Here is a 65,877-nt window from a genome sequence, read left to right on the forward strand (position 1 = left end):
CAGCAGTTCGGCCAACTCAACCACCTCCACCGGGGCAGGCGTCTCGCTGCACCCAGGCACCTTGTCTTTCCTGGTCCCTGTCATCATGGCAGCCTCTCTCCTGCAGCGCTACTGTTGAAGCCCCGGACCTCCACGTGGCCCCCCTTCTTCTCTGCCTCCTCCTTCTCCTTCTCCTTCTCCTCCTCATCCTCCTTCAATTACCCCACCCAGTCCAGCCTCGCTCCTCTCCACCTTCACTGCACAGAGACCACGAGACTAACATGGATGGCCTCTGCAACCTTCTTTTTTTGTCCTCCTTAAGTAATGATTAAAAAAAAAAAAAGATATGTAATTCAAGACATTTCTTTCAATAAAAGGGGGGTTTAAATCTTCAAGCTGGAGACCCCCATCAGCCCCTCCACGCATGGAATCAAAAGGAACGGGCTGTTCACCCAGCTTCCCTTTTGGCTTGCGTTTCCATAGTCACGCCATCACATTTTGGAGATGCTCAGGGCTGCGGTTGTCATGTCACATGTCTTGATTGAAATGCGGACCACTTGAGTATGTACAGAGGTTCTTTCTGTGGCTTCACATCCACCTGGCAATCAATATCTGAATGTTTTTTGTCTGTTAAGTGAAGTTTGGCACATACAATAGGGGATTTAAAACACAAACAAAGAAGCCAGATGACATTCTTAGTTGTTTTTTTTTTTCTTTTTTTCCTTCAAAATTTGGCTCTCCGGTCTTTTTTTATTAGCAATGTCAAAGAGATGTATGTAGCAAATAAGTTGCCGCAGGACTTGTGTCAGTTTTGCCTTGTGATTTTTAAAGAGTTGTGGTCTTTTACAATGAGGGTTTGATTGACACCTTTCCCCCCCCCCACCCACCTTCTATGGGTTAGACCCAGGAGATGACTGTATGTGTAACCATATGGGAAGGGTTGATGTTAGATTTATATTCCCCCCCCTATAGTTTATATTTTGTATAAATGGAAATGTACTGTTTATTAGTTTGGGTATAAGATAATGGAAGAAATCTACAATAAATAATGAAAAATGACAACTGTAATTGCTTCTTTGATTCCTGTATTGTCCGACACTTGCTGTAAATGCTGATCTTTCCACCGAAACCCTTTCTAGTCTTTCTAGTCATAATATTGTTCTTCCACCTTCTGAATTTGCATGGATCTCAGTCCATAAAAAACATCCCGATAGCTGATGTAAAGGGTGTGGCGGTGATGCTGTGTTCATCATTACTGAGCTGCCAGGCAGTCTAGACAGGCAATCGCTGCGATTCAGGCCAGAGATGGACTCAGCATTCCCTGATGATGCCCCCACTGATCTCCTCTGGACCGGTGCCAGAGCCGCACTGACTGGATAAGAAGCAGCACCTGCCTCTGTGGCATCCTAGTGATGTACAGAGTCCAAAACAAGCCTGCGCCAAACATTTAGCTCCTCGTGATCCCTTCATTTTGACGCTACACGTGGAGAGAAAAAAAAAAACACGCCTTGTTAGAGGCTGCTAGGACGCAGAAACCTGTCAGTCAGGAGCTTGAATTCCATTATTTATATCTTCCAATTACCGGAGGAATAAAGATAAGTTTAGAGAGGGCCCCTAAGGGAACGCAGTGTCATGTCTGATTAGGTTTTCAAACAGGTTTTGGCTGTTACTCGACACTGTCTAGTCCTGTCTGTGCAGTGCCTAATTCTCCAACTGCTGCAGAGCATGGGAAAGTATCTGCAGACACACACCCTAATATCAATTAAACTTGGGTTGGATTACAGATTGAATTATGTCTTCAGGAGAGGAGTTGTCATTAGAATAGAACATACACTACTGAGAAAGCCATTAAGGTACAATAAGTTAAAGTTTTACAAACAGAATAATATACAGGAATTATTTCATGGTGCTCATGTCTCCCTTCTTTTTGTGTTTAGTGTAAATGTACGGTGTGTTTTTAACCACTGATCGAACAAGAAGTCGTGTGTGTGTTCGTGGGGATCACTGTGCTGCGATGGGACCATGAGTAGCGTGCAGCTCGGAAATGCCTCAGCAACAGTAAATCCAGCCTCACGACTCATTAGCCCAGCCTATTGTCTCTCGATCCTCTCTGCACTATTAACCTCTCCCCTGCACATCGCCATACCCCCCCCCCCTTTAAACATCCCTTTTTCCAGATCAATCCATTCACTGTCCGCCACCAGTCTGGTCTAAAGAGTGCTGTATAGATGTGGGTTTTCAGAAATGATGAAGGGTGTTTTTTTTCCTGAAAACATGATTTACAGAGTGAGAACTTCACGCCTAAGAGATAAAAAAAAAAAATCTTGTTTAATTTCCCCATTGTAGTGAACAACCTCAGGTTATGAAACCACTGACTCCAGGTATATAGAGCACACAATTTAAAAGCAGTGTTTCTTGTATCACTGCTAACCTAATGACCCTAATGGCTAGTCCTGAGAGAGGCTCTACATATTTGCAAACTTTCAATATTTACAATATTAATGAAGTAATGATATAAACTCAATAGTTATTTTTTCCTTAACCGAATAAACAAGCTGTTCTCAGAGGAAAATAATGTCCCCAGAACACTGTTTGATGTTAGAAAGGTGGCAGGGTCCGCCACATGCAAACAGAGTAAAACAGTATGAAGCTGTGTCATCATTTTGTTTAGGCATAAATAAATTTGCCCATGAAGATCTTTCCCTTCTTATTAAAAGCTCTATCCCAATACATAGTGCACATTTAATTCAATTAAAAGGGCACTAATTAATAATTGTATTCGCAATGCATTCAAAATTGTTATAATTTTATCAAGAGAATGTGAATAAAATGTCTGAAATTATTACATTTACGTATGTACTGCATTCCAAAGATGTGTTCTCGCTAGCCCCAACCAGTTCCAGTCTGAAGCCCCCAGCACTAGTGGTGTAAACATCAACACTCCCCCGCTTCTGCTAGCTACACAGCTAACTGAGCTACGGTTTGCAGCAGTTAGCAGTCACACTTGCAATATGCTGCACCCCATTCCTTTGGAATATGAATTCAACAGGTGGTCAGTTCTTACATATTGAACATTAATGAAAAAGAAACTTGACTAAAATCCGGTAAAATGAAAAACTACCGAAATATAGTCGGAAGTATGCTGGACCACGCATCATTCCATAAATAGAGAGGGCCAACTCCACTCACTCCTTGGTATGAAATGGTAATGCAGTAATTCACTGTGCCAAACAAACAATGTGACACAGGGGCTTAAGAGTGTAGGTGGCTGCATGTGTACAATCATCACAGCAGAAGGAAAGGTTTCTTTGTTGAACCCTCTGCATACAGAACGGATGAGCATCGCTCCTACACAGGCTGTCCATTTAAACACAATGTTTGCTCTGAGAGTCTCCTATTTCATTCTCCAGGAGGCGGGGAATACACCGTGATCAGCCTGTCGATAATCCACTTCACTTATCCTGTAAAACACTGAATGTAAAGGTAGTGTTTGTGCAGGGTTGTGTCGTATTGTTGTAATGAATTGCATTGTATTGCACAAACTGCATTATCATTACAGTCTGCTCATCCCTTGTATATTTGGAGATAAGGCCCACCACTCCACAGAACAGCAAACATTACCTTTAAATAGATTTGCTCAGAAGTATTAAGTCAGTAGATAACTATTGTCATCAGCATATGTAGAAGATTTTCAACAAAGAAGCCAATAAGCTAGAAACACTTGTGGCCAAATTATAGTGGTTTATGGCTTGACAATTCTTCCAGTCACCTGCCTTGAATATTTTTTCAACATACCTGCCATTTTTCAGTTTCTAAGAGTGACTTCCCATCATCCCAAGTAACATGAATAGATGACCGTAGGAAGTATCATGATAACTTAAGGATATGTTTATTACTTGATCACTATCACAATCAACAATCTCAAATCAAGTAGAAACCACCCTTTTTGTGGCTTTTTGCATGTGAGCATTAGCATTGGTGTTTCACTAGATTTAGACTGATCTAGTAGGGGTTTGGATTATTAAAACTGAAATTTCACCTGACTACATTATTCACTTCAATTCAATGCATGGCCCTTTGACCCTATTCACTCATGGCTTATTATGCTAGGGGTGCTTAAAAATGGGGATCCATCAGTTCTGATGCTAATATGACTTTAAATGAGACGGGCCTTGAATTGTCAATAACATTTTTTGATAATATTACCTGCTGCAATGAAAAGGCCTACAGACAGAGCCAATCTTCAGTTGACCAATATTTAAGTGTGAACTCTATTTGATCTAAAGAAGAGTTGGTTTTGTTTTAATGCCTCTTTCCTCCAAAACCACAAAAGGATAGCCGTTTGTTTTCACAGCACAACACTCAGTATAGCATTTCATTGATTCAAATGTGAGTCAGTTAACTCTGTTTTCATCATCCTGTTTCCTGATTCAGGTCTCAGATGTCTGACATTTTCCTCCATTGCTGCTATTTTCCCCTCTTTAATTGATTCTCAGAGTGAAAAAGAGAAAATGTTTCTTGGCGAGATTCTTAGTTTATCTGTTTTGACCACAAATGGAAACATTCACATAATGCACTTACCATCACTCAAAGAGCTGTGGGTATTCATACAGTTGATGGCGTTTTGTAATAGGTTTGTAATCGTCCACCGTTTCTAGCCCTCTCTGATTATTCTAAAGAAGACGGAACTGCCGCTTCCAGTAACATCAACCGCATCAGTTCCTGTGCGCCAGATTTTTTTTTTTTTATTCTTCCTGGAAAGACTCATTAGACAGGATGTTAGACGTGACAGCAATTCTATAAGCTTTCATGATTGAAGGTAAGTCGGTATTGTGTTACATCAACTAGCAATAAAAGTCAAACAATAGGTCATGGAAGGGAAAAAAGTCCTCCAAACAATAAACAGAGGCTTGTTTATATCTTAGCACCACAAGAAGAAGGGTAAATAACACTAATTCCTGTGACTGACAGTTTACCTCCACATCCATACTATCGCCATAACCCCTGAATCATATAGTCACCTCTCCTCTGGTGTGAGGCGTGACACCCAACAGACCTTTAATCATTGATTGGCTTCATGAATTATTCAAACGGCGGCCAGTGTTGCATGGACAATGTCACACACATATAACGCTCTACTCCCAACCCGCATGGACACCCTTGTCTTGAGGCCCCTTTCATACATTGCCTTGTGTGAAAGCAAGTGGTCAGATCACATGGTCGTTATTCATGCGTTGCGTTATGAAATAGGAGAGAGCTGTTTGTCTGCTCACGTTCACCGTTGCTCTGTGACAACAATAATGTAATTTGGAGTGTGTGTGTGTGTTTTTGTGCTTTTGCGTTGCGTTAGATACAGTGGTCACGTTTCTGTCAATAAGTGCTAATCCCATCTGACCTGTTTCAAGTTTCAGTACTGTAGTGAGACTCAACTCACGACAGGGTTGCTAAGGGACAATAAAGTTGCTTTTTGAATTATTTATCTGTCTATTTCACAGGCATATAATGTTGCCTCAGTGGTCTTATTTTTACTCAAAAAAATTCAAATTGAGCTTTTGTGAGGTATATTTTAGCTTTTGCTCTATGCAGGAGTTTGTTCTGGTCTCATGAATTATCCAGTTCACACCTCAGACAAATGTGAGGCTCGGTGTCACACCTGCCCAACACTGTGCTTGTTGCCTAGTGCCCATTACCTCCTCTGCGCGAGCTGATTCATAGATGGGAGGAGATGAAAAGCAAAAAAAAAAAAAAAAAAAAAAAAAAAAGGTTTGGGTCTCTGACTGAAGCTAACAGCAGCTGCTCACACACTGTCCTCCTGGTACATTCTGTACAGCTCAACTAGCCTTTAATTTGCTCAGTAGAGAGTAAACAAGACAACAGGTAGCAGCGGCAGTGGGCTGCTTCAAAACAACCTATTCTTGGGAACATATTCAGTGAAGATACCACTGTGTACTGTATACACAGGAGCTTCAGTGTCTGGACAGGAGACATACTGTAATTCAGGCTGCATAGGGGGATTATATAATGGTACAGCTTAGTCATTTTTCACCCTTCACCGAGCACTTATAAGTTGTAGTTAATGATTTCCTAAATAGTTCATAAAAAGTGCAGCCTGTAAGAATTGTCCACCTTTCTCTTTAAACAAATAGGGGCAGCCGGTCTCCATAGTAACCGCTATCTGCTGGTAGCTGTAGCAGACGTTAGCTAGTAAGCTCTGTCAACCATGCAGCTAGCGGTTGTAGCATTAGCTGGAAATTAGAAAAAAACATACAGAGGGCAGGGTGTATGCAAATTTACACACCACCACACATTTCTTGTGGGTCAGAAGTAATGACTAACAGGGATGGCTTTTGAATGAGACTATACATTGTTTCTTTCAGGAAACTCATTTGAATGATATGATAATATAATGTAATTTGTCGAAATTCAAATTAAGCATTTGAGGAAGTGTGTCTGAGCGCAAGATTTGTCCACCTTTCTCTTTAAACAAATAGGGGTCTCCATAGTAACCGCTATCTGCTGGTAGCTAGTAAGCTCTGTTAACCATGCAGCTAGCGGTTGTAGTATTAGCTGATTCTGGGAGCTCGGAGCACCGGTTGATTGTTGGTGTTTTTAGTATTGGATCGTAAACCTGTTTTGGCACAATGTGGCTAGGGGCAAGCTAGTTGGCATGCTAACTTCATTGCACCTTCAAGAATGCAATAACATCCATCCATCATCTGTACACCGCTTAATCCTCTGCAGGGTCGCGGGGGGGCTGGAGCCTATCCCAGCTGACTTAGGGCGAAGGCAGGGGACACCCTGGACAAGGTCGCCAGTCTATCGCAGGGCCACACATAGAGACGAACAACCAGGCACACTCTCATTCACACCTACGGACAATTTAGAATAATCAATTAACCTCAGTATGTTTTTGGACTGTGGGAGGAAGCCGGAGTACCCGGTGAAAACCCACGCTTGCACAGGGAGAACATACAAACTCCACACAGAAAGATCCCAGGCTTCCCAACCGGGACGCGAACCGGCGATCTTCTAGCTGTGAGGGAGAACATACAAACTCCACACAGAAAGATCCCAGGCGTCCCAACCGGGACGCGAACCGGCGATCTTCTAGCTGTGAGGCAGCAGTGCTAGCCACTGGGCCACTGTGCAGCCCGCAATAACATTATATAGATAATTTCCAGTAAGAAAGAAGAAGAAACCATTTCTAACTAGGTTGGCATTCAGTAGAGCGCATTTCTCCAGAGAGGCCTGAGAAATTAATGAAAACCTAACTAACTAAGGAAATGAGAAAAAAACATACAGAGGGCAGGGTGTATGCAAATTTACACACCACCACACATTTCTTGTGGCTTTTGAATAAGACTATACATTGTTTCTTTCAGGAAACTCATTTGAATGATATGATAACATAAGGTAATTTGTCGAAATTAAAATTAAGCATTTGAGGAAGTGTGCCTGAGCGCATTAGACCCATCCTCCATCCGAGTTTCGTGGAAATCCGGTGAACAGTAATTGTGTAATCCTGCTCAAAATCCAACAAACAGACACAGGTGACAACACAAACTGCTGTGCGTTACAGTAGGCCTTTGGTAAGAACAGCTTTTTTTTTTTTTTCCAGAAGCTAAGTGGTCTATTAGTGTGCCTGGAAAAGTTTCCTGCTGAAGGATAATCATTTTCCAGATAAATTATTCACCCCAAAGCTATTCTTTTAATGGCTGATAACATATGAGTGATATGTTATTGAATTATTTGTTGTTGATAAAGTCTTTAGTTACAATGTGTAAACCCCCAGACAAAGAAATCTTTTCAAATACCCACCTGGTCAAGACTGAACATTCATCGAGTTCGAACCAAAATGGCGCTGGTCTGACCCAGGAATAAAGTGATGAAGTTCACCCAAAATGGACACACAGCAAGGAAAGCTGAAGGAGGTGAGTTAACATCAAGACATCACCACTTGTGTTTTTAAAGGACCCAAAGTCATTCAAATCACTCCAAGTCCTGCTGCTGAGGAACCAAATGTGCTGTCACCCAACACACCAGTGATCAGCACAGCCACCTTCTGATTTTGTTCACTGGAGGACGTAGACGATTTACACAAATTTACATTTTTACCCACCCCCTGTCTAACATTTGCAAGATTTTGCCTTAAGTTAAGCCATTATCACTATAGGTATCTTTTAGTGCCAAACCATTTATTCAATAACATTGTCCTCATCAGCAACTTTTCTTTTATATTAATCACACTTCCTGAAATAAGCCATACTTGAAATTGTGATAATGATAAACAAAGCTGCCTGTATAAACTCTATTGTTTGAATGTGTTGCACTCTAACACTGCTGCTGATAGCAGTCTGTGAAAGCTTTAAATCATTTAACTAATCGCCATCACTCTTCATATGCTGTACATCTGAAGAGGTTCATTAGTCAATCATTTGATTTGGTCCTAAAAGCTTTCAATGTAAATTATCTGTAGTTTTCAGAGCTGCAACAGTGATGAACTTTGTGGTGACGACATTATATTGATCCCATCTCACTTCATCACTTTTCGACCCTGTTTATGGAAATCATCTGTTCCTGTCTGTATTTTGACATTTTTCATGACTTTAACAAGCTGTCGCCTTTCTTGTCTGGGACATTTTCGTCATCTCTCTGGTCTTATCATAGAGTTTACAGCCGGCAAAAGATAATACAGTCAGCAAGAGCACTCACTTTGCATGATTTGGATCTATTGTCCTTACCAATAAAAAGAATTAATTGAATTAAATCACAATTACTTGGTTTATTTTCTGTTCGGATCACTAGGTCTGGCTAATTAGACTGTGACTGACAATTACTTGGGCAAATTTGTAATAGATAAAAAGGTTAAAACATTGATAGAAAATTAAACAGATTTCTCAATCAAATCTTGCATAAATGAATAAATAAATAAATAAATAAATAAAAACCAAAAAACCCCACAGAAATATGAAAAGAAAACCTTTAATAATTGATATGATTAAACTCCATAATAAAGACTTCATTCAGCAATACAAATATTTTTTGATGGACCAGATAAGCATTTAATAGCTGAGGAGAGTGTGGGATGTTATCTCATCGCTGCATACACAGCTCATCCTGAGACATAAATGAGAGCCGGGATCATTTTACACTAATTGCATTTATTGTGGCACCAAGTTGGTCAGACTCATCCCTGACGAGGGATGACATAAACTACTGCTTCCTTCTTCATCTCCTCTAACGCAGGTTCCTGCTTTTCCTCACTCTGATGAGACAGCTCCTGTCTTTCTTCAGTTCGATTTTTTACTGGATGATTCAGCTGACAGACAAGAGGCAAGTGCAGAGGTATAAAACTGGTACAGAAGAAAGGCCATCAATTGACCACAGTGATTTCATTTAAAAAAAAAAAAAAAAAACCTGTAATCTGTAATGACTGTTGAAGATGTTTTTACACACACTGGTGGCATTTGGTTTGATTTCAGCCTTTAAAGGAACAGGCCGCCCAACAGTAAAAATTCGTCATGCTGCAGTCTGTAGTCTGCACAACATCCCTGGAGCATCACAGCAAAACTATGAAGGAGTTAAGGTAAATAAATACAGAGGCAAATTAAAGCAGATTATCAACTACAATGTATATGTAAATGAATGGCTATATTTATTTTTAATAGAATTTTTGGTTAATTTAATGGTATATTCATTTATTTCTCAAGCCATTTCTTTATCGATTCCTGATTTGGGCAGTTTCAGTCCTCCATACAAAACTGCGTCACTAAGCTAAAAGCTTGAAGTTAAGAGAGTGCACTAGCCAGTTGTGTTTGTAACCTTTTCCAAACCAGCCAAATCTACTTCAGTTGTTTAGGGAGAATGCTGCAAAGCCCCGGACATGTTTTGCAAACCACGAAACTTCATCAGACTTTCCATCGACACGATGGTGAGTAGATAATGACCGCCTTTTCATTTTTGTTTGAACTGCTCCTTTAACAATTCCATATCTGTTGCTACACATTGCCCCGTTTTCATGGCAAGTGATTGATGGCTGGTTGTTTTTCATTTGATTACAGCTGATTGTGCTGTGCCTGGAAGCCACACTGTGTACGCAGCATAGAAATGTCAAAGACAAAACTGCGGAATACATCACCAACAGCAGTTCTCCAGTAATTTCTACTATGAAATAAAATCAGCATCGTAAATGAATCAGAAAAGGGGGCTCCAGGAATGCTACAGTAACATTATGTCCTAAATGACATAAAGATAGAGGAAGGAAAAGGGAAACAAGCAGGCAAATTCAGCTGAAAGATCCTTCCTGCCAGATGGTCAGCTGTACTTCTGTCTCTGCCGCTCCCTTGTTAGGGAGCTTGTTGTTTTTGAGGCACAGTGAGGCTCCCCTTCCTGTTTTAACAGACAGCTAAAGTGGATCAATTGGCATAGATGGAGGCAGACCTCCAGGTCTTCTGTCCCTGTCTGCTGTTTCAACCAATTCGTGTCACAAGGCCGCGGTCGCCGTGGAAACCAAACAATAGTGAGATGTTTGACACCAATCCTAGAAAACTGTCCTGCTCACCAAATTTGCCCTTGCCATAAGTCACGCGCAGATGACGGGCATTTTGTGTGCTTTATTCTCTTTGCTATACAGAAGCAGTGGGCCCTGTGCTATCAGACAGGCGGGGGCTTTGACTGAGTACACTTCACATTCAGTCTGATAGCATGAATTCATATATACTGTGCTGTCACGCATAGTCCCATCCCATTGTGTACCTTGCGTGACCTGTTTAACATGACAGGAGCGAGAGCTCATTGAGCTAACCTGATTTCTTAAGCAAATCAGGCTGTATCCCAGATGTACAGCACCACTGTCCCCGCCGTCGGTGGCTACCAAACTCAGAGTGTCCTCCGAGAGCGGCTGTGATCTAACTAACTACATATCTAGGACAGACCATCCTCCCCTCACTGTCTAACCTTTTGGAAGGACACCTGATGCCAGAGGATGGCACCTGTTTGCTGGGAATAGCTTCCACCCACCGTGCACTGAAAGACGGCTATACGAGACACCCCTGGCCAGAAACCTACAATGTACATCAACTAATCCTGCACACAATGACTGTTGAATACATCGATGCATGAGAGTGAGGGAGAGAGCGAGAAAGACAGAGAGAGAGAGCGAGAGAGTGTGTCTCAGCACCATCTGGTCAATGAGGCGACGGAGAATCAATGCTTTTTCTTCGAGCTGCACTCGCCTGTCAGAAACATCTGACAGATTGAAAGCTGGACGCAGAAATTTCACACACTCAAAAGGGTTTTTTTTTTTTTTTTTCCTGCCAGGATTCTCAGAGTATCTCATTAGAAGTAACTGAAATTTGGGCTTTTAGATCGTCCAATATTAAATCCCTTCAACTTTTTTTACTTTTTGCAGCTAAAAAAAAAAGATTTATGTTGCGTCTGGCTGAAGTGTTTTAAACCAGTCTTATCATTTGAAGCAGATGTTGACCACCACAGATGCTTGTGATGTTGAATGTAACCATTTAGAGTTAGAATTATCCAAAGTGCAGACTCTAGATCTGTTCAATTCCGTCATTGTGGCAACAATCTCTGGTGATGAAAAAGCCAGAGCCACCAAAATGATCTTGTAAAGTCACACCGGTGGATGATTATTTTTGGAGATCTTCTAACAGGCTCTTTTTTATTTCTGATATATTCTACATGTCAAACCACCTAAACATGCGTGTGACTAAGACAGAGAGAGTCTACCGTCTGTCTTTTAACATCATTACTTGTTGTTACCTGCTGTGTGATAACTGAGGTGAGCTGTGAGTCACATCGCTTGTACCGGAAGCAAAGAGAATCGACCACAATTTCCAAAGCGGAGGCCAATAGGAAAGTTTGGCCAGACAAGAATGCTGACTCTGCTGCTGTTGAATGCAGTGAGGATTTCCACTTCCCACAAACCTTGTTTATTTGCTATTGAACTGAATCAATGAACTCTTTTGTACAATTTTTACAAGGTCAGCCACTAATTTGCATTGTAAATGAAAGAACAGTGAGTTGATTCCAGTTCAATTTAAATCCATTAATTAACCCACATCTATATGGCATACATGGCGTCACCATAAGTTTGGCATTATGGTCAGTTCCATCTGTTTTTTTTATTAATGGCCCCAAATGACCATATTCTGACTGAGAACCTGCTAACACGCCATGTTTGATTATCTTTTTATGCTCTCAGTGGGAAGATAATTTACAAAACAAACATCACGCTGCTTGGAAATTATACTGAAACTGCTAATTAAGGTCCTTAAACTCATTAGGAAACTGTTTACTGAGGAAATAGAAAGAGTGAGAAGTAGGGTTATTTTTTCATAAGCCTATGTATCATACGAAATTTGAACATTTGTTCCTCTGAACAAATCTAGTTAGCTTTGCTTTGCTAAAGACAGGAAACGGAAGGAAACAGCTAGTCTCTAACCAAAGGTAACAAAATCCTCTGACCACACTGTGTGTCTAATTTGAATAGTGGTCAATGGTCTCTCCAGGAAGTCACTGCACCGGTCTAAGAAATAGTCACATAACCTTCTATAAAAACACTGATTGTTGTTTTTATTTAATTATATATTTAAGTTATAACATATGAATTCAATTTAAAGATGCCTGTGGGTGGATTTTGTTTGGTCTGAGTCAGGCTAGCTGCCTACTCTACATTCTGTATGCTAAGCTACGCTGACTTTGGCTACGTTGGCTTCTGGTGGTAGACTATTGAGCGTCCACATATCAAAGTGGTATCGGTCTCCTAATTTGACTCCCGGCATGCCACCACATTTGGATGCATTTTGTCTGTGTATCCATCCTCATGCAACCAAGCTCAAGTTTAACATGCAGTTAATTTGCAAATGTTCTCCACCTCAGCTTAATTGTCACTCCTGAGGTGCACACCGTATTTCCATAAAAAGTGTACTGTATAAATACTGCTATGCGGAAAAGACCTTTTCAATTCTTTTATCACAATAACCACATTTTTCAGCCTGATATGGATATCAAGCGTGGCTTTGCTTTCTGTCAACAGCGTCATTTCACAGCCACTGCACGCTGCCTGGTAAACAGCATATGCGACGAGTGATTTTGAATAGCAAATGGGATTTCAGACAACAGTGTTTTTGTGGATTGAAAAAAAAAAAAAAAGACAAATAAAGGATGGAGGCTGTTGCTGTTCAGCGGGCTATGAAAACCTGTTGACGATGTGCAGTGTTTGAGATGGAACACAATCCCACAGCGTGCCTCATTATATCATACGCCCATCGACTACTGTATGCTAGAAACTGTGCCTCTAGAATGGACGGAGCAGAGTCTTGCCTTGATGATGTCTCATTAGCAGCCTGTCAACCTCGACTCGGAGCCCCTCCACACCTCCTCCCGGCACTCTCTTCGTCCTACACTCCACCAGCAGGCACTGACATTTGTATAATGAATGTGATTCATTTATCAGACGGCTGCCCAATTAAGTGTGAGACACTGTGGACCGGCGGTGATAGTTTAGCCGTATCCGTGTAAGTGCAATACTCTTTGGCGAGAGAGCCGTGCAGTGGATGTTTCATCTCTGCAGGTGTAAAGTCAGAATGGTAATCAAATCATTTGTGACCGACGCTGAGTAAATGTGCGAGTTATTTCAATCAGAACAAGGTGCAAGCAGTTCATTTGTCACAATTTTTGAAGTGAGGAGTAATGCGTAGAATTCAATGAGGACATTCAGCAGTATGATATTTAAAACATGTCATCCTTTAACAACGACTATAAAACGTCCCCACCCCCACCGAGACATATGAATCTACCTCTAGCAGCTGACAGAATAGCTTAGCATAAATGGTTGAAACAGGGGGAAACAGGTAGCGTTAAATCTCTAAAGCTCACTGATCAACATGTTATATCAAATGTTTTAACCTGTACAAATGATTTAAGCCAACAAGTGATAACATGTTAACGAATCACCTTTCGAGGTGCTGGTAGGATGATCTCGTCACTTCCGAATGAAAACTCGACTTGCAATTTGTGAGTCTGTTGGCTTGAGCTTCATGTTCAATGTGAAGATCAAGAGGTGGACAAAGTCTCTTTATCCTTTTTTCAGCCCTGCCTCTCAAACATCCCGGGCTCACCGCTGGCATAGATATCATCCTCTCATCGAACAAATAAGTGTAGCTCCCAAAATGTCAGGCTATTGCTTTAAGCGTTGCAGCTTTGGACATTGCTCCTGGCAATTACAACAAAAAAACTTGGCTGCACTTCAGATCCAGTGGAAACATTCCTTGCTCAGGTAATGAGGTATTAGCCTCTTGTAAACGAATGCTTTCTCACTGTTTGTGAACGAACCCAGACTACCTGTGTTTAACTTTGGCTGTCTGGGTTGTGTTGTTAAATGGAGGGGTTTGCATATGGCAGGGATGCCAACGAGCAGGACTCTTCAAAGGAGCTGTTGTGGCTGCAGTTATTGGCATGTGCTGTATTTATGGGACCCGCTGCAGTTTGAATCCTTAGTTGGAACAATAGCAGAAACAAAATAAATCAGACCGTTTACAGTGGAAGTTTGTATCTGTGATCGTTTATGTTCTGGCAATTATTAAGTATGCGAGCACAGATATAAAGTGTGTGTGTGTGTGTGTGTGTGTGTGTGTGTGTGTGTGTGTGTGTAGATGATCTTCCCTTGTTTTAAAGGTGTTTTTGTGTGTTCATAGGATTAAAAGTTTAATGGTATGTATCAGGTTTAGATTCAGACCAGTGCGAGGTTGTGGGTTTCAGGTTGATGGGCTGAGAGGCCATCAGCAGTAATACAAATGTGTGTGTTTTGTGCATGTATTTGTGTGTGCCTGTTTAAAAAAAAAAAAAAAAAAAACTGAGTGGAGTGGATGATGGAAAGCATTTACATCTGATGACATGGATGCAAATCATTGTGCTGATGTAATCAATATAGCTTTTGATAATGATCTTTAGTTTACATACATTTTGCATGTGTTGACACCCCACACGGCCTATATTGTAAATAATTTGCTGTATTTAAACTCTTGTAATATCAAATATTTTTTGACAAGAAATCAAGCTGATGTAGTTTGTTTGAGTTGAGCTAAAGTGCAAAAAACATTGTCCGAGAGGGAACTGTCGGAAAAACTTTGTGTTTCTAGGTAAATCCTCTTAGATGTAAATCAATTTTGGGGATTTGTTTTAGTTTCTGTCTTTTAACTTCAGCTGGGTTAGTTGGTGTGCCCACAAAGTTCACACAAAACTTAAAAAAAAAGAAAAAAAGTAAAAGAAAGGAATGAACAAACTGCAAACTAGATAAATAAATGTCTTTTTTGACAAAATGTCTATTGTGCGTCTGCCTTTGTGTGTGTCTGTGTGATTGCAATTACTCTGACGTCAGCATTTACAGTATAGTTCTTTCTAATCCCTAAGATAAACAGAGGCTAAATGATGCATTATATTTTCCCTGCTGTCATTGCAGCGTGGAGGAAGCCTGTATAGATAAGATGCTATCTGTGAGATGAACTGCAGAGCACACTGCATTTCCTGTTTCACTGTTGCGGACGGGCTGTGTTGTGTGTGTGTGTGTGTGTGTGTGTGTGTGTGTGTGTGTGTGTGTGTGTGTGTGTGTGTAGATGCCCAAGGTATTGAACAGGAGGACATACATAGTTCACAGTGACTAAGCTCTCTTTTTATTTAGCTTGACAAGGCTTCACATGCTACATACCTCGCCGTTGACTAACAGGATTGTGAGCATCAAACTAAAGATCCAAAAGTATCGACGACATCACATGTTGTAATCACTTTTTTATTGCCCATATGTGAGCAGATTGCATCATGAAGCGACATATAACACACCTTCTCCCTCTCTCTTGGTTGCCTACACAAACCCAAGGACAGTTGGTTTAAAGCTGCTGGACTGTGAAGGGCTGTGAAGGTTGGACTTTCCACAACAGCAGAAAGGGAACTTTATGCACGTTCTCGAGAGCCTCGCTCTGCTCCGATAACAAAGAGCAACTGTAGTTCAGAAATGGAGTCCGCCAATCTAAACTAACGACCGGCTTCAAGGACAACACAGAACATCCACAGAGTCCCTTTAATATTGAAATCTAGGACTGACATGCGTGCCAAAAACTTGTTTTATTTGCATTCCAGGAATATGTAAATATATAAATATAAAAGTCACGTACATAACAGATCTAATTTGCCTGTATTAGATGGAAAATAACATGGACCTTTACAGCATGTTATGTCTAAGATTTTTAAATGTGTATGTATATATATATATATATATATATATATATATATATATATATATATATATATATATATATATATATATATATATATATATATATATATATATATATATATATAAAATATAAGGCCATAAACCTATCATCAATTTTGTATGAGTACACATAAAATTATTGTAGCCTTGTGTGTACATCCATGTAGTGATAATGATCTTCCTCTTCCTTTTCTTCTTCTTCTTCTCCTTCTTCTTCTTCTTCATTTCAGATGCAATGTGTGTTTTATGTGTCTTTTATGTGCATTTGATACTTATTAATGTGTACTTTATTTTTTTTTTGCACCAGCAAAAGACAAATTTCCATTATTGCTCGCATTAATCTTCATCCTTCTCTTCTTCTTACTATTATTATTGTTAGTTGTATTACTCATCATACAAATAACACTAATAATGCAGTATTTTGATATTATATTATACAACTATATTATCATTCATATTATTATAATTGTTTAGATCACACATACTTCTGCTAAAACCCAATAATGTCGCCATTTGCTGAGTTGTACCAGAGTTAGCTTGGAGCTAATTTACATCTGCTGTCCCTTAGCAGGTAATAATTTAATTAACCAAAAAGGGTGACATACATAGAGACGGATACAGAAACCTTTGGGTTTGCTTTAGATTCCCCTCCATCACGGTCAGCATCCACTGCACTTGTGTCTGACCCACTCGAGAAAAAGTAGGGCAGTAACCAAGGAGAGAAACCAATCATTCATTCTAAAAATATAAACTCGGAGCCCAGCTGGAGAGAGGTGGCGGTGCACAGCCCTGCTCTCTTTCTGCGTGTTGTGGCTCAGAAGGAGCGGCATACAACAAACAAGGCCCACGCGATCATTATCCAAGCAGTGAGTGGCCATTCATGCCCAGCCTCACGGCAGGCTCACTGTTCAGCCATGGTGTGCCCAGCGTCTGGAGATTTGCCTGCTAATTGGTTGGTTTGACTCTGGGAATAACTCATATGCAGAGGGCTGAATGTATGGGGAACCATCGTGACTCAGTTGAGGAACTTTGCTGTCAGACATTTTATACAAGGGAGAGTTAATGTCTCCTTATTGATAGCCCTTTCTACAAGACCACGAAATGAAATTAGATCAAAGCTGTATATTTTTTTTTTTAGAGCAACCGTGTGATTTGGGCCACAGGTCCCAAGATGGAAAGGAGGCCTAGAAAAGCCACATATGGTGTTTCTGGGAAAGAATGACCCTCCATTCGAGTCAGACGCTGCTCTCATAGTCTGACCCGATCTTGTTTTGTGGAGCTGGTCAACAAAAAGTGGTTATTTTTGTAGAGCGCTGTCGGAAAAATGACACCCTCTGCTCTCTGCAACATAGAATTGAAGTTTATTTGAGCAGCAGCCAGGGGGATAATTCATTAGACAGACCCTCTGTAATGAGCCAGCATAGACAAAGCACCCAATTTCCACTGTGTCCTCTTTCTCCTGGGAGCTGTGATCATAATGACAGTGCTGTTTGTTGCCTGGTTTCATGCTGAATCATGATCACACAACCAGGCCCCCTGTTCTCACTCCTCTCCCTTCGGTCTCTGGAAGAAGAGAACATCGGTTCCGCTCGCAGATTATATCATTTGCATGAGACAAGTGTGATTTGTTTTATTTAATTATTTCACTGTTTGGACGACATGAGCTGCATCTTTGAGATCTCCTGACGGGAGGCCGCAAATCTCTTGTAGCAGCAATCCTGCCATCTATGTGTAATGTTCAGCAGCGGGTCAGCTGTTTTACTATAAGCCCACTTAAAGTGTCACTACCATGAGTTTAAGAATGAAAAGGGTCAACAGGGCTAAGCTGTAGTTTGCGCATCGACAGGGCTTCTTGTTTGTGACCCCATGTCCCAAATAAATCATCAACACATTATTTGGTAATGCCATTTAGGCATAAACTGCAAATCAGCATCATTTAAACATGAACCCAGACCCCAGTGAACCCCCTGTGTATTGCTGAAGATAAACAGATAATGTTTTCTACCCATTTCCCTTTGGTTTTCTTTGCTCATCTGTGCCCCGTCCATTAAGCCTTTGCTACGCGTGCATGTGTTCCAGCCAGTTGTCTACAGCCGATGGAGCACTCAGCAGTCACTTTACTGTTGAGTGGGCCTCTCAATCATATTAGTTTATAATTTTTTCATGTACACTTGCATTTTTATGATAATAGACTATCATTGCTACATAATGGATTTTTTGTGTTGGAGCCTCAATGGAGCCAGAGCAATTCTGTTCTTCTTCCTCTGTTAAGGTTTAAGTTTGTGGATGCTTTTTTTTTTTTGTCATACATTTATTATAGTATATAACACATATGTCATAATCCCAATTTGTTATTCTCATTACTGTGTTTGATCAGTGAACAAACTTTAAAGTGGCGCTGTGTAGTTCTGGAGGAGACCAAACCAGGAATTTTAATATTTGCGATATTAATGGGGTAAAAATACGAATATTACATACCTGAATAACAGAGCTGTTCTGAGAGGAATATAAGGTCCTCAGAACACTGTTTAATGATTGCAAGGTGGCAGGGTCCACCACATATAAAGAAAGTAAAACAGTCTGAAATCTGAGTTTGTTTATTACGTTTGTTCAGGCATAAAAAGTCAGTCAATGGAGTTGATTAAACTTTCTCTCCCCAAACTACAGAGTGCACCTTTAACACAAATATACAGAGAGAATGGTGTAATATTAAATTCAGCATAGCATTGCACCAGATTTCTACCCCATCCATAGAACAAATAGATAGCTCGATAAATAAATAAATGAATAGATAAATAATAATCAGTGTAATCATCATAATAAAAAAAGTTAGGGCTTATGAAGGCTTAACAATCAATATATATTTGGTTTACATACAAGTCAACAAAACAAAAAAAAGTTATGTTCTTTAAGTTTCAGTATGGATAGATGGACACATAGACAAAAAGATCAATAGACAGACAGACAGACAGACAGACAGACAGACAGATAGATAGATAGATAGATAGATAGATAGATAGATAGATAGATAGATAGATAGATAGATAGATAGATAGATAGAAAAAAAACTCTGATTACAAAAAATTAAATACATTCATTAGACAATCTGTGTGGTAAACCATAACATCATAAGAGGGAAAAAAAATAACCATCCATTTATATCACTGCATAATGTAAAAGAAATACTATATGTCTCTTACGAAAGAGAGTATGACTGTCTTGTCAATATCCAACGTCAGAGTCATTCTCTTACTCTATTGGTCAGAATATTTAGCACCTGGATCCTGATTGGCTTTCGTCGTGAGTTCAGAGGTTAGCTTGTTATGTAGCCTTGTAGCCGAGAGAGACGTGTGTTATCTGCTCACTTTGCTTACAGTGGTTGTTATTTCACCCTAATGTGACCGTCGATAACTTACTTAACGTGCACAAATGCGTCGTCGCTTATGTTTTCGACATGTTATGTACACTCGTGCGCGTGCTTTGACCGCTAACGACCTGCACATGCTAGCTCGGTAGCTAGCTGAGCTAGCTAACTTCAGACAAGTGTTTCACCTAAATGACATATATGATTAAAAGCTGACCTCTTAGGTACAGCCAGCTGAGGGTACGATTTCAATGGGTTCTGTCAGAGCAATGGCTTCAACGAGGCTCCTGTGCTTGTTCAACGCGAAAGCTGCAGGCTCGACCAAAACATTAGCCAGGGCAGGTTGGAGGAGTGTGTGCTCCAGGAGGAATGTCTGCAGTTCACCTTCAAGACTACAGAGCTGCATGTCAGCGTGGGTCATTGATCAGTATGGCACAAATGAGGTTTTAAAGTACTCAGAAGACACCAACGTCCCCACTGTTAATTCTCCCAGTGAGGTGATGATTAAGGTCCATGCGGCTAGTCTCAACCCCCTTGATATATCTATGAGGGGTAAGTGCTGGACTAGTATTCATTAAGGCATTATAAAAGTCACAGTCAGTGAGTTTTCATCACCATACCTGCTCTCTCTCTCTCTGTTTTTAGGTGGTTACGGAGCCAGCCTGCTTAAATTAAGAAGGGATCCAATGTCTGTGATGGACAATGATAGTGAGTTCCCTTTGATTTTGGGTCGTGACGTGTCTGGTGTAGTGGTGGACTGTGGATCCGAGGTTACCCATTTTGTTCCAGGAGATGAGGTAGGAGCTGCACTGCACACCTGTCCCTAAATAGGTGTAAAAAAAAACAACAACAATACTGTGTGTGGAAAATAAAAGCCTGTATTCCTGTATTTTGATTTAATTTTGCAATGCTGTAATTTAGAGCATCATCTAGCAACAAAATCAAGAAACAGATTCTTTTAGGATATATCTAGACGGAAATATCTTTGACTGTGGTTGGCAAATTGAATTCCAGGGAAGTAGAGATTTTTGATGTTGATACCAGCCATAGGAATTCAATATTGCCATAATACAGGCCTGCTCAAACCTACCTACAATGGTCTAACGCAGTGTCGCCCAACCTGGGGGTCTACAGGTCTATGTAGATGCTACTTAACTTGCCACCAAGGTATACACTCACCACTTCATCAGGAGCAACTGTGCCATAAATTCTGCCTATGTAAGGATAATAAGTTCAGTTTAGATTGATCCTGTCACATTTGTATTCATTTACGTATATATAGAGAGGTTGCAGTGGTGTTGAACATGACTGCATTATATTGAGTGGTGTTTCTAATATTTTGCCTACTCCATTTGCATACATGTATACAACCTCAATAATAAACATTAAGGAGAACTATTTGAGCCTACTGACCATGTCAACTCAAACTGTTGGCACATTGTCATATTGCCCTATTGTTCACAACTACATAGTCAAGTCATTCACAGCTGTTACCTCGATACAAAGATTGGGCTCTATCTCTGTGGTCATCACATGGGCACATTATCATACCTTAAGATATCTCTTTTGCTGTTGCCCACAGATTTACATCAGTGCCTTCCTGCAGATTAAAATGCAGTCATGCAAATTCAGCATAAATGTGATTAAATAACAGAACAATAAACCACCAAAAATTCCACATACTAATTCTTGTTCCTGTAATCGGGTTCCATCAGTGTAAAAATATCTCATGAAATGACTAATGATAAGAAGGGGAACGGCTGACTAAGAGCTTAATCGCTGATTAAACACATTCAGGGACTCGGAGTGGGCGGTTGAAAGGAGTCGTGTTCAGCAAGTTAAATGTCATATTTGTGTTCCAGGTGTGGGCTGCTGTTCCCCCATGGAAACAAGGCAGTCTGGCCGAATTTGTTACTCTAACAGAGTATGAGGTGAGCTATGGGGCCGATAGAAGTCTCATCACTGCACTATGCTTTCATCATCAATTATCTCATCATCTGCAAGAGGGTTTATCAGTCAATCCTCGTCAATCTTAGAGTGACAGTTCACGAGAAAGGGGGAAAAAAAAATACATATTTTGATCTCTTACGTGTCATGCTGTTAATCAAGCTAGATTGTTTGGGTGTGATTCAAAGAGATTGTTCGTAGAGATGTCTGCCTACACCCTCTCGAAATGTAATCAAGGTAGAGGGCAATTGGCTTTTGGTGTTTAAAGTGTCAAAAATAAACATTTAAACTCAACACTAATGTGTCTTTCCAGAAATCATGACCGGGTTACATAAGATATTTAACAGACTTTGTTGTGAGCTGGTTCATGTGTTAACTTTCTACTTCCTACTGAGCTTCATGGCATCGCCTGACCAAATTTAGGAAGAAGTGCCCCCTGTTATGTAATCCTGCGGTATAAAGAGCAATTAGGATTAAGTGTGTTTGTTTCACAGGAGCCGCTGTTGCAGTAATTACAGGGGAACACAAATTGCCCCTCTGTTTTCTTACCATATTGAGCTAATTTATTCGGCAACCTCTGAGCTAGCTGCCCTCCACAGCCGCTCTGCTGATTAGACTGCGCTTTTAAATTGATGATTAAGAAAAAGAATGTCGACAGGGTGACACATTTCTAACTCTTGACATTGTCTGCGTTGCTGTTTTTCCGCAGGTTTCCCATAAGCCAAAATCATTGAGTCACACAGAAGCTGCATCCATCCCTTACGTAGCCAACACTGCCTTGTCTGCGCTTGTCAATGCAGGAGGTCTTTGCAGGGACAGCTCTTCAAATAAAAGGCAAGCCTGACCTTGGATCTTGTATTGAACCCCTCTAGCCACAGTATCGGGAGAAAAAGTAAGAAGTTGCTGAATGCTGTAGCAAGCTAACATTAATTAGTTCGTTAAGGTCTTGGAGTTTCTGAATGTTCTCTTTTTGTAGACCTTTACTTTGATGAGACAACTTTTTCATTATGTTCATTTCAATGGTGAAATTGGTCTTTTTCATCCTAATTGGCATCAAAAGGGTTTTAAAACCATGCCTCTAACCCACAGACCGTAAGAATTTAGCCTGCTGTGTAATGTAATGTAATTTTCACTCCTCCTCAAATCTAATAGCCTCCAGTGCTGCAAATTTCTTTCTTACCCCATGTGGCTTTGGTCTCTTTTAGTAGCTTAGCTCAAATGAGTCACACAGTAATTAAGTGACCCTCTGGCTGCTGGTGTTTCTCCTCCTAGAGTTTTGATCACTGGAGGGTCGGGAGGTGTTGGAACATTCTCTATTCAGGTAAGACAAGCAGTACCAGCATTTATGCCAGACTCTTTTCAATTCTGTGCAAATGTGAGGCCACTCACTGTGTCTGTGTGTATACCTCTGTTTTCTTCCTCTTTCTGCTGCCAGTTATTAAAGGCCTGGGGCGCCCACGTAACTGTTACCTGCTCTCAGAACGCAGAGGGCCTTGTTAGAGGGCTGGGGGCCGATGAGGTGGTGGACTACACAGCAGGAGATGCAGCTGAGCAGCTAGAAATGATGGAGAAGTAAGTGTGACGGTGTGTCCTTTTAGAAAAAAACATCAAATCATACAGTATGTTGTGTGTGTGTGAAGTGGTGAGATTGTTTCAAAGCAAAGCAAATAAAAGATCAGAGCAGAATGTTCCTTATTAGCATCAGGGACTCTAATGAAGCATCATTAGGGTCGGTGCCAGTCCAATAAAGGTGCTAATGAAACGGAATCATCCAAGAGTGCGTCAAATGTGTCTGCTTCTCCCTTTTAAACACCCTCAAACGTGGTAAACATCTTCCTTTCAGCATGGCACAACTGCTCACTGACTTGCTTTCTAGTTTCCATGGAAACCAGGGCTCAAGGCCCGGGTGGACGCTGGCTCACCTCTCTCCTCGCCCCCCAAAGCAGGAATTGGTTGTAAATCCTGCCTTGAAATTGAAGACAAAACATTTATTTTTCCAAAGCAAAGGCTGTCACAATATGTAGGATGATGAGACATGAAATGCCGTTCAACCCCTCTGTATCAGTGTGACAGTCTGTGTTTGCACCCTCAGGTTTGACATGATTTTGGACAACGTGGGAGGGGAAATGGAGCAGTTGGCGATGGGCCTGCTGAAACCCTGGTCTGGGGCGAAGTACGTCACACTGGTCACGCCGTTACTCCTCAACACTGATTCCATGGGCCTGCTGGACGGGACCTTTCATGCTGGATTCACCCTGCACAGCAAGGCCATACAGGTACACATGAGCAAAACAGACTTTCAGAATCAACACTGAATCAAAGGTAGCCAACGTGAGACACTGTTGTTTATGTATTTTTTGAGTCTGCTATTTGTCATGGTGCCATTAGCCACTTGGCGTGAGCCACAGCTGCTCCCAAGCTGAAATGAATACTTGATCGTCAACAGCATGGAAATACATCATTATGTAACAGGTAAACACCTTTTCCAGTTGGTAGAAGTTTTAGTTTTATTTCCAGCCAGTTGATCAGATGAATTTCAGTTGACATGGGGAGGGAAAAATCATGTAATAACTTGACTTCATAGCTTCATAGCATATTCTCACTTTTGCAATGGTTTACGCTTGAGATGTAGAAATATGCCCTGCAGAGGAGTAATAAATTGAAGCGTGTGATGGTGAAGAGGGAATGTAAGCATTAAGAGTCAGAGTCCCTGCATGTGTGTGAGCCTCCAGCTGCTCTGTCAGTGAAGAGCATGTGTAATGAGGGTAGTGGGTGAATAGGCGAGCACAGGGTGGAGCTGCTCTGGGGACTGAGTCAAGTTGTCCTGGGTGTTGCAGGCTTTGGTGACAGCAGGGCTGGCAGTGTTGGAGTTGGGTATGTGTGGATGAGACTATGTGTGTGTGTCTGTGTGTGTGTGCGCATGTGTTTGCTGCTGAACCAGCAGTATTTGGTGTTTGTGCAGATTGTAGCCGACTATCTCCCCCCCGGCAAATACCAGTGTTTGTGTGTTTCTTGCCAAGCCTCCGGGCCCCTTTGTCCTCAAGAGCAGCCAGCTGGTCAGTTTGTTGGGGCTCAGCCACAGCAGTCACACCCTCAGTGCCGGCTCTGGACAGCATGTCCCTGACAAATGGGACATCACAGCGCAACTGAGCCCTCTAGTGTTCAACTCGTTGGCAGCACTGACACATCGGGAAGAATCTGTCATAATTTGTTGTTTTTCCAGGGATAGGTTTCACAATGGCTAAGGGGTGCGGCAAAGTGATACCACATCATAATATTCAGTATGATGATCAAATATCAAGCCATGGGGAATTTCAGGATTAGCACATGTCTGTCTGTCTATTTTGGCATACTTTCTCTCTTTTCTTTGCATTTTTGAGGGTTCTTGGTGCTGTTTATTAGGTGTCTTTTTTATTTGCCTAAAACATACTGCATGTTTTCAATTTCAGTTTAGGCCATTTTTGTAGACACTGCCACTAAATTTGATAACTAGGAGCACCTGTGCGGCTTTCAAATATACCCCTGTGATTTTGTTCTTTTAAAATCATCACCATCGTTGTGTATCATGTGAAACACGTGCAGGAGTGTTTCTGCACAGCAATAAGTCACATAAGAAAACAAAACATTCTGTAATTAATCGTCTGATCCACTTCCTCAGTACACACATAGTTATTGTTGCAGTGCAACACACTACCCACAAAACCCAATTGTCAGAAGTTTGACCAAAAGTCAAAACACCTTGGTGTTTTTGTGTGATAAAGTCAACATCACAATGAATATAATGATGGATCAATACATACAATAATAAGCAGATAAAAAACAAGCAAATCCTCTTCTTAGCATATATCCCAGGAAGATAGTTACTATAGTTTCAACACGATATACACTAAATGCAGTTCAGACTATTTATCAGTTGATGGTTCACAATAACTGATTTTATGAAGTCCTGCAGGCTCCCTCGAAAAAATTAATGAAATGAGTACTTAGCTTTTGCATTTGAAATACAACAAAACATTTTTATTTCTGTAAATTATTACGAAAGATGTATCAAAAAAATATGAATGTATTGTATTGCATGACTATTTAAGTGGTGCTCTGATAATTTTTAGGAAGGAACGCCACCAGTGCTACTAGAAGAAAAAGTTAACGTAGAACAACCAAAAAAGCTACTATAAAAAAATGTAGATTGATTATTTGATGACTTTTAATGACCAGAATAATAAGAGACAGTCAGTTTGTTGTGTAAAGTCACAACATTTTTCTCTTTTTTGAAGTGTTATTTATTTTTTTTAAGTATTTGTTCTGTCAGCTAAAACTGAGAAAATCACTGTTTCCTTCCATGTGATATAGGTGATATCTAAAATTTAAAAATGAGTAACCTATTAGTACTGATTTATCAGCGAATTAGTGATGATCAGTTTTTCCTGCACACAGTCCACATGGTCACCATGGTGTGACACAAGTCCCTGTCATGATGCAGAGTCTCCTGCATACATGACATGTGTTGTGGGTTGTGTTCTTGTGTGCTGCCTGGGTTTTCTAACTCAAAGTTTCTGATTCTAACTTTCATTAGGTTGACTGTATTTTTTTGGTATTATCTTGGAACTCTTTTTGGTATTTTTGAAATCAGAGACCAAATTAGGTCTCCTGCAGACCTTTTATAAGCTGACTTCCTTATCTTTCATACCCAGACAGACACTCTTGTGTTTTCTTTGACACACACTGAGCCTGTAATTGTTGCCGCCTCTCTGTTTGCCTCTTAGAACCTGATCTCAAATGGAGTCTTCTACAGGTGGGGATTTTATGCTCCAGATGGCCCTGCCCTGGATGAGGTCAGCAGCCTGGTGGATGCTGGGAAGGTACTGTACTGCCTCATTACTGATATCATACATGCTGGCTTACCTGTCATTCAGAACCAGTTCTGCTGACAGAATGTGGTGATGAAAATCATCTCATTTGCACATGAATCATAGCTGGGAGTGAAATTCATGCAGATCACAAATGCTGTATGAGCCCCTAATTGAATATGAGCATACCAGGAATTCCATACATGCCTGTATTCAAGGCTCCCCTTGTGGCTTTGTGAAGGAGCGAGCATTGCACTACCGCTATACTGGTTGGTAGGTGTGTGCGGTTGGCTGCTGGGCGATTGAGTCAGGCGCCAGGAGACAGTGAATGGATTTTTAAACAGTGCTGAGCAGCCATTCGCAAAAGCGTGCGGGACCTCTGTCCTTTTGTCCCGGGGCTTACAGTGAGCGGCACACTCAGACCAGTGGCGGGAAGCTACAGACACACAACGCACTCCCACCAACACACAAAACACACACACATGCACACTCTCTCCGGATGCCCTATTCTCACTCAGAAGTGTGGATGGTTTCCAGTGTGACGCCACTGCGCTCCCCATTCATTGTTACCGACAAGAGATGCTGACCAGAATAACAAGCCTGGCTGCTCGTGTTGTGGGACTAGCACAGGATTGTCCAGCCTCATCACATTCTCACATTTTTTTTTTTTTTTTTAAACATTCGCAGCTATGAAAGCAGAGATGATGGAGCATTAGGAGTTTGTGGATAGTCGCTCGTCTGAACTGATTAAATTACATTTCTTATTATCAGATTATCAGGTTTTTACTTTTTTTCTATTGGTATGCAACACATTTAAAAAAACACATTTTAAAATGTGCTGCTTTGCTCTGATGCTACATGCTATCTGCAAAGTAACTACTAACTAAAGTTCAAATACATCAAATAAATGTAGTACAATAAAAAAGTACAGCATACAACATTTCCCTCCAAATTTTGTGTAAAAAAAATGTTTTCTTGAAAGTCTTATTTTGGCCTTAATCCAAAGAAATTCAGTTTAATGTCACACAGAGAGACCAAAAAATATTCATATCAAGGAGCTTTTTTTTTCTCTAAAAATTTCTTAGACCAATGTATTAATTATCCGAATAGTTGTTAATCTACAATTGATCAGTTAATCAATGCAACTCATGCCGTGAATTGGACTGAAAACATTGCTTCCACCTCAGATATGGGTCCTGCAGGATTGAGAGTAATGCAGTGATCCATTTTGTCTGGTTTTGAGCACGTATGCTTGGAGTTTAGCACATCAGCACAATTTGTCACAGAAGTAACCGACTCGGCTGTCAAACTGTCATCCCCGATACTGCCGTCTAATAAAGCACTCCACCGTCCATTTCCCCAACCCCATTAAAACAAATTATCGCTTGTCTGATTTGCTGAAGGTTTAAATCTGATCTCTTCATTGTTTCCTGGCTTACTTCCTGATTTCTAAGCTCATATTAATGCTGTTTTTCTGCTGGTTCATCACAGATCCTGCCAGTGGTGGAGGCCCAGTTTCCATTCACCCAGGTGCCTCAGGCTTTTCAGAAGCTGGAGGACGGCCACGCCAGAGGGAAGACGGTCGTCAGGGTGGCTGAAGAGGACGACAGACAGGCCGAAGGGTTGGTGCAGGAAACTGCAGAGGTGGAGCAAGAAGTGCAAGAAACAGCCAAGCAGCACTAGAGACAATGAGCTGAGTGCTGTGATTCCTCTCCGTACTTCAAGACGGCTCTTGACAGCAGCAAGACTGTATTATTCAAAGAGATCAGAGATCAGACTACAAGCGTGACCTGAGCTTCTAATGAGAGCCGAGTGTTTCTTTAAAGCTTTCATGCTTGTGTCCTGTCTTCGTTTTTACAAGCTGTTTGAGTTATGCTGTGTTCATGTTGTGGCAAGGTTATTATAATTACCAACCACAGACCAGTAAATACCATTAAGGTCGCCACCCAGCTGGTAATTACAACCAGGCAGCTTGCTGGTAGCCCTCTGGTTGCTGTAATCTATCCAACAATGAGTTACATAACACAAAATGTTTATTACTGTCAGCTGGAAATGTTTGCAGTCACGTGATTAAGATGACATGAGAGTCAGATGGAGGGGGAGATGAAAAGCAGACTGCACAAAATGGAGGAAAGTTTGTCATTGTTGTGCGTTGTTCAGTTACAGGAGTCAAAACTCCAGCAAAGGAAACAAATAAAAGCAAAACTTGAATGTTTTTAGGAAGCGATCACTATACAAGCGATCTGACTTCACTCCTCCCGATGGCAGACGAAGGTTTTGGCAACTGCAAAAAACAACACAAACCGTCAGCATTTTTTAGACTTTGTGATCGTGCTTCTCATGAATTACTAGAGAACCTTGTTATCACTACACGCGTCACTATTAATCATAAATCACATCCAGCCCTCCTCCTGCGGTTTGCGCCATAGCAAAGTAATGACGTGGCATCACATGCAGTCAAGCTACTGGCAGGTTTACCCTCCAGTATCAGGTGGGACAGCAGCAGCACGATAAGATGGACAACTTTTTCGCATTTCTTTCCATTTGCGCCGTCTCCATGTTGAGTTGTGCGAGCACGTTGTAACCACGGGGGAATCTTTCTCAACGCCATGTGGCATCTCACATTATGTCAAACAGAATGAAGCAGGTGGGCTGGGGAGATGCAAATAATGAACCTTTAAATCTGAAACAATTTGCATTTAGTCTGTTGCAAAATAAAGTGCAGCTAAGGCTACTGAACAATGTATTTAAGACGTTTGTTGACAAAAATACTTTTATTATTCTGAAAACAGAAGAGTTGTGTGCTGTATAATCTTGATTAAACAAAGAAAGAAAACATGTTTCAAAGTAAACAATTGTTTGTTTCCTCATGTTGCATGCAGCTGGAAAATAAAGCCATTAAATATAACAGGACATTGCATTAAAAAAAAGAAAAAGACGTGTTAACACTGTTTAAGTTAATTAACATCAGGCAAACATTCATTCAAAAAGACACAAAATAAACATCAGGATTTATTACTGGAAGTGTAAAACGCAAAGTGTTTAAAGTTCAGGCTGGGCATTAATACATTCTTACGGGTTTATCCACACTTCAGCTCCTCCATGTTGACCTCCTCATTGGAAATTTGTTCTCCTGCGGCAAAGGTCGATCATCTCCAATGTCGTACCTCGACCTCGAGCGCTCCTCTCACAGCTGCGTAACACAGCCCTTGGTGGAGCCCTGCCTCCAGTCAGTCAAGGGATCCAGTCCAGCAGCTCGTATACTCTCATATAATCTCCACGTTCCACCTTTGTTGTAGTTTATTTGGATCAAGTGTGTTTAGAATCACTAGGTTTTTGTCGTAGTGATGACCCCCTGAAACAGAAAGATGTTTGGTCAGTAATTATATCATTGGTAGCCAACTGTTTTACTTTGGTTGGTTTATTTACCGCAGCTCGGATGAGTTATAATATTGTGCAGTTAAGCTCAGAAGATTATACACACTTGGATTGAAGTTATTAAAACTCATTTGGCTGTTAGACATCTTACTTTTTCCAAGCAATTGTTTACAAACTGATTATTTTTTTCACTTACAATTCACGATATAATTTGAAATTTGAAGAAGAAAATCCAGAAAAAATATGTTATGACTTTAGAAGCTTGTGATGGGCTGATTGACATCATATGAGTGAATTGGAGGTGAAGGTGAATGGGTGTGTTTCTACCTTTTTTACCTTCTTTTTTTTTTTCTTTTTTTTTTTTTTTTACATCATGAGAACTACAAAAAAAAGTCTGGGTCAATGTACAGGTGTCTGAATGAGCCTTGTCTCGCTGTACAAACAATACACACAGCTTTCACACCGCTGAGGGAGGAGACACGTTATTTATCTCAGAAACAGAAATGTAACCATTTGGGAAACTTTGGAATTAAAGGAACATCCCAAGGCATCAGCCAGGGAGTTAAAGCTTGGTTACAAACAGGTGCATCTTGCCAGTGCAGTGAATGATGGTTTTTGATCACTAACATTATTTAGGCCACAAGGTGTCACTGATTGACAGTGATGCAAACACAGCCACCAGACAGAAACCCTGTTTCAGTGAAAGTGAAAATCAAACGATCAGAGAAATTTGTTAAGTCAAGGTGAGTGTTCTCATCTTGTATCTGAGACAAACTGGGGACATAAATAAACTTTTAAATAATTTTAGAATTTGCTTTGATTTTCCTTTAATAGCAGGTGGGAGGATTTAACTAGAACTTCTAGAATTTAACAAGAATTTCCTAATAAAACCTAAACATGAAGCGTATGGATGTTTGGCTGACCCTTAAGTGTTATATAACCTGAGAATATTTCACTGTGATCATGAAAAGGTTAGCTAACTCATCCCAGCTGCTGCTGCTGCTGCTGTTCATAGTTGCCTCTATCCAATTGCTTTTACACAAATCATTTATACTGCGTGTCTGGCAACACCAAAGGCACATTGTTTTCTTTAAAGGCTAAAAATGTAAAAGGCAGGCCACGTGTGGATGCTCACCTTTGACCTCCAGGACCAGATCAGAGGTGGCGTTGTAGCGGATGAAGCCCTCGGGGGTGATGCTCCACAGCTGGACGTGGTTTGGTTCCGGGCTCAGACCTACGCGGCTTCCTGCCATTGTCACACTACCACTGGGGCCCAGGCAGCACTCCTCCATCAGCTGGAAACACAGGCAGAGGAGTGGATAGTTTTATCTTTGAAGATCCTTTTCTTAAGTAATGGTACTAATCTAATACTGCAAAAATACTCTGTTACAAGTAAAAGTCCTGCATTGAAAAGGTTATTCCACTAACAATATGTAAGTACACGATCAGTATTAAAAGTAAACGTGCACAATGAAGAAAACTGTTATGTATTAGATCATCAGATTACTATTAAACATGCCTTCATATTAAAACAGGATCTTACTGTAGTAGTTGGTTGAGGTGGAGCTCTTTTTCAAGGACTACAGCTAGTAATTATGATTTCTTATTACGGACTAATCGTTTCAGATGTACTGATATAAATTGTTTGTTGGTCCAATTTCAACATTTTTGGGGGTTTTGGATTAGAAAGTACAATATTTCCCTCTGAATCGTAGAGGAGGAGAAGCAGAAGGTTTTCACTAAATTGAGTTATTACTTAACCACAATACTTGACTTAATGTACTTTGTTACATCCCACCACTGGGTAAAGACTTTATATTGGATTATAATGGACCAGCTGTTAGTATGAAGTGGTTTGTGCTGCTAAAACGGTGTTGAGTATCCTTTTGTTTGATCCACAGCAAGAGAGGACTGACCGAGGTTGTGCTGTAGTAACATGGCCTGTGGTTTCTGAATCCAGTTCTAGTGTCAGTCTTGCCCTTGCTCTGGACCTGGTCTTGACTCTGATTACACTTATTCTAACACGCTGACAATGGTCTGGACCGCAGCACTGCTCCTTCCTGTCACTCTCCTCACACATCAGACACCTCTTTTTAGTATTACAACGACGGTGCCGGCACCTTGCAGTGGAGATGTCCGCAGTGGTAGAACCAGATCTGCTCGAACCCGTCGGTCTCCTCTGTCTCTTGGATCCGCATCAGCTTGACGTCATCCAAATCGCCGGTGACCGACATCATGAGCCCGGTCTGTCTGTTCCTCAAGCGGAAGTGCACCTGCTTCTACTCAGAAAACATACGAGATCAAACGCGCGCTCAGTGCCTCTGTGAATAACAGGGCTTCATAGATTTACATTAACATGCAACACGTCTGTGCCATTTTCTGTGCAAAGTTTGAGCTTTACAAAATTAGGATTTTGTTTCTGTAGTTTTGCAGACAAACAGAGCTGCAGCGCTCTGCTAAACAACTGAAGGAGATGGGGACTCCCTCTAAAACATGAAAAAACAAGGAAAAGCTGTTATTTACGCTATTTACACCCCCTTACACGCCGCTGAAATCTTCGTTGTTCAATTCAATTTGGGGCGTTCGCAGACTTGGGTTTTTTTTTCTACTTCAGTTGTTTAGAGGAATACTGCAACCCCGTTTTGCTGTGAGGCTCCAGAAAATGTCTGTGGATTAAGAAAAGTCGTCTGACTGTCCGTCAGCGTGAGGGTGAGCAGATTATAACTGAAGTGTCATTCTTGTGTGAACTTATCCTTTAACTGTAATATTGACAAAAATAGCTAAAACCGGTGGGCTCCATCCATCAAACCTCAGGTGCTTTTGGCACAAAACATTTAAAAGTCGACACTTCCATTATTAAATGCATAAAACTAAGAGCTTGGTGCCCACTGTGGAGCGTCAGGATGTACCTGTAGAAGAGGGCGGAGGGATCCGATTTTCTGCCAGCAGCTGAGCTTCTGCCAGTCACACACCTCGCCAGGTTTCAGCAAAATCTGAGCCCCCCGATAGTTGATACCCTCGTATAGTACCCAGCTGGTGACAGAGAGGAGACAAAACACAGTCAAGTTTTACATGTTCAACAGCTACAATGAAATCACCACCACTTTCTTCGCAGACTCTCTCTTTTAGCACTCACCGCTGTGCTGAGTTAATCACCGACAGTCCTGAAATAAACAGTGGCTGCCTTCCTCGGGAACTCAGTCCGCACAGAACACTTTCTTGTGTTCGTGATTTACTTCTTCATTCTTACAGACTGACGGGCGAGCGGGTTGAGAGTTAAGACAAGTGGAAAAATGCCTCGCATATTTTTCTCTTTTATGACTTTTCTTCCCTCTGTGGGTGTTGGCTCCTGTAACATTATGCTGCACTGTGGCATGTAAACGTCAACCTGGGAGAATATTCTGTTCAATCTCAATTTCAGCGTTGTGACATTGTAGACGTGGACCTTCTGACCCCCGTGCAGCACCGCGCCAAAGACAATCTACTAAAATGCGACGAGCTTCGAGGCAGTCCAAGTCCGAGTGTTGCCTTTAACCCGGGTCTCATCGGCTCCGTTCTTTGGATGGTTGCCCGTCTCTCCTGCAGTAGGAATGTGCCACTCCGGAGACAGCTCTGGCTCACTGTGGGCCCTTTATTTCCTCCGCATGGGCTCACACCTACAGCCTGAATGTCGCACATCAGCAGCAGGTTTTCCACCATCGCTCAATCTGTCAGTACTGTCAGACAAGATGTGCTGAACCTGCAGACTGCATCTAGTTAACTTGAATGAAACGTCAGGTCCAAACTGCCACGGAACCGATCTTTAATGGAAATGACTCCATGAAATCTTTGTCACAACTTCGTAGGGCTGCAACGAGTTATCATTTTTCAGTATTGATCGATCGTTTGTTTATTATCGCGATTAATCAATTAATCGTTTAGTCTATAAGACATCAAAATATGTCCTCCAAAGAGCTCCTTTTGTCCAATGAACTGTTTTTTTTTTCTTACAACCTAAAGGGGCACTTTGTAGTTTTAGAGAGGAAATTCAAACTCAAGTAATGAGTATATTTTTTTGTCCATAACTGAAAAAACAAGCTGTTCTCAGAGGAAAATAAGGTCTCAGAACACAGTTTGAAGCTAGAAAGGTGGCAGGGTCCGCCACACAGTAAAAAACACAGTAAAACAGTATGAAATTGTCTTGACCTTGTAGGTCAGTTTGATTATTCAGCCATGAAAATGAAAATAGTTTCTCTCGTTTGTCTGAAAATGTCTGACAGGTATTCGGCGGCGAGAGATCATGCTCGCTTGACATTTGACACACACCCTTTTTATTGTCTCTAGATCCTTAATCTTTAAGTTTAAGTACCTCGCTTGTTGAGATTTATCTTCTTTAACCCGCCACTCTGTGGTTCACTCTTACATGAGTGGAACATCACAGGGGTGTGGTTTGCCACAAGCAACGAACTATGCACTGGATGCCAGAAAGCTTAACAAACATATTTGACACATCAGCTTGGCAGTTGAAAACCTCTGAGATGCAGAAGAGATTAAGGAAACAAAAGGGATTTAGAAGTGCAGCTGCCTGAGAACCAACAGGTGCCACTCAGTGACACGTATGTACAAAATTAAGGTTATTATCCTGTTTCACGTGTTCGCGGCAGACAAAATGGCTTCGACTGAGCGTGAGAGTTCCCTCCCTAGTCGAAACACACACACGCGCGCTCGCGACGTGTTATGCATGAACCTGTTACACTGACACCGAAAGGGTGAGCTTGGACGGGCAGCTGCTCAGCATCCCCGCGGAGCGAGCTGTAATGTACTCACATGCCTCCTTCCACCAGCACTGACTGGACTCTGCTGCAGCCTCCAGCCAGCTGAAGGTTGACTGATCCGTCTGTCACAATCACCCTCTTCCCCCGCAGATCACGCCGCTCAAACAGTGTAATGGATGGCAGTGAGAACTCCTGATGAGTGACAGAGAAAAAAGAAAGTGCATTAAAGCCTGGTGAGGGCGGCGAGCGCTGATGGAGCAGGTTGAAATGATTTTGAGGTTACCCTGGAAACAGACCCCGCTCACACACCTGTGCGCCCCGTGACATTTCCCTCCGTGCAGCAGACGGGTTTGTTTTCCGAATCGACAGTCGCGTTGCAGGTTCTGCAGCAGTGACTCATTTATTTACTGACTTTTACGTAGAGACGGATGATCTGTGCCAAGCTTCGCTTTCGACATGAGCACTGGTACTGCCTTTTCTAGTATTACACATTTGTCAGCAATCCAGTGGCTTAAACAACTCTAGCAAGGAAACTATTTGAAGTTATCTAATCGAATCAAGCTTCTTCATTCTTTAAATGTTTGCTTTAATTAGTTTTACGGTATGTGAAGCACTCTGAAACTGCCTCGCGTTTGTATAGTGCGATACGAGGAAACTGGCACCACATGGTACTATGGCACCATGTTTTCTTAATATGAGCATGTGATATATGGACTGATAAAACATTTAAGGGACATTTAAAGACACAAAATGGTCTTTTTGGTCAGTGTAATCATAAAAACATACAGTTAAATCCCTAAAGCTGCTGGAAGTGTTGTCGTCCTGTCTTCTACTCTGTTTTGCAGTTTGCAAAATCCAATGGATTACTGAGCAAACACTGGATCCACTAACAGTGGATAGTGTTGGAATACAGAGCTATTTAACACTTTCTCCAATAAAAGAAAAAAGACTAACAACAGCTTTACACATATAGCAGATTTGATTTCAGCAAACAGTTCCCTATCTGCTCATCCAGATGTGAAGCAAGATAAGCCTTCATTTGGAATCTTGTTTAACTCCACTTTTGAGCTCAGATTTGTCGTCTGCCAACTTCTGAGGGAAACACTCAAGTGGCTCAGTTACTAAATTCTCCAGTGTCTACAGGCTAAATGCCAACTTTGTTTCTCTCCTGTTTGACGATGAGGAACTAGCATACTTCAGGCTCATCAGAGCTTTGTTCGTTGAGGGACACCAGCCAACAATGGAACTGATAAAGGTGAACTGTAACGCTGTGGGCCAGAAAACACTAGCCGAAGGACACCGAAATGCTCTGTTTGGGGTGAGGTGAGCTGCGGCGTCTGGCGACACCTTTTCATATCTTACATAATTATTTGATCCATTAAGGGGGAACTCAAAGATGGTTGCCAGGTCTTGGGTAGAGCTACTGCAGAGGTGACGTAGTTGTAACAAAGTTATTTGCGGCGCCAAAGAGAGCTATGTGAAGTCTGACAAATGTCCTCAGGTAATGTCACTCTGAGAACGAGGTGAGCATACCGGAGCTCTGTCGTCTGCTCCTCATCTTTGCTTGAGGCGAGCTCGAGGCTTAACTGCTCATAGCAAAACACATGCAAAACTCAGACTAAACCTTCTGTGCTCATGTTGCACCACAGGTAACGTAAGTTAGGTTATTCATTCTCCACGAGTACTCCATTAATATAATAATATGTATTAGAGCAGCTATCAATATATTGTCATCCTCAACTTTAAAAGGAATTATTATCTAGTCAGCCCCACTCTGATGGAATAAAGCTGGATAAAGATATATAGTCCGCAAAAACATTTCTTTAGCATCACAGCAGAACAGGAAGTAGATAAGGGCTTGTTTTAAAATGCAAAAAAAAAACCAAAACAAAACAAATGTAATAAAATGACCCTATACAGTGTGTCTGGCATAATCCAAGTCTCCGGAAGCCTTGACATCCCAGATTGATTTGAAACAATGTTATTTACATCATTTATTGCATCAAATCTTCCCCAAAACTCCTTTTTTAAAACAGCATACATGGAGTGGTGCTCATATTTGTTCAGAATTACCGTCACATGATCAGCGCAAACAGCTAGGTAGTCACGTAATCAGGCAGTTAAAATGACATGTTGACTGTTTTGGTGCTTTTTCTGAGTATATTGAAATATAATGATAATATCCAGATGTTGCTGTGTAGGCCTGAATATGTGATGACCCACAAATTCATACTGATCGCTTGACAACTTCCTACTACCTGCATGTTGAACACACTGTATATAGTCCAGTCATGTATCCTCTCCCCTTTACATACAGATCATGTGACTGTCTGCTAACCTACGCATATAAGAGCCCAAAGGTGACTATTACTGCACTGGTTAAGGTTGTTGAATTCATTAATGTCTTGGGTCCCTCAGACTTTTTAAATGACTCTGAATTTCTATTAATATCACTTTGGGATCTCTGGGCTTGATAACACCAGACAAGCTGTATGGAGCCATTTCATGTTTTCCAGCAATGTTCTGTTGACTGCGAAACATCTGTCGTTTCATTGGCTTCGGGGAGAGTGGATAGTGACTGAATTTTCATTTTGGAGAGAACAAACTTAATGTCCAAATTTCCCAAAAAAGACTTACAAAGCCGACAGGCTGTAGCGACAGGATGGAGGAGCTCGCGTTGACACAGCCCATTGCTCTCAGGTCTGAGTAGCTCCCGACTTCTAACACATACATCCTGCCAGCGAAGTCCTGGCCTTCGAATGCAAGCCAGCTGAAACACACATACACAAACACATCAACGCACATACACACAAGAGGTGTACTAAATGAAACTGTATTGATGGACCAAGATGATAAAGCTATTTGCATAATGTACGTTTATTTACATGTAGCAAAGAAAGAGTTACATTATGCACATTAGGCTGAATATTGATGCTTGAGAGTGTACAGAACAATGCAAATTAATATGGATACTGCGTCATATGAGATCTGCTGCCACATGGGACATTTTTTTGGTAAGTGGAGCAGTGATAGCCTGTGGCAGATTACGAGTCCCACAGATACTTTTATAATACGAACACGCTGCAGCCCCAGTTGTATCACATCATTTTTGGGAAACCCAAAAGCATCCTTCTTCTAAAAATCTGAATTTGCAGGAAGCTGCTTTAAATAGCTATGCTGCGACTTATACCACAGTACCCACAGCTGTTTGGTCAGATACTGAACGGATATTTTGTCCACAGTTCGCAGGATTACTCACCTGCCGGCCAAGACCTTGCAGGAGGCCACAGAGAAGCCGTCCTCCAGGGAGGCCACGCTGTCCTCGACAGCAAGGACGGAGCCTTGAAAACCCGGTTCAGAGAAAAGCTGCACCTGAGGCGCACACAATGAGACAGTAAGCCTGCGTCATCCACCATGAGCCCCCTCACACATCCGATGTGTTCCTCACTCCTTTTGCAATCTACTCACCTTAAACTTGGCGGTGTTCTCGAAATCATCCTGAAACAAAACAACATGTTTAACATGACTCATCTTCGTGCACAGAACAGGAGAGCAATTAGAAATGGGACTATTTGCATATTTGTACGTATGTGAAACACATCAGTGGTAAATGTGCGTTGGTGGGAAAGACATTAACAACTATTTATAATTGGAGCCAAATTACAAACTGCATTATTGGTCTTAGTTTGAGAAAGTATATTATTTTACTGTGTTTTGCCTCTAAACTTGTAATCACATGAGAGGAAATTTAAAGATTTAGTTAATTTAAAACTGTATTATTCATGTGTAAAGCAAGAAGTTTAATCACATTAAAGTTGTTTTTATTAAAATCAAATAACAAGGATTATTATTATTATTATTATTATTATTAAGGAATTTTAATTAAATTGGTGTCCATATACGGATACGCCATTAAAGCCCATGTGTGTTTTAACATGTAAAGGGACTCTGTAAGTTTTCTTAAAATGACAAAATTTTATTATTATTAAATTTCAGAGAATATATAAGAACAAACAACAGCGACATTATGACTGCACCAAACAATATCAGTGTTCATCATGACTATTATTGTTATTATCATTATCATTTTGTTGAATTTTCCAGTCATGTAAGTATTTTGGGGGGTAAAAGTGTATTATTTGTTGGTTATGGAAATGATACACTGCACCACAAGCACTCAGCTGAAACGAGAATAATAATGAGCTTCATTACAATCAATATTTGCACAAGTGGACTGGAAAAAATGCTGCCAAAGTGCCCTTTTGAACGTCCCTATGGTAGATACATTTTACCAAATAAGTATAAAACATGATAAATGGCCCGCTAGGGAGCCGAACCAGTGGACAAAACATGGTGGAGTGCTTTCACTTCACTATAAATATGACTATATCATGCTACTTTTCAATAGATTAAAAAAAAAATTGCAACTAATGCTTGACTCATGTCAGTCTCATGCTTAAATTAACAACTTTTGGTTGGTTACACCCACTTCCTGTCTTAGCCCACATGTTCCGATCCTGGATAGGGACTCTGATCATTTAGTTGGTTGAGTAGATGCAGATAATGGTGTACTTCATGCCTGTTAAATATGAAATATGTAAAAACATGAACTCCGAAAGTCGACATCTTCTTGGTGCAGCCGAAACACAACAGAACACTTGAATTCTATGTCTGTTTGTCATCATCTGGTTTGAAATCGAAGCAACTACTTGATGACTCACCTTTGTGATCTAAGATGTTTTCCCATTTAATCTCATGACAAGTATTTTCCTCTTGTAGAATCAAATTATTCTTATTTTGCCCGTGACTCACGCTCCCACGGATAATCTACTGTATAAAGGATGGTCTGTCCCCTCAGAGAGATCCGATCTCCATGTTTAAGTTTGACTTGGTCACAAGTGTGACTGGTGTTGTGACTGGTCACATGTGATGACAGCACTCGGTTAGCCAAAACTGGACTACCAGGGGAAGTGAGAATAGTCAGCAAGCACTTTAATATTGCAAAATTGCCCCGATTATTCATCACAGAATGCTAAAAATTGTGAATCTGTGAGGCGGACATGCTGGCTGCTGCAGTGACTGAACACGAAACATCACAGTCTGTCTGAAAGCAGGGAACATTCCCCACCAGAGCAAAAAAAAAAAAAAAAAAAAAAAGCTTACATAACTTTGTCTGAGTCAGTTCTTACCAAAACAACAGGCATTGCTGAGGCCACTTTGGGCTGCAGTGCCCCCCAGTCCTCCGGGCTTCCATACAGGCCCTTCTCCAGGATGTAGGGCTCGCCACAAAAGCCTGGCTCATCAAACACCACCCAGCTGAGGGAGAGAACACAAGGCGGAGGAGTACAATCACCCTTTCATTTTGCACTGACATTTCAGAACTTGGGTTGTTTTCATTTGATCTTAATTCACAGAGAAACGCTGTCTTTTGACGCTTGCAAACGAGGAGAAATCAAAAACATTCGCAGCGTGTCACAGTCAAAGTGTTCATTTATCATCTAAGTCAACCGTCCTTTGGTCAGAGTCCAAGCTGATAACTGCCTCCCACACGGTACCGTCTCAGCTGCCGTGCACTCTACGTGCTTGCTTGGCAAATGTGGCACATCTTGGGCAGCCGTGCGAGCGTGAGTTGCTATGGGTTGCTACGTGTTCTTGCGAGACAGCAAACAAATCTCTGCCTGCAGCTCCTGAAAAAACACCCGGCAGGCCAATCGGAGGCTCAGGCGGGACGGCAGCACGACATGGGCGAGGCCGTGCAGTCTAATAACAGGCTAGCGCCGCGGCAAGAAGAGTCCCTTCAATGGCGTGAAAGCCTTGCTTCCAAAAGCAGGACAAAATGTCCCTCTCCACATCCGCCGCCGTTTTGTGCGGCTCTCCCTTGGGGTAGCATTTGCATAGTCCGCATTTCAATATTCTGATTCGAAAGATAATTCAAATTGTTCTTATCTGCTCCTGTGTTTGTTTACATAGGAATTATTTTCAGCTGAACAAAGCAAAAAGAAACACAAACTTAGGCCCGTGTGATGAGAGAAAGCGCTTAAATACAAATGACACGTTTTTAACGGCATTCAGGCGTCTACCGACTCCTCCTCCACACCCAGCATTCATTTCTCATTCGTTTTCCAGTGTAAAAGGGTGTGAGGTGAGCTTGCTCTAGGACCAACTTACACTGACAGGAAGTGAGGCGTGGCGGAGAAAACATTAGTGAACTAGGCAATCTGTCTCGACCTGTCAGCGTGGGTGCGGCAGCCTTTTTGCCGCTACACACCTGAGCTGCAAAGTACGACAGTAAACCACACCAGACGTCACGGCCTAAAGTAATCACCAGGTTGAAGCTTAGGAATGCATCTTAAAGCCGGATTGGTGGGGAATCCAGGATTTAAAGATCCCTTAAGTCTTGGAACGACATCTGAAGAAGCCAAATAAACAAGAGACAGATCTGATCTGTTGATTTCGGCTGGAGAGATATGAGTCCTGTGAACGCCTCAGGCTTTTATCTCTCGTCGCTGCTCACACAGCAGCAAAGGTCACAGGAGTGAGTGCAACACTTACACGCCACCCATGACATCAATCGACTGCGTCTTCATGCCGTAGCCCGTGTCTTCCATGTTAATAACAGGCACCGAGAGGTCAATGTTGAGTCCCAGCTCGCCGAAGTCTCTGTCGCTGAACATTTTGAGGTGCGGAGTCAAGAAGTCCTGCAGCAGGGAGAAAAAAAAAACAACAACAACAAAAAAAACGGGTTAAACATCTCGCCAAGCTACATCACGAATGATTACACAAACATCTGATTATTTAGAAAATAGGTCAACGTGCTCTCTGGTTATAAACTGTTCTAATTAGGGCTGAGCTTTATGAAAATGAATACAAAAAAACACTTTGTGATCATTTTGACAGATACTGTGTTGACATTGTTGATGGCTGCCACAGATGATCTCAGGCTGCTGTTGATTTGTCCTTCTGATGTGTTTTTATTGTGTCTGTACGTTCTGTGCGGTGCCACAAATAAACTCTCAGAGGACATCAAAGTTTTTCCCGGTCTAAGTCACGATTTTAGTGGGAATGGGATTTTATGTCATTTTTTAATTTAAATATCAATTTCATTGAAAAAAATCCTGAAGTTACAGATATGACTTTTGCCAGAGTCTGTATCAGACAAGCATGTGGCACTTTGCTATATTGCAATTTTATGAATAATTCGATTAATGTGCAACCATAGATCCAGTTTTCATTAACTATCAATTCGTTAGTTAACCAACCAACGAGTTAACTTTGGAAATAATATCATTAAGAGCATGAACTGCACGTGTTGTAGTGCAAATGAACAATACAAGGTAAGTGTTTAAATAACTTTATTTTATTTACATTCAATTACTTTGATCTTGAGTGTTTTGCATGACTGTATGTTAATTTCATATATTTGATATATTACGGCACGACTGCAAAGTTTTAGCGTTTTTATTTGACTGGATCTTGAATCTGAATCTCATATATTTGCTTGATGAGCATCACTTTTGAGATTCTGATATTTTTGCACATTTCACTCTGAATACACCCTACCAACCTGGATCTTGAAAGGTAATTCAAGATAAATTTAAAAAAAAAGTGCCTTGCAGGCAGAATAACTCAGATTCTTTCTCCATGTCTGTCTTCATTCCTTCTCTTCATTTCATGCTGCACGTTTTCCCATTTGGACACGTGTGTCTGCCCAGCAGCTTAAGATCCACTGCTCTGGAGCTTGACTAGTAAATCAATTTGCCCAAATTATCAAGCGGATTTGTCTACAAAATATTTAGTCATTATAGCGTGAAGTTTATTTCCCCACCACAGCTTGTTGCCTTTGTGCATTTCATTCATTTTTTTTCTTAAATCAATTAAATAATCCAATTCTCCAATAAAAAATAAAAAAATAAAAAAAAAACTCTTGTAAACCTCAGAGTTTTCTCGGGTAGTTAACTGATAAGTTGCTGCTGCTAGACAGTGTAACCCTCTACTGTCACAAGTGACAGTTAATGTGGAAATTCTCGCTCTCCTTTGGTCTTTACATAGATTTTCCATTCTTTTTTTTCCATTTTGGAGACTAATTCTGACCCTCACAAACCCGCAGTGGTCCAACCCTAAATGAAACACTGCACCACAGTAGCTTTTTTCGTAATGTACCAGTCATTATGAGCTAACTTTAGTCACACAGAGGTGTGGTACTCACAGCCAGTACTGGTCGCAGTGACAGCAGCTGCTCTGAGCCTCCCCAGCCCCTGCAGTCCAGGTACTCTCCTTCCTCTAGGATGTGCTGCTGGCCTTCAAAGCCCGGCTCGCTGTATCCCACCCAGCTGGAGGGAGAGCAGAGCAGCAATGTTGCTCATTAGAGGTGTATTTATAAATTCTGACTGTGTTACATAATCTCAAAATCCATCTGACGGTAAAATTAGATCTGTGGAAACTTTGCTTCGAGCGAAGGAATACCACCAAACTTGATCCTGTGCCAGAGCAGAAAATGATCTGGGTAATTGAAGAAAAGAGACTCACAGTCCTCCGATGATCTTTAAAGAACCGACAGACTTCAGTTTCTTTGAGTCAAGGTCTGCTCCCTCTGCAGAAATGCCTCCTTCACTTTCACAAAAGCCGAAGACGTCGCTGTCGATTTCCACATGGGAGCCCTCAAAGCCTGGTTTCTCATAAGCCACAGCCTGCGAGAGATATAAGGAAAGGACAAGGGTTACATTTGACTCTTTATTTACAATGCTTAGTGAATAACTCACAGTTTTTTTTCTTTTATTCATAGAAAGAGTAAGACAGTTGGTTGGATAAATAATCAATGTAAGTTTGTGTTTTGAAAGTGAAAAACACATGGAAACCCGGTTAAGCTGTTAAAGATATACCACGCTTTATGTTCCCAAAGAAATGTCAAGACTCATCACATATTTCCTTATTATCTCGCTGTGCTCATGATTTTGTCTGGGCGTCAGCTATTCCGCAGAAAGCTATTTGATTGTCACGTCTCATTCCCCAGCCTCCAAATACCGAAAAGGTTCAGTTTGGTTTGGCGGGCCACCAACCCAAAGCGTCTGTGTTTGGGTACCGAGGAATGAGACTCAACAACCTGCACCTTTGGACAATGGGTTTAAAAATGGCAACCTGACTGGAGAGCCTTGAAACATTTGTGAGCACAATTTTATGAATGCGGGCGCTTCATTGTCCCTGATTTTTATTTAAAACTACTGTTAGTTGACTCAAGCGTTCAGTGACACTGAGTGTCAAAAAGGTTTTTTAGCTTTCATTGTGAAAAATGCCCAGTGCCAAATCTCACCGTGGTTACAGTGGAAAGTCCCTGACTTCACATCTATTTTTGGCTTGATGTGAGATAAACATAGCACTAAACAGAAAAGTCGGTCAAAGACTGCAGTGTGCTGTCAGCCCTTTTTGAAATCATGTTGCCTTTATGATCACATCTCAACATTTAGTTACTTTATCATTTACAGATTTGAAATTATAGTAACACATATAAATTATGTAAAATAAAACAGTGGGATGCGATGGTCTTACCTTGACCTCACAGGGACTCTCCACTTTGAATCCACCCTGGAACAGAGAAATGATCATAAACAGCCATTTCCTCTCTAATTGAATGTACACAGTAAGGAGCCAGACAGTCAATGATTACAAAAATAATTATTTACATGTAAATGATGACATTTCTGTAGTGACATGGAGCACTACAGAAAATGAACAGAACAGACAGAGCATGCTGAGTCGGTCTTGTGTCCCTCCAGGTAACTTATTACTCAGAATTCTAACATTAGCTGCCTGTGGACAAAGAGCCAGACCGAAGATACTGACAGAAAGAAAACCGTGACCACAGAGTCACTATAGCAAATTATTCATAGAACTAAAATGTGAAAAACAAAACCAGGACGGCAAATTGTACTGTAGTGCTATTATCTGTGACCTAGCAGGTAAATCGTTCACTGATACGGAAAAGGGAGCACTGTAAGTATAAAAGTCCAAAGTCATGCTCTGTGAGGCATAATTCAATTCTTGAAGGGCTTTTCAGACACAGCGCGACAACAACGCCACTGTGCTCTGAAATACAAATTACATTCAATGTACCCTGACATGACGCCTATTTTAGAAAGGCGCCCTGCAGTAAGCAAATCGCCCATGACTTTAGATTAGTAACATGCTGATGATTAGCAGGTAAGGTTGAAGGTGTTCCCCAACTTAATCTAACACGTTCGCATGTCAATGCAAAGAAACAGCTGAGGGTGACGGGAACGCCCTGAGCCTATGGTTTTGCAGTCATGTGGTCAAGATATTAAACTCAAATATTGACCTAATAATGGTGCTAGATAAAATGTCACAGGACCTCCAAGGTCATTACGATCCATCCAGAGTGGTGTAAACATCACAGCAACACTACAGGCAAAATCTGGATTTAAATGCTCTAAATCTCTTTTACTGGATAAGATAATATTTGTGTCAAAGGATGATCAATGTCATTAAAATATATCCTCTAAAGTCAATCTGTCTTTTAATTACATTGAGATTTTAGAAAAAAAAAACCTTTAAAAATGCCAAGTCATGCAAAACTAATATGAATCACCCTCTAGGAGGCATTAATGTTTGTGCAAAATTTCACGGCAAACCATTTAGCTGTTGTTGAGACATATTAGTCTGGACCAAAGGGGGTGGACTGCCCAAACAGTGAGACCAATCATGTCGCTAGGGTGGCTGACGGGAGCAAATGAACTGCATCACATTCATAAACTGTCCTGTGCAGGATACATTAGATAGATGTAAATGAGATGTTAACAAAAGCACGCACCATTTTAAGTGGTCTAAGGGAGCCGACAAATGGTGACGGGAAGCCCCAGGCCTCGGGAACGGGGTACTCTCCTGCCTCCAGCACAGCTATCATGCCCTGGAACCCCGGGTCACTGAACACCAGCCACCTAATGGAGGGAGAAAACATCGGCGTCGCATGTTGTTTAAGGAGTAAGCCGAAAGGTCCAACCACATTCATGATAATTGTGCCTCATGGCGGTTCTACACTAACTGCGAGTCATGACCTTGCAGGGCTTGTCGCTTCATGAAACAGTGGCAACACATAGCCACCATGAAAGAGAACAAGAAACTCACAGACTCGTCGAAATCAGCAGCTACAGGTGTGATTAGTGCGTTTGCTCAGCACATGAAGCATTGTTAGGCCAGGGCAGAGTTTTAATAAGAAATTACATTCACTTCAGACGTGAGTCACACAGCCACGGCCGAGAACAAAGAGCTATTTGTTTAAGAAAAAAATATCTTGGGAGCGCATGTTTCGGCTCAAAGCCATTTCCTTTGCAATTGGTTTTGAGTGTAGCAGGTCTTTGTTGGAGCTGTGCCCCTACTGCTGGCATTTAGAGCTATTATGGAGCTCGACACAATGTTTTATACCAATTACCACATGTGAGCCGCTGGCAGAAAAATAGACCCTGGCTCGCTCAGTCAGTGCTGAGGAAGTGATACCGAGAACTATTGCCTGCCTCATGGCTCTGAAAGATCTATAAAAGGAGGAGCAGATGAGTCAGTTCATTAGGTAAACACGTGAGCTTGGCGCAGGCTACGGTACATTTCTAAAGCATAAAACTGACATCTGACAGCAACTCCCTCCTTTCTAGATGCTGAGAAATACTCCTAAATGCTGGGATGCCAGAGTAAACCCACAGTAACAGCTGTGGGAACAAGGTTTACCATCATTAACTTCCTCAGGGGCAGGGCACAAAATGTCCTGTATGCCTACACCTCTCACGTGGAAAAAAACATCCTCCCCTTTGCCAAGTTCTCTCCACACCTTTGTCTGTCTCTCACTCTCCATCTAGTCTCCACCTCTGCACTGCGGCTCTCCAAACGCCCCCCCCCACACCCACACTCTCGCTTTACTCGAACATGCAACGGCAGGAGAGACATTCCTGCACAGGCAAATGATTGAGAGTCAAACCACAGACACACACCGAGGAACGTCGTAATGATTATTATCTCTCAGCTTCTCGTTGGAGCCGAAAAAAACTGAGACGGCCCCTGGAAAAAAAAAAAAAAAAAAGAGATACAGCTCTACGCTGAGCACAGCAGGTGAGATTTGCAAAGTCTACTCTTCTACTGGGTCTGCCAGTCAAAAAAAAAAAAAAAAAAAATCAATACACAAAACCTGGGATTGCTTCATTACCTGGACTTTATGCTATGCTGCTACAAAGCAAGAGCACTGCGTCTTCTTTCTTTAGCACCTTAATGTATGGTGTTTTTCAATAAAATCCAATGCCTGTATAATTACCTTTCTACCTCTGATCAATCACAACAAGTAGCCCATGTGTCTCACTAATGATTTGATTTTGTCGGCCCGTTTATTACTGCCACGCGTGCTTCTCCAGAGGTCAACCACAAAGATCCAAATGATCGGTTCGTGCCGAGGCAGCCATACTTACACCCCACAGTGCACTTGGATGGAAGCAGTGCTCAGTGGGATACCAAATGAGCCCGTCTCTATCGTGTCGTCGTGGTAAGGTGTTACTCTGCCGCGGCCCTCCGGTTCAGTAAACAGATCAATATGGGGGATGCTGTAATCCTGCAGAGAGGGGGAAACAAACACAGGAAGTTTGACCTGGGGCCTCAATTACAGAAATTTGGTGAGTCTGAAATCCTATACTAACTCAGTTCAGATGGCATTTAGGATTTTTGGTGTAACATAAACATCCTATCATGTACTGTAAACTCAATCTTTCAGTCTTCCACAATCTATTCCTGTGTTTAGAAAGTGTAAGACTGCCTGTATCCTTGACAAGGGTTGTCCCACTTCACTTTTCACCAGGAGGCTAGCTTGCAGCATGCTAAAGGATGAAAAAATTGTTTTTCCTTGGATGAGTCGGCGGTTTAAATTGTGTCAGTGGAGAAGAGGATACACTGCATTACTAATTTTTTGGTCAGGAGAATTTAAAGTTAACAGACTAACGTCATTGTTAGAAACAGTCTTAGCTTTTCCAACATGCCAACATCGATGATAGCTTCACCAACCGGCTAATACCAATGTTAGCTCCACCAACATGCTAACAATGGTGTTAGCTTCTCCAACAGGAATTCCATCTGTGTTAACGTCAACTGTGTTAGCTCCCAACAGGCTAATGTTGATTTTAGCTTCTCAAACAAGCCAACAGCCAAGCTAACAGTGATGTTAGCTTCTCCACAACGTATGATTTGAGTAGCCTATCATAATATGCCTATTTCAGTGTGTTCATTTTGTTTCCCGTCTTCATCGCATTATCACACAGACCAAACAACAGGTCTGTTTTAGATTATTTTCAATATATAACTTAGTCTATGCCATCAATATGTTCTGTAGCTAAAGTTAGGATTTCTTGTGGTTAAATAATGTACAAAGTCTGAGATGATAATAAGTTTATCAGAATCAGAATCAGAATATCTTCTGAAAAAGGGAAAACTTGTTTTCTTAAATTTCTTCTATATTCCTAGATACTCCTTTATTTGAAACTAAGCTGTTGGGAAATGTTTACTTAATGAGGCCCGTGATTATAATCCACATGTATTCTGTTGTTTAGGAGTCTGTCGAAACTGAAATACTGAAAAGGCCAAATGAGGTCTAAGTATTTCTCCAGTGCACTCACCCACACAGCGTGTCGAATGGAGCCGATCACCATCGGTGGGTTGCTGTGTGGTTTTGACACTGGCCCAAGCCCAGGCTCATGCTCGGGCTCTGCCCATACATTTGTCAATTCAATGCCCCCTTCCTCCAAGGCGATGGTGCGTCCCTGGAAGTCAGGCTTCTCATAGAGAATCCAACTGTGGTGAAAACAAACAAAAAAACATGTAATCACATAGCAGAGACAGATAATTATATGTCAGGGTGAAAAAGGGAAAGGACCGGGATAAATGTCTGTGGTTAAAAAGTCTTAAAACAATACTTCAGTGATTTGGGAAATGCACACAGGCACACAAAACAACTTCCTTTTAATGGTCTCCAACGGCTATTTCACCGATGCAAAGGTGGCTGCAGTATGTCAAGGCCATGGCAATGCTCCAAGCGAGACAAGGAAGAAGACGGATAGCGAATAGACACGAATGTCAATGATGAATGTTTGAATGCAGTTCTTTTTTTTTATGGGAGGAAAAAGCTTGGAGACTTTTTGCCAAGCCTCAAGGACCCACACTTTGTTTTTGTGCAGAAGGAAACAACACATTTAAAGGATAAAGGTGCGAGAGCGTGTATGAAATTGATATTGAGTATGTTATTCTCAAGGCTGATATTTCAGTAGATTATGTGACAAGTCCAAGTGCCCTCACAGGCGACGCTAACATCCCCGAACCACTTGACGTTGATGAGACCTACGCCTCAGTGCACATTTTCTTAAAAGTTCCAGCTGATTGCTACTTACCATCCTCTGACGACCTTCGCTGATATGAGGGGTGAGAGCTGCAGAGCGGTTGCGTCTGCTACGTCCCTGTGAACCTCGTACACCTGACCACTGAACTGAGCCTTCTCAAACAGCACCATCTGTGTAGAGACATGTAGGTCAGTGTCACGAAGAGAAGAAAATCAGGGGGCAATATGCGTTTCGTGCTTGCTCGTTAACATGGAGTCACGATTCACTGAGCGCTTAGAGGAACCTCACAGCATGGAAACTATTAGCATGGCACCTATTTATATCTATCAACAAGCCAGTGCAGAGGCAATTACTTGATCCACCAGAGCGTACCGTTAATATAATTGCCTTGATTTAAAAACTTTCATTTTTGAGTTTTACAGGCCAACAGAAGGAGACACTTGTAGAATACAGATCTACAAACTCTGGCTGTTCTGGACACTAATTAGTCAATAACATCGTCTCAATTTTATTTTTTCATCCAGTATTTTGTCGTTTTGTGTCAAAGCCCGTCATGCGAGCAGATCCCCCAGCACAGCTGAAGCTGGAGGGAGACTGGATTGAAACGACGTGTAGGCAAGAAACTCTGAATGCTGTGAGTCAGGGCTATATCGCTCTGTCTTGAAACAACTACTGTTACTAGTTGCACCATAGGGAAGAGCCGCAAGTTTTGCATGGCATTGGCTGAATTCCCTGATTGTAACCACATCCAGCTGAGCATTTGAACTAGACTGTTTTTTTTTTTTTTTTTGAAATACTTTGTTTACCCCCAAGAACACCATATGAAAAGCAGATGTTTTCACAGAACAGAGAGTTGTCTGTCCAGATTCCTCTCCCCCATCTTGTTTCTATTCAACAGTATTTGAACAAAGCCGTGCCTACTGTACCTTTCCAGGGCGCTTGTGAAATCCCTTGGCAATTCTTATCTGTAATGCATAGAAAACACAGAATTATCGTTGCGGCATGGGCAAAACACGAGCAAACATCTAGTCTATTAAATGCTAGAGAAGCCTAATCTGCATTTGTTGTTTGTGCAGCAGTCCTGCGCCTTTTGAATGGCCTGACCTTTTTCGTTTACTTCCAGGGACACACTGGGTCCGTGGAGACTAAAGACTGGTTTGAATTTATATTTGAGCACACACAGCAAGAACAGAAGGGGGAGGAAAAAAAGGCTTTCTTAACACAGTGGGCTTGCAAAATAAGCGACTTGCGAGTTGGCAGCTTCACACTGCAGCAAAAGACACAACAAGAAACTACAGCAACGAGGAAGCTTACAACATCAAGTCAGTAACATTGATTCATGATTTAATTAATGATTTAATGAAGAGATATTCTGCTCATTTTCAGGTTAATACATTTTATTTCAGAAAACTACTATTACTGCTCTTTAGTGAATGATGCAAATGTTTGCGATTGTGACATAGTGATGTCATGAAGTCACATAATTAAAGGGGGGCTACTGGCGAGGTGTTTCAGGCACTTCAGGAGCAACCAACCAACAAACTGACGCTGATGAAAACAAAATCTTGGCGGAGGTAGAAAAATGGAGCAGTCCTCTTGAGGGAATTCCCTTTTTCCTATTATTAGCACCGCTTTACATAATTTTCATCCAGGAGATTTAATAAGAAACTACATGGAAATGACTGGGGAATTAGGGCCATGTAAAAAAAAATGCTATAATATAGTTTCTAGTTGCAGCCCTTACCCCAGCTCAGGCACTTTTACCTGCCCAAATGAAATCAAAGGGACCTGTGAGACAAAAGATGCTTTGCTGTGGATTGTGAAGCTTCCCTCCAAACAATGATACCTGATACCAGAATGCAAATACGGATAAATACTGCTGGCAGTGCAGCTGGAATGGAAATGAGGGATATAAATAGTTTCAATCTCTGCAAGAGCAGCAAGCCGTCTGGTCTCAGCTTTGTACGGCTGAAGAATTAAGTATCCTTCAATAGTGTGTATGTCGGCACTTACATGTTTACCAAGTATCCCCTGTGGCTGAGCTGGAGGCTGCTTCAGCTCATGGAGTGTAGGGTGTGTGGGTGGAGGAATCCCGGGAAAAGATGGAGGCGTGGCATCAGGAAGCAGCGGACGTGGCTGCAAAGCTTCAGTCTCATCTCCCGAGGTTGACATTTTTCCAATAACCTGGTGCATAAAGTCATCAGTTAAGTATTGAAGTTGTTTCTTTCCACTTCTTCACAACTGTAGCACATGGACAACTATTGTTAAGAGACATGCTATAAGAGAGCACTTGGTTCTACAAGTTGTTTCTTATCATTAGATCGTTAAAACACTTTGGTTTCTGATGTTATTGGTCAATAATTTAAAGAGCGATTTTGTCTGTAAATTCTCTGTGTGATGAGAACAGCTCTTTTTTAGTTGGTGAAAGGAACATAAAGGAAAACTAACCTCGCTTTTGACTGGTTCCTGTCCTTGTGTGCTCTGTGCTGGTTTTGCCGGTTCTCGGGGGAGGTACTTCTCTAAATAGTCAGGCAGCTTGATGTCGTTAAACGAGGGAAGTGGAGGGCCTGAGTCACTGACCACAGCCTCGGCAGCCTGGGCTTCCTCTCTGGTGCTCGGGGCAGAGCTCTGTTTGGCCAGCGTGTCTCTGTGTGGAGCTGTGGCAGTCGGGCTTTGAGGGGGAGGCTTGGATAAAGGTGGACTCAGCCTGGGAGCCTCGCTGGGTGACACTTCCTCAGAGTTAGTGCGTCCTTCCTGCTTCTGAACTCCATTCCTCTTCCCTCTGATAGAGGATGCGAGGCTGCTGAAGACACAGCTCCCCTGTAGGCGAGACTTCACTCTAATCTGGTCATCTTTCTCCTCCCTGACCTCCCCCTCATCTTTGACGGGGGCCTGGTCCTTGAGGCGAGAGTGTGTGTCCAGGCTACTGAGCAGCATACTCCTGTCAGTCACACTAGCCCTGGCAGGCTTGAGGCCAGATTTTAGGTCCGTGCTCTGGAGCTTGGCTAAGATGCTCGGGGTCGTGTCTATGCTGAACTTATCCTTCCTCCTCAGTCCAAACTTAAACTCCTCAGGGTCGAACGTCTTCTCAAAACGGTCCTCCTTGATGGCGGGCAATGCGAACGGCGGCTGAGGTGGCTTGAGCGGGTTGTGTTTACGTGGCGGGAGGGAGAACGGGGCGCAAAGATTCTTGATTTTTTCAATGAAATCGTCATCGTCGAGCTCACCGGAAGTCTCCAGCAGATCGCTTTCACTTACAGCGGAGCTCAGTTTGGGCTTCAAGACTTTGGGTTTCTGTTTGGGGGAAAAATCCACATCCAGCCAGCTAGAGGGGGCGTCTCGCGGCGCTAAAGAATCGTCTTTGCTCAGTCCCCGTGGCAATTGGAGTTTCCTCATGGGTGAACGCTGGGTTGAATTTGGGAGCGGCTTGTTAGCCTCCAGGGAAGCGGGTGCCTTTGGAGTTTGGCTCGGCTTCTTATTCACCAGTTCTTTTTTGGCTGTGGGGAGATGCGATTGAGCAGAGATATCACCGTTAGCAACAGGTGAAAGTTCATTCAGTGCTGAATGGAGTGTTTTCTCAGCTGTCTTTTCCGCCACAGAAGCTATCGCGCTGGAAGCGGTGCTATCAGCAGGCAGGTGTGCCATTTTTTCTGGCCCCTTGAGTGAAGCACTATCACTTGTGCTCCCTGTATTTTTGGATGCGTCACCCTGTGGAGTGAGTTTCACGATATCTCTTGAAACCGTGACTTCTGAGGGCGCTGATTTGACAGCTGAAGTTTTTTTCTCGTCACCCTGCCTCACTCCCTCGGTGTTCACAGATTCAGACCCAGGTATCTGTGTCGGCCCTTTAGCAGATAAGCGTTTCTCTGCAACACTGTCAGCCTGTGCAGTTGTCGCCACTGGAGTGTCATTACGGGCTTTTACAGCTGCTTCCCCAGCTGCTGTAGTTGCTTTGGTAATAGGTTTTGCACTGGAGAGCTCGGCATCATTAACTCCATGTGCACATGAGTCATCTGGTGTGTTTTCAGTTTTTTCCACAGACCCAGAGTCAGGCTGTGGTCCCGCTCCAATCACCACTGAGTCCGTTTGAGGGCTTTCTGTGGGCTTTGTTTTCAAATCAGCGGGCCCATTTTTTGCTGTCTCTCCCTTAGAAAGCACCTTATCACTCACGGTCCCACTTGCAGCATCCTCATTAGTCTGGGTGTCGGCACACACAGCAGCTTTTTCTGTATGTGTAGTCGTCGCCTGTCTGATGTGTTGTGTTTGAGCAGGGAGGTCTGACGACGAGGACTCAGATGCCGGTTCTGCTTGGCTGGTTTCTGGTTTTCTTTTGTCTTTAACTGGCCGTGCCTTTTCTTTTTTTTCATCCTTTTTTCTTTCATCAATTCTAGCAACACTCTCCTCTGGCCCCGAGATACTCTGTCCTCTTTCGGAAACCTTGACCTCTGTGGTATTTTCATGTGAACCGAGGAGCTGCTGTGGTGCCTCTTTGTCTTTCAGCTCAGGCCTATTAGTTTTTTTGCGCTCCACTTTGTCTGTTTTCCCCACATCTTTACTCTCAGACTGATTCATCAGCTCTGTGTCCTTATGCTGGGGCTGCTGTGTTTTCACAGTGTCTTTCTTGGTGGCTTCCTCCACTTTTCCTTTACTTTTCAGTTCAGATTGTGTTGACAATTCCTTCTCTAATTTGGGATGTTTAGCAGGCAGCTGTTGCTTCTCAGTAGATTGTTTTACCACAGGTGAGGGGGAAGAAGCTGGTGTTTCGTTGCCGTCCTTGGATGCCTTTACTGTCTCCTCTGTCAATAAGGGACTGTGTCCCCCTGCCTTTTCCTCCTTTTGGGGTAAAATAACAGCAGCCTTGTCAATAGGCGTCTTTGTTCCACGGCTACGAGCAGCAGTATCAGGTTCATCTCTGTTGACAGATGGTTCAGGCTCCTGTCTGTTGACTGGCTTGCTAATACTCTCCTTTTCAGATGAAGAGTTTGCCTCTGTCTTCTGTTTGTCAGACACATCCTGTTGTTTATTAACTGCTTTCTGTTTGTCAGATAAAGACTGTTCATCTGATGTACCTTCTTTGGCTTTATCGGATGGTAATGACACATTCTCTGTGAGTTTTTTAGAGGCAGGAATGGTGCCCTTTGTATCATCCACCCGATCTTGTTTGATAGCATTGACCTCTGTATTACCTGTGGAGCGATCTGGTTTGTTTTCACTATTCGGGCCGATGGGACTGGTTGGTTCTCGACTTTTTCTTCTTTTAGAGCGGGAGCCTGTTCTGCTTGGGCCTTTGGACGATTGGCTGCTATCGGCCAGTTCTGCAGTATCACCTGTCTCCTTAGCTGGGTCGTTTGCTTCAACGCCGTCAGGTTTCGTAGCCTGGTCTTCTGTTTTCGAGGCGACTGTGACCTTTGAATTGGAGTCTGTTGTTTGTTCCTTAGGAATGGAAGTCTGTCCCGCTGCAGCAGTGATGTCTCGTCCTTCTGGTTTCAATGTTATCTCTGAGATTGCTTTTGTTGGCATCTGCTCTTTAGAATCCAGTCTACCCTGATTGTCCAGTTCTGGCGACTCTGATGCAGCAACAGCTACAGACGAGGTGGATTTTTGAGACATTCCCGTCATTGCTGGCTTTGGAGGCAACACTACCTTGCTGTCTGATTTAGATGCCTCGATGAAGTTCCTCGCTCGCTCCTTGATCGTCATCGGCCTCTCCCTGTTGGGTGAGGCAGAGCTTGACCTGGCCTTTTCATAACGCTCAGCTGATTTTGATCGCTGGTCAGACAAGGCAAACTCTGATTTCAGCCTGTCCGTGGCTTTGCGGACCGGTGAGACATCGGCACTCCTCGGAGTTTGGAAGGTCTGCTTGTTGAGCGCCCCAGCAGGGCGCTCAAAGAGGCTGATTTTATCAGCGATCCGTCCAAGGACTGGTTTAGGTTCCTCATCTTCTTTCTTCAAGTCGTGAAGTCTGTGTATGATGAAGAGGTAAAGGTTTAGTTTCAAACATCTGCAATATTGGAAACTTGTAGAGTTCATTATGACTCATGTATGCCTGAATAATATCGCAGACAAAAGAAAGTATAATCTCTGGGTGATTTGACCTATATTTAATTCTTATCTGTGTGGCAGTAACAATCTTGAGGCGCAGGGCTGCTCTTTGTGTTATGACTCACACCATTGTTTCACTGCTGATATTTTTAACACATTTATAGCACATTCCTGCTTTGGCAGCAATGACACGTTAGACAAAAGCTTGAGGTGGGTTCAAATTTAAAAAATGTATTCTTAGATAATTCAAATATATTAAGTATTCGAAGTCTGAATTATACACTACAGGCTATGGAAATGTGTTGAGTCATTCATTCACAAATCACAGACTGGTCTCCCACTCAGTCACATGCAGCTGAGGACTTACCTTGCATCAATCTCTGTTTTGGGCATATCCTTTGCTTCATCTTTAGCCTGAAAATCCTGGTTGCCTCCCACTGGACTTTGCCTCAGAGGAACATTTTTTGTGAAAAGCTTCACCTCACTCCGAGAAACTTTAACACTCCTGCGTTTGGACTCTGGTGTCTCGGTCTTCCTCTCCACTTTGTAAAGACTGTCATCGTCCTCCATGTCTGCGGCCCCATCAACCACACATGCCACAGTCACTGCACCGACTGAGTTTGTCTCCTGGAACTTGTCCAACTGCTTGACTGTGTCAGGACAGGAAGTCTTACTCTCCTTTACTTCAGGTGAGGCCTGAGAGGTGGGGGTGTGCTTGTAGGAGGAGTTTATAGATGACTCTCCCTTGTGAGTCTTTGGACTTTTGACCTGAGGACTGGTCACTGAGTTATCTGATATAGGGAATCCCTCGGGAGGAGGTTCAGAACTGGGGGACATTTTTTCCTGCGGGCTGTTAGCTCCATCTCCCTGAGTGTGCTTCTTGAATTTCCTTCTGGCTGCGTTTTTACGCCCCATGCTGTCGGCCTCTGTTTGTTCTTGGTCAGGTTCGGACTGTGTGTCTTTGCGTGATTTCAGTGACACTCCCACTGCGGCGCTGTAATAACTCTGTGTGCCTACAGTGGGCCTCACATCTGCCCTTTTGTTCTCTGCACTTGCTGAACTTGAGCTCTTTGTTAAGTCAAAACTTGGTGATGACTTTGCCTTGGTGAGAACTTTCAGGCTTTTCGTGACTTCGGTGCGAACAACTTCCTGTCCAGCACGGCCGTCGCTGCCACACTTAATCACGCTGGTCTCCTCCAGGTACACATGAAGCCTCTTGCCTGTCCTGGCCTGTACTTGTCTCTGGGCCTGAGGCTGAGTGTGGGCCCGGTCAGAGTCCCATACCACTCCCTGTTTAGAGGAGAGATGTGTCAGATGACTGGCATTCTTCTCAGGATTCCCGCTCGCTGAAGTACCGTTGCTGCTGCTGCTGCTGGTCTCCTCCCTCTCCTGGCCCTGCCCTGTTCTCTTCTTCCTGCTCCCCACAAACTCCTCCCCTCTTGGACCTCCTTCTGCAGTCTCAGTGCTGCTCACAACAGAGCCGTCTCTGCGGGCAGACTGCGTGGCGTCCTCCTCTTCACTGGGGAAAATGTCTCTAAGGAGACCCAGTGGATTGGTATTGGAGCTCTGCTCCTTCTTCTCCTCCTCCCCCTGTTGTTCCTTTGCCCGGGGTCTTACAGACTCCTCACCCTCCTCTTCTTTCTGTGATTTAGGAGCCTGGTCGTTAGTTGGAGAGGCATTTTCAGTAGGACTGTTTGGACCCTTTCCCCTCCACGGAGAGAACCAGCTCCCTATACGTCCCAAGACCCCAGTACTCGGCTGCTCCTCGGGGCTCTCAGACTGAAGCAAAGCAGAGAAATAAATCACATAAATATCTGTTTAGACATGCATTGCCATTAATGAACATGCATATCTCTGACGAATATGCGCAGACCTTAGACGAACTGTCAGTAGTTACACGTGGTAGTGCAAATACAATACTGGCCATGAACAAAGGAAGGGAGTGCAAGCTTGGGATCTAAAGTCAATATAAGTAGTGGTTGTTTGTTCATACACTTTTTTTTTTTTTAGTATGGCCATGCACCTCTCAGCATAGCAAAGACATGCATGTGTGCTTATAACCTGTAAGCTTACCGTGGAAAATACCATATCATTCAGATTCTTTATGTAGGTTGTGAACATGATTTTGGTTTAGAACAAAAACTCCTAAAGAGCATAAAACAAGAACAAAATCATTCCACAAGGACAAAACAATAAAAGGAGAAAAAAAGCAGGAAATTATCATAAAAAAAAGATTATTTTTGCTTTAGCAAAGTGACAGATCAATCCTTAACTCTCTTAGCGCTGAGCAAATTTCGTTTTGGCAGTAATTTCAAGATCAACTCACCCTTAATTAGACATAGAAGAAAACTTTTAGTCCCGCTACAAAATGTGACTTCAGTTTGTACAGCAGAGGCTCTGAAGCAAGATACATCTCTAACTGATGAGCATGTTGTGTTTAGTCCTCCTCGCATCCAGTCAAGCATCCACAACTACACTGCAGCGGCAGGCTGGCACTGGCAGATATGAGCGCTGAAAGTTCTGCCCCTCCAGCGGAGCGCACGCAGCCCGGCGCTAAAATGATGCCTTCAAGTGCTGCTCGTAAACTTCTGACACGAGTGCCGCAAGAGAGCCATCTGGTTAACCATCAGACTAATGCCAAACCAATCAGCCGAATTGATAATGACTTACGACCAAGTTTAATAACCAGATCACAGGAGCGGCAGTTTTTGTTCAGATAAAATGGGTCACAACAGACTATTATAAATGAAGCATTGTGGTGCTTCATTTATATTTATTTTCTGGAGAAAATTAAATGCAAAAATGACAATTTCCACTAAATTCATGACTGAAATCGCATTCACAATATTTTCAAAATGATTGCAATATGATTGCCCTTGTTTTTTTTGTTTTTTTTTTCTCAACATACTGTTCAGCCCTACCATACACCTGACTGCAGTATTAATTTGTCAAACTGAATCTAGTTTTAATTGTATTACTGGCTGCTTTCAACAATCATTGTGAATATTTTACCTTGAATTGTTGAAAAAAAAAAAACAAACAAATATGTTAAAACTCCACCACACATCACATTTCAATTATTTTGCTTTTTATCAAAAGCTACTTCTATCAAAGTGCTTTCAACCAAATGGATGCAACCCAAAATTGCAAGAATCAACTTCATTAAATAAGCTGAGCTGTTTTTAGTGCTACATTTATAAACAATAAGAGATGGAGGAAGAGTCTCTTGTTTTCATGGGCAGTCTGCAGCAGAAGATTTGCATAGTTTCTTCTGCCCTGATATCAACAGAGAGCTCGCTGTGGTGTCAGAAAAGCAAACAGACATGTTTTTGTTATTACTCCCTATATCTCTGAAGCTCTCAAACTGTTTTGTGCTTTTGTGTGGGGTAACAGGGTCAAGGGGAATTCTGACGTGTTCCCTGTTCTGTGCTCGACAGTTATCATCTGAATGAGTGGCAGCTGTGTTTGACCCTGGTGTCTTTCTCACTATTTTGGTTTGTACTTCACATTTCTGTAATAATAAATGCTTAAAGGAACAAATACACTGGAATGTAGATGTGTGTCCCTACAGGGCTGTGACGATTAGTCAGTATATTTGTCTGTTTAATTTAATTGTTTCAGCAATCATTAAGTAACCCATCTTTGCTGGTTCTGGTCTCTTAGATTTAAGAATGTTCTGCTATTTTGTTGGGTCATTTATGCTGGTAGATGAATCATCTTTGGGTTTTGGACAATAGAGGCAATTTAAAGCTTCAAGTTGGGCTTTCGGCATCTTATACGATAAAATATTCATTATCTAAAGGTTATCATAGTAATTGCTAACAAACATTGTAGCTGCAGCCCTATTTGGCACACACCATGAAGCCGACTCACAACTTCTGAAACGTACTGTACAGCTGCCCACATACCGGCTTCTCTTGAAAGACAAACAACACTTAGTGATATGCGTTCTGTTGACATCTGTATGTCTCCACTGTCACCAGGTGCTTGTTCATAAAGATGTAATGTTAGTTCTCTGTAAATAAATGAACACAGTGAGTGTGGTCCGAACCTGCTCAAATTGGAAAGAGTCATTAGATAACTATTGTTGTTGACTGATATTGTGACCACCAGTACGCTTCATGAATCAATCATAATAACATTCTGATGATTTTTACAGCCTGTCAATATAAAGAAAGTGGAACTGTACATCCAAATGTTGACAGACAGCAGCTTGGCAAGTATCAAAGTATCGTTTGGCTGTCAAATATGTGAGACACTTGCTAGACCTCAGGCTAAGCATGTCGTTTTTCAACTTTGCTAGAGCGAGGATTCCAGAAATTTTTAGTTAATTTTTAGTAAAAGTTTTATTAGCCTACACAAGCAGCATAAGAGGAAACTTTGCAAAGTGCGCCATTGTATCTGATGTTTCTCAGATAGGAGGTTTGAAAAACAGGTTTGAACATTTCAGTTTGAAATGACATGCAGCAGCTCTAGTTTAGGTTGACTGAGGTGACGCTGCTGTCCCATATTTGCTGAACCGCCTCGTCATGGACGAGGGTACTCGAAATTCCTACATTCAAGTTGAGCAACTGAAGGCAGCAAAGAGACCGTGTCCAAACAAACTTTTCCAGGGGAAATGACGCAGAGGCTGTGTGGCTTTCAAAGCCCGTTGGATTCAGTTTGTTCGGTTTTCCAAAATCTGAGTGCTCTTGTTGCACTCGAGCCCAAGTCAGTCTTTCCATGCTGCTGCTGCTGGGTCGAGGAATTTAACCCTTGAACTGCTTTTCTCTCGCTTAGTTTGGACTTTTTAAGGAATGAAAAATAAAATAAAGGAACTAGAAGTTAACTTTTACTTCACTTTTCAGTATGATGACACACCGCCCAGGCTGCCTGGGGGTGTGGGAGTGTCTCTGGTAATTATGGTTTTGAAAATATATAAATAAATCATATGCCTGTTCTTGTTGGAACTTTTTTCTGACATTTAGCGGTTAAGCCTATAGCATTACTGGCTTATTAATGTTTTGATAGTGCCTATATGTTGTTGATGTATAACCTGAAGTACTAACATGCGAAATGAAACAGTTACAGGCATAGAAATTAGCTGTTTAATCCCATCTGGGGAAGTCATTTCAAAAACTAACGCACTGCTGAAGCACTGCTACAGGTGTGTAGACAAACTGTAGCTCCACACAACAAAGAGCAGAGGCTTTGGAGTGACATCCAGTGCTTGACAAAAAGAAAAAAAAGGGGGTTTCTCGACAAGCAAGTCACCAGAGAGAGTCAGAAAGGGAGATCTTACCATGATTACAGTGTTTGTCCTCACTTCTCTCGGGAGCAAACCGGTCAAATGCTGCAGCAGCAGCAGCAGCTCGCATTAGAAAGAAGCCTCTCCGTGTAGAAGCCTCTCTGTGCTGTGAGGTAACCTGTCCCTCCTGAGAGAGAGAACAGGGGAGCCTGCACCTACACTGCCTTATTAATATTTACAGCTCTCTAAACTCTCAAAAAATGAGGAGTTATCCAGGCTAACTCAGTCCCTCAAACACTCTAGACGTCATTGTGATTGTTACCTGGAAGTGTTTTTTTTTTTTTTTAAGCTTCCCATGCCAGTGAGGGCTGAGGTGAGGAATCTGCCCAGGCCAGGTAACACACCCCGAGGGCTTCAGCACCGTGACACAGCAGGCAGATATGGCGGGTTATTGTGCAACTATTGCTAAGGCAAGCGAGGAAACATCAGATTTGTTGTCTCTGTTACAGATTTACATGTAGAAGAAGTGCACAGTTCTCATCACTTGGTGGCTTGTGTAATTGTACTGGGATGATAACACAATGTGTTAGACACTCACAGCCTGCTCGTCTGTCCTCATTCTGCAGGGGAACGTCTAAGAACCTCAATGCACGACCCTCATCTGGCTCTTTCTTTTTTTAAAATCATTGTTCACACATAGATAAAGTGCTAAACACCGAACACACCACTGACAGACTCTGTGTGTGTATCTTCCCATGATTTATTAATGCAGCACGGAAGCTGAAACCTGTCTCATTCTCCACCCTATAAAAGATTCACATGTTGGCAGAACATGTTTGCTGTGGTTCCAACCTCTTTATATTGTATGCATTCCCACTACAACATCTGCGACTCCGCCAATTTAAGAAGTACACCGCTTATCACAGTGTCGGTCTTAGGAGGGGACGTCTAGTTTGACTGGCTTTGGAGATAATTAAAGGAGTAGCTGATGGAAAAGAAAGATACGCACATGCTTGAAAAGGCACCATTCATTCTCTCCACCTCCGCTGAATCCAGTAATTAGAGTGTAAAGATCTCGGGACTTAATACACTGACTCACACATTCTGCCCAGCTTGACTGCAGTGATAATGTGCAATGCGTTACATGCTTTGTTTGTATGCGTACAACCTGAGTCATATTCAGACAAGCAGCTGCTCACTACAAGCTCTTTGTTTCACGGAGCAGCTCCACTGGAGAGGTGTGTGTGAACAGCTCTGTCGGTGCTGTTGTTGAGGGAGGGAAGAGGAGCCTCCGTATCGACCCAGTTTTTCCTCGCATGGTTGGAGATGAGAATCGTCAGGCTGCCGGGGGGTCCAGAGTGAAAAGCCCTCTGAATTCAGGAGAGGAATAGATTTTAAGGCTTTATTGCGGCGTTGTGAGTGCAGTCTGTTTATAAAGATTAGCTCTGTGTCTTGGAAACATTTGGTGATTCCTTTTCTTTGAGCTTCTAAAATAGGATAAAGTTTATCTTTTATAGCCGCCCATTGAGAATAAATGCTGTTCAGGATTGCTACACTTGAGTGTGAGAAGAGACTCTGAAAGCATAAGATGTGACTACTGACTGTTCCCTTCAACGAGACATACATACCTTATATATACCAGATATTTTCCAAAGATAAATAAGGTTAATAACGCATCGTTAAGCTCGATTGAGCTTGACTGGCAAGATACAGAAAATGTTGTTTAGTGCAACAATTAAAAAAATTATTGTTATCTTAAAGATGTGTTGTTAAATACAGGCAGAATTCAACGTTAGCGCCAAAAACACAGGGGGTGGCACGTCACCTGAGTGAAATAAAAGCTGCTCTTTGCTAGCTATCCTTGGCTATAGCTAGCTATCGTTAGCTTGTTGGCACATGTGAGTTTTATATAGTGTGCCTTATGATGAGTTAGCAAGGCAGTCGCGCTCTTCTTAGTGTGGTGAAAAAGAGAAACTTTAATGTATTTTTCTGTTAAGCAAGAAAAGTAGAAGAAGTCCTTTTTTTCTTGACTTAGCTTAGCTGTGGGCTATCGGACTACCACCCCTTGCTGGTACAGAGTGATACGTGACAGGATGTGCTGAGGCTAGCTGGTTAGCATGCTGACGTTAGAAGACATCTCAGCAATACGTCTTTGACATGACATCAAGACTGTTGTTTCCTCACCCTCTGTTGTGTTTAAAAAAAAAAAAAAAAACTAAATTCAGGCTTTATATTACAAATTGCTGCTTTAATTAAAGACATACTATACACAGACGCCAAAAGTAGTGGTGTAACCCTGCTAATGAACTCTGTCCCCTTTGCCTGCTGCTAAGGAAAACAACATTTCCACATTTCCTACTGCAAATACTGGTTAATGTTACAGTGGCACACGAGCATACTTAGGCTAACCAGTAACTGATGGTGACCTGTAACTCAGTGCAGAGAAAATGAAGAGGTGACGATTATAGATGTGTTTTATTGTTTTCGTAGGTAAAGTCATAATGTCTAACAAGCCATTGCTGGTGGCTATAGGGGCACAAGTCATTAATTAGTGAAATTACAGACAAATCATATGTATAATCCTAAACAAACGCTGAGTAGATGCATTGAACAAGTCAGTGATTGGATGAGTTGTCTTCAGTTAAACAAAGATAAGACGGAAATAATTGATTTTGGAACCAAGAGAGAAGACAACAGTCTCTGCTCAGCTTCAATCTGTGATGTTGATAACAACGAACCGAGCCACAAATCTTGGTGTAGTCGTGGAGTCAGACCTAAAGTTCAGCAGCCAGAAACGTGTCTGTGCATTTATCTTCAGCAGACTCGACTACTCTAACAGACCCTTTACAGGACTCGACAAAAAATCCATCAGACAGCTGCAGCTGATTTACAGCGCTGCTGCTGGAGTCCTAACGAGAAAGAGTAAATTAGATCATAGTTCTCTGATCTTTACACTGGCTTCCTGTCTGTCAAAGAATAGATTTCAAAATCCTGCTGTTGGTTTATAGAGCACAGAATGGTTTTGGGCCAAAATACATTTCTGATCTGTTGCCATGTCAACAAACCATCAGAGGTCATCAGGTACAGGTCTGCTTTCAGTCCCAAGAGTTCAAGACTAAACATGGAGAAGCAGAATTCAGTTGTTATGCTCAAAGCATCAGGAACAAACAGCCAGAAAAGTGCAGGTCCAACTCTCACCTCTTTCAAATCAAGGTTGAATACCTTTTAGTTTCCCACAACCTTTCCCTGAAGCAATTTCCTATTTCTTAACTTGTTTTAATGTTTTGTTTTCTTGATGTCCTCCTAATTGATTTCAATGTATCCTACATGTAATTTCTAATGTCTTTTAATGACATTTTATGGCCCTGTAAAGCAGTTTAATTTGCCTTGTGTCTGAATTGTGCTATGAAAACGAACTGACCTTGCCTTTCCCCAGAACTGGGGATTTGCATATACCTATTAATAAGCAGGTTTTGTCAGTTGTTGTTGTCGTTTGGATACTTAACCATTCAAAGTTGATTGTTAAGTCTCACGACCTGGTCTTCAAATGAGTGTACAACGCTGTGGGCTGGAGCCAAACCACAGCGTCGCTGCACTGAGAATCAGTGACACCCAGACTCGTCCTGACAATGACCAAATAATAAGGACAGATAAAAAAAAAAGCTTCTGTGAATAAAACAGAAGCAGAGGACAGGAGCTCTATAGATAGAGACATTGCCACCTGCTTCTAGTGGGCCATACGTAATGATTTAAGGGGATTGTTTTTGCAATAGTTTATAAATTGCTTTTAGGATCATTCTGCGTAATTTACCTTTTAAGATAGACATGACATTTAGAAATTTGAAATTTATGTTTGGATCAACGGCAAGAAGAAAGCCAGCACGATACTGGAGAACTAGTCCAAAGATGATGTTCAAGACAAAAAAGAGAGAGAGAGAGAGGGATTACAAGACTTTGGACCTTGGATTGGTGCAGTGAGTCATCAGCAGCACTGCTCAGAGTGTTTTCTGCTAACTCAGACCTTGCGCCAACAACTGATGTAGCAGCTCGTGTGCTAATTTACAAGCAGCAGGAGTTTCTTGCAGACGGTTGGCTGTTTAACAAGTCTGCTTGAGAGGCAACTTCTTAACTTTGAACGAGGTTTATTAAACGCGCCTGGCTCACGCGGCCGACGCTTGAGGCGGTGGTCGACGGTGAGCGCAGGCTCAGAGCTCAGCGTCACTTGGAGGCCGTTGAGGATGCATTCATCAGCATGCATCATTCATGTTGCCTTGAAGAGGTTGCGTAACACTGCCCCTTGCTCAAAATATGTTGTTTACTTTGCTCCATTGCCACTCAAATATATAAATAACATCTGACAGTATTTTTAAGGCTGCTGCCAGACACAAGGAATTTTTTTAAGCATCAACAAAATGTTTTCTCTCCGCCCTCCTCCACCTCTCCCTTTCTGTTGTTGCTTGTTTGTTAAAGCAACTCACCAGCTGTCAACCACAACAGAAGGACCGCTTTGGGGGTAGATCTTGAGCGAATGGCGAAAAAAAAAAAACCCAAAACGTCTTGGCGTTGACGCAACTCCACTGCCCCACCCACTGGTTGTTGATGCTCACTGCACCCTTGTAGGCCGTCACCCACAGGCTAAATTTGAATTAGAAAATGAGTGTTCAGAGCTAAACTGCTGAGGCATGTGGAGTCTGGAGTTGATGGCAAGTCAGTCATGTTTTTTGGACTGAAGGCAGATCCAGCGCGAGACTGGGAGTGAATTTGATTATATGAGAGAGACGGATACATCCCTGACACACACACTTATTGGGTTCTGCAAAGTGTCACGTACAGATGAAGACTGGTAGACACACTTTACTCAACAGCTCAATTTCTTTGAGAATTGCACAGCGGACAGTATGACTGAAACACCCCCTCATTCAGAGGATAAACAAGAATGTGATTCACTGCTGTTTACCTCCTCCATCAGCAAGCCATTAAGTCCAACATCACCACAGCGACCGTCTCCAATGTGTAAATGGTTTCATTGTCAAGTTCTGCCACTCAGATGCGAGGAAATGACAAATTCTGCTCCCCGGCAGCGGTGCCTTCCTCTCAGGTCACGCCTGTAACATCCACACAAGGACAAGCAAACCACGCAGAAGCGCCAACACCCCATCGGCTTGCTAATAAACCTCAGCAGCTCTGTTTATATTGCATAAAAGCCTGCCGTCTGCACACACAACTCCGATTCCCCCGAAGAAGCTGGTTTGGTTATCCCTCAGCTGAAGGTGAACAGCACTTGAATTTCCTATTCACTCGAGCAACAGATTAAAGCGACAGATTAACGAGCCTTGTGTCCACTTTGCTCGGCGATATAGACGTAAGTGCGGTGAGGAAAGAAAGAAAAAACTCGGTGGCAAACTTTTTTTTTTTGCGATCTGTATCACTGATCTCGCCGTAGCTCCCTCCCCACGTCGGCTGCACGCGATATTTGATTGGGCGGTAAAATAATTACCAGCGAGACCAAATTGTGACAGTGCGCCCAACAAACATTTCCAGGGAAATATCTAATCACATTTGTTCAGCCTGGTCCCGGCGACCATGAGCTGTGTCAGCAGAGATGATAAAGCGCTGAGTGTTTGAACATCTATTTCCCCCGGCGCATCTGGTAAAGGATTAATGGGATGTTTGTCGAAATCT

General features: G+C 42.1%; 2 protein-coding genes and 1 long non-coding RNA gene across 3 annotated transcripts in view; 2 read left to right on the forward strand and 1 right to left on the reverse strand.

Annotated features, from left to right (window-relative positions):
- Positions 1–1,038, forward strand: part of LOC119012022 — a 2,219-nt gene extending 1,181 nt beyond the window's left edge. The window contains exon 2 of the long non-coding RNA XR_005072332.1: positions 1–1,038. This exon is cut by the window's left edge and continues 86 nt beyond it. This is a non-coding gene — a long non-coding RNA (uncharacterized LOC119012022).
- Positions 1,039–19,545: 18,507 nt separating this feature from the next.
- LOC119012160 (reticulon-4-interacting protein 1 homolog, mitochondrial-like) lies at positions 19,546–28,640 on the forward strand. Its single transcript, XM_037085702.1, has 9 exons — positions 19,546–20,183; positions 20,277–20,428; positions 21,494–21,562; positions 22,288–22,412; positions 22,851–22,899; positions 23,014–23,150; positions 23,671–23,854; positions 26,342–26,437; positions 27,917–28,640. Exons 1-9 carry the CDS (start codon positions 19,883–19,885, stop codon positions 28,106–28,108), a joined length of 1,305 nt encoding a protein of 434 aa, XP_036941597.1. The 5' UTR covers positions 19,546–19,882; the 3' UTR covers positions 28,109–28,640.
- A 675-nt stretch (positions 28,641–29,315) lies between these two features.
- LOC119012157 (beta/gamma crystallin domain-containing protein 1-like) lies at positions 29,316–60,310 on the reverse strand. Its single transcript, XM_037085699.1, has 22 exons — positions 60,250–60,310; positions 55,336–56,747; positions 51,375–54,888; positions 50,940–51,110; positions 49,853–49,891; positions 48,978–49,096; positions 48,210–48,384; positions 47,016–47,155; positions 45,380–45,506; positions 44,101–44,136; positions 43,084–43,244; positions 42,764–42,887; positions 41,110–41,255; positions 39,747–39,873; positions 38,026–38,055; positions 37,817–37,929; positions 37,195–37,327; positions 34,610–34,749; positions 32,713–32,836; positions 31,924–32,082; positions 30,939–31,098; positions 29,316–29,780 (listed from the first exon to the last, which is right to left on the reverse strand). The coding sequence occupies exons 1-22, from the start codon at positions 60,250–60,252 to the stop codon at positions 29,692–29,694; spliced, it is 7,242 nt and encodes a 2,413-aa protein (XP_036941594.1). The 5' UTR covers positions 60,253–60,310; the 3' UTR covers positions 29,316–29,691.
- Between the last annotated feature and the right edge of the window lie 5,567 nt (positions 60,311–65,877).

Source organism: Acanthopagrus latus, chromosome 22 (genome assembly GCF_904848185.1).
Source record: "Acanthopagrus latus isolate v.2019 chromosome 22, fAcaLat1.1, whole genome shotgun sequence".
NCBI classification, from domain to species: domain Eukaryota; kingdom Metazoa; phylum Chordata; class Actinopteri; order Spariformes; family Sparidae; genus Acanthopagrus; species Acanthopagrus latus.

Excerpts from the sequence above, each read along its gene's own strand:
- LOC119012160 (XM_037085702.1), top strand. The coding sequence starts at position 19,883 with ATGGGTTCTGTCAGAGCAATGGCTTCAACGAGGCTCCTGTGCTTGTTC. Across the intron at positions 20,184-20,276 it reads CCTTGATATATCTATGAGGG|GTGGTTACGGAGCCAGCCTG; the intron begins GTAAGTGCTGGA and ends CTCTGTTTTTAG. Across the intron at positions 22,413-22,850 it reads GACAGCTCTTCAAATAAAAG|AGTTTTGATCACTGGAGGGT; the intron begins GCAAGCCTGACC and ends TTCTCCTCCTAG.
- LOC119012157 (XM_037085699.1), bottom strand. Across the intron at positions 45,507-47,015 it reads ATCCAAGTGCACTGTGGGGT|GTGGCTGGTGTTCAGTGACC; the intron begins GTAAGTATGGCT and ends TCCCTCCATTAG. Across the intron at positions 32,083-32,712 it reads CCCTCCGCCCTCTTCTACAG|AAGCAGGTGCACTTCCGCTT; the intron begins GTACATCCTGAC and ends TTTTCTGAGTAG.